Raw genomic sequence first — 63,388 nt, 5'->3', positions numbered from 1 at the left:
TTCTTCTTCTTGGAGAGCATACATTCTTCCTACTGCCTGTTGGTTAGTCTCTCCCGGTTTCTTTCCATTTCCAGCTCCTTGTGGTTGTGTTCTTGGTCGGCCTGCATTCTTAGAGGCTTGAGGCTGCCCCTTGTTGGTCTGGGCATGTTGAGTAGGCTTAGAACCTTGCCCTGGTTGGCATTTGTTATATGGTTGTGCCCCTCGCTGATCCATAAAATACTTCCCTCCTTGAGGACACTCACTTCGACGATGCCCTTGTTGACCACATCCGAAACATCTTCCTTTCCACTCACTTACAAAGTTTCCTCCTTGCTGGTTTCCTCGATTCTGTCTTTGTTGCTGCTGCATCCCTCCGGCATAAGGTGCTGGCGCAGGATGGTTTCTGGCGTTGCGGACTGGGCCTCCTCCGCGTGGTTGGTTGTTGTTCCTTGATCGTTGATTTCGAATGCGTTCAGAATCTGCTAACTCTCGTTCCACAATTAAAGCTCGATCCACCATTTGGGCATAAGTGGAGAGTTGTACTGCGGTCAATTTTCCTCTAATGTCTGTGTCCAAACCCCGTTCAAATCGCCTAACCTTATCCCCTTCATTTGCTACTATGGCTGAAGCATGCCGTGAAAGAGCTTCAAAACGGTTCGCATATTGAGCGACTGACATTTTTCCTTGTTTCAGTTGAAGGAACTCTTGAATCATTTCTTGTCTTAGCGAGTTAGGAAAATACTTTTCCATGAACAGGTCTTCGAACTGTCTCCAAGTTAATGTCTCTACTTGTCGAGTACTTTTGATCATTTCCCACCAATGATCTGCTTCCCCTTCCATTTGAAATGCCGCTATAGTCACTCTATCTTGTTCATTTCGGATGTCGGAAGTATCTAGCAACTTCTTAATTTGTCTTAACCAAGCTTCAGCTTCATGGGGGTTTGATCCACCAAGGAATTTGTGGGGACGTAGCTTTTCAAATTTTGCTATCATCTCCGATTTGTTTTGATCTTGGTTTCGGGGTGGTATATTGCCTACCCTATCAGCAATCGCGCGTATAATTCGAGCAACATCGCCATCAGGCACTCCATCGCCATTACCGTTGTTATTATTTCTTGTTCGTCCAGCCATTCTGCATGACGGGATTTTCGTGTGATTTATTCACTTATTTAGTATCAGTATTATTATTATACTTATGTGCAAGGACAGTTAAAAAAAAAAGACTTCATTAATTAGATTAGATAAGCTACAATTAGCAAAATACAAATAGAACAAAGGAAAAGATTAAATAACATACTACGGGCAAGAGATAGCCCCTACAATCCGAGTTAACTCCTACACTCACAATTCTAAACTAGGCAATTTCTTTTACATGTAAGCATACAAAACAATCAGTTAGCCTAGTTTATAGTTCCCTTAAGACCCCTTAAAATAGCCAAGGAAAGTCTCTCCACACCAGGGCTTCCGGCTCCCATGTGGCTTGGAAAAGTCCCATGAATCGCCATAGCACCCTTACGAAGATAGCAGTTTCGCACACACGATGCCCTAGCAGCAGCACCGGCTCCTCCCGATAGGTCCTCCAGTCTCTGAAGTCCACTGATCCATCTCTCCTCACAATTCTGCTTGGGTCGGGCATGATATACTGAAGGCTCCAAAAGTCAAAAAGGTCGCCCACTCTTTCGGTGAAACCGTCCGGAAAGGGGCCTAGTTGATATACCCAGGGAGTCTCTTGTCTTAGGATCTGGATAGGTCCGATATAGGTGCCCACCCAACTCTCATTTTTCCAAGCACAACCTCCGAGGGGATAAAGTCTGACATATACAAAAGAGCCAACCTGCAACCCGTTTTGCACATCCCAACCCTCAAACGTGGCTCCTATATCTCCAGGGTTCCCCTCGGTATTGCCTTCCATAGACTCATCCTCAGTGTCTGACTCAATCACAATAACCTCCGGAGGGTTGTATATTGGTACAACTTCTTCAACTTCTTCAGACTCAGGTTCAGGCTCAAGTTCAGGATCAGGTTCAGGGTCAAGCTCAGGCTCAGATTCATAGTCTTCTATAGGCATTTCCACGTCTTCACTTGGGTCGGATTCTATGTCATAGTTTTCCACTGAATTTTCCTTGTTAGAGTTAATGTCTGATGACCCTGGCATCCTACAAATAAAAAGGTTCTAACTTAGTTAGGTCACCGAGAATTACAAATTAACTTAAGGTTTTCTTAATTGTAAAAATAATAAACTACTACCCATGGCCCAAAGGTTCAAACCTAGGCTCTGATACCACGCTGTGATGCCCCAAAAAAAAATTTTTTTTTTTTTTTTTTGAAACGTCATAAGATTTTAAATAACAATAACTTGCTAGATAAAATTTTAACTACTAGTTAGGAACTTTTAAGTTCTTACAAAGCCAAAGTCCAACGACAGAATAAAACTACAAGTTCACACACAACGTCACAACATAGTTTAATCCTAATACAAGGGATAACAGGATTTTATTCTGACAAAATATTGACTCTAAGTCAGCCAAGGTTCGATATTGGCAGCAGCTCCAATTTCAGCCTCAGTCCCTTCTTCAACATAATCTGGCATGAAACGCCAGGGCAACAAAATATATGCCATGAGTTTTGCAACACAGTAAGAAAACGTAACCAACCTACCATTCTTTTTAAGAGACAAATAATAATATTCTAAACATGAGATAACAATATAATTATACACAGAAATTACAACCATTAGAATAGTTTCCGTAATTTTAATAATTTAGGTGACACTCGAAATCTCACCAAAGAGATTTAACTTACCAACCACTAAGCATGGCAACGGTTAATTTGAAACCCTCCCTTGGTCAAATATTTAAGTGTTACCAACCGTAACTACCAGGGATGCCCACGTCCGGAGTAATATACCTAAGTAGTGGCATCCGTGGTCTGCCCCAAGGAAACGGTCTGCCAGGGGTAAGCAACCTCCCTGTGTGCCACCTGTACATCCACCCTTATTCCAAAACCGAATACCGAAAAGGGTTCAAATAAGTCCCGTGCCATCTTAGAGTTTCGCAACACAATTTATGTGAGAATTCTCAAAACCAGGGCTCACCCTGAACAACCGGTGTTAACCGTCAACCCTTAATTCCGTACAGTCTTTAAACCAAGACTCACTCCGAACAACTGGTATTAACCGTCAATTGTTAACTTTGTATATGCCGTTAATCATTTCAGTTAATTTTGATATTAATCACAAGTAATTTTATACCAACTCATTAAAATTCCCAATCATAAAATATTGCATGTGTCACACAATACTAAATAAAAGTACAGAATGTAAATAAGCAATTTATTTAAACCATGGTATGAAATAATAACTTAGATACAAGAATTAAACCCTAAACACACACATGCACAAATTTTTTATTTACAAAATTAAACTAGCATAATATTAAAGTGGTGATTTTATTCTGTCCAGAAAAATTTTCAGAGTATATATCTTGCAATTAAAATTATAAATACATTACTTATACAACTCTAAAATTCATATCAATCTACATGATACTAAATAAACATGTTATGGTTATTTTTCAGAAAGATTTTTCCAAAAATAACTTATAAATAATTCTAAACAAATTCTAAGGGTGTTTATGACATAGATTTGTCACATTTCCTTATATTAATTCCATGCTTAAATTTATAGATCAAACCCATAATCTAAGAATTTATTATGAAACTAGACTTCTCAAATTTCATCTTCTAGTTAGAAATTACCAGATTTGGCTTAGTATAGAATTTTAAATAAATTTTCAAATATATGGTAAAATCTGTCTCACAGTTTCAGATTCAGTTAGAAATTTGTATAAATTCGTAGAAAGCTCGAAAATTGTTTCCAAAACTTTCTGGATAAACTAGACATCATTATCAACAACTTTGTAGAAGAAATCATCTCGAAATTCTGAGTATAAAATTGTCTAAAAATTCGGGTAACATGCTGGCAGATTCAAGACAGAGTATTCTCAACACAGTTTTAGGTTTAGTTAAAAATTTGTATAAATTCGTAGAAAGCTCAAAAATTGTTTCCAAAAATTTCTGGATAAACTAGACATCATTATCAACAACTTTGTAGAAGAAATAATCTCGAAATTCTGAGTATAAAATTGTCTAAAAATTCGGGTAACATGCTGGAAGATTCAAGACAGAGTATTCTCAACACAGTTTCAGGTTTAGTTAAAAATTTGTATAAATTCGTAGAAAGCTCAAACTTTGTTTTCAAAAATTTCTGGATAAACTAGACATCATTATCAACAACTTTGTAGAAGAAATCATCTCGAAATTCTGAGTATAAAATTGTCTAAAAATTCGGGTAACATGCTGGCAGATTCAAGACAGAGTATTCTCAACACAGTTTCAGGTTTAGTTAAAAATTTGTATAAATTCGTAGAAAGCTCAAAAATTGTTTTCAAAATTTTTTGGATAAACTAGACATCATTATCAACAACTTTGTAGAAGAAATCATCTCGAAATTCGGAGTATAAAATTGTCTAAAAATTCGGGTAACATGCTGGCAGATTCAAGACAGAGTATTCTCAACACAGTTTCAGGTTTAGTTAAAAATTTGTATAAATTCGTAGAAAGCTCAAAAATTGTTTTCAAAATTTTTTGGATAAACTAGACATCATTATCAACAATTTTGTAGAAGAAATCATCTCGAAATTTTGAGTATAAAATTGTCTAAAAATTCGGGTAACATGCTGGCAGATTCAAGATAGAGTATTCTCAACACAGTTTCAGGTTTAGTTAAAAATTTGTATAAATTCGTAGAAAGCTCAAAAATTGTTTTCAAAAATTTCTGGATAAACTAGACATCATTATCAACAACTTTGTAGAAGAAATCATCTCGAAATTCTGAGTATAAAATTGTCTTAAAATTCGGGTAACATGCTGGCAGATTCAAGACAGAGTATTCTCAACACAGTTTTAGACAATGTATCAAATGTACATAATCTGAAAATTTTCAATTATATAAAAACAAAATGAGAGGATTGAGAGGGTTTTCTTACTTAGTAATAGAGTGACAAAATGGTTGAGAATTTTGGCTTCTTTAATCTCCTACTCTTCTTCCTCTCCTAACACCAAGCTTAGGGGCTTTGGGGATTTCTCTCTTCTTCTTTTTTTTCTTCTTCTTTTTTTCTTCTTTTTTTTCTTTCTCACCGGATGCTTGCATGCACAAGGAAGGCTTGCATGCATATAAATATTGAAGACATCTCTCTCTCCCTCTCATTCTTTCCATTATTTTATTTCCTCAAAAACACTCCATTCTCTTTCTCCAATTTCTAAGAGCCAACTTTCTCTAATTTTCATAAGTTCTTCCCTAAATTTTATAAAGGATGGTGGGTTTGGTAGAAGTTGTGGGTTGTTTGCCCACGGTTTGTTTGTTTGTATTTTTTTTTTTTTTTTTTTTTTTGTGTGGGCTTCTGAAAATTGACACACTAAGATTTTTAACTAAGGTATTTAGTAAGAATAGTTATTATATTGAATCATAATTAAAATAATTTATAAACAACAAATATTGAACACCCACAAAATTATTATTCTTAATAATGTCTTGTTAGTGATTGAATTGAGTCAATTTAAAACTAACTTTTACACTAATGTATAATTCAGATAGACTGTAGACAAAATTAATTAATAATTTTTCTTTAAAGAATAATTAAAAGATGGGTTTTCACACTATCTTTCTCTGGAATGTCTATTAATCTCTTGTCTCTGTCTAAGTTTCTCTGGTATTTATAATTTTCTCTGACTACATCACATCACTTTCCTCCATTGTGTGCCTCTATCATGTTTAATTTTCTCTGGTTGTGTATGTAAATTTCTCTGGCATTTTAATATTATGGACTGGAATGAATGTTTCTTCTTTGAATTTTCTCTGACATGTTTATTTTGAAAAAAAGTTATTTCTCTGTGTTTTGATCTTATTCTTGAACATGTTTCTGTGATTTTGTTTATGAATTTCTCTACTTTGTAAATTTCTCTAGTATATGTATTTTTCTCTGGAATATCTATTACGCTATTGTCTTTGTCTAAGTTTCTCTGGTATTTATAATTTTCTCTAACCACATCACATCATTTTTCCTCCCTTGTGTGTCTTTATCATGTTTAATTTTCTCTAGTTGTGTATGTAAATTTCTCTGGCATTTTAATATTATGAATTGAAATTTTCTCTAGAATGGAAATTTTCTCAATAATGTGTAATTTTCTCTGGAATGTGTAATTTTTTCTGCTATGTTTATTTTGTTCAATTCTTGGTTTCAATGTGGTGTAATTTTCAGTGGCATGTTTACATTACTTTGTTTATTTTATCTTGCTAATTGTGGAATGGAAATTTTCTTTGGCTTGCCATGTTTACTTTTCTCTGTCATTCATTTTCTGTGTTTGCTAGATATATGTTTCTTTTTTAAATTTTCTCTAGCTATATTTTACTTCTATATGTAATTTTAACAATTATTGAAAATTTCTCTCCCATGTTTATGATGCTTTGTTGATTTTCTCTGGCAATGGAAATTTTCTATGGCTAGATGTATTCCACAAGAAAACAATTAGTACTCTGACATTTAATTGTTAGTGTCCAATTTTCTCTAACATGTCCAATTTTCTCTGGCATGTCCAATTTTTTTTGTAATTTTCCCTTATCTATAATTTTCTCTGACATGTCCAATTTTCTCTTATCTGTAATTTTCTCTGACATGTCCAATTTTCTCTAGCATGTTCAATTTTCTCTGGGATTTAATGTTGACATCTTTATGTTTTCATCATTGTCTAGAAATGGCAAAACGTAAAAGCAGCAAAACATCGGAAATACCAAGCAAGAAATAGAAACTCTCTTAGTCTTCTTATCAGCTAAGATTAAAAACCAGCAGCAAAACACCGGAAACACCAAGCAAGAAAGAACAACTCTCTTAGTCTTCTTATGATCTAAGATCAAAAACCAGCAGCAAAACACCACAAACACCTTGCCAAAACACACAAGTCCAAGGTGATGAAGCAATTAGCATCAAGATGAGTACCCCAACATCAAAAGACTCAAGCTCAAGGAGGAAAAAACCTGTTAAACGCCAAAGAAAGAGAGCTCACTACATCATTCAATACCGATCCAACCTCTCATCTGCTGTCTCCTTTTTTCAAACACTTAAATTCAATTCAAACGAACTTGTAGAGCTTCAAAAGACCCCATTCTGGTATTTGATCGAAGCTTTAACCACTGGAAGGATGGATCCAAGGAAATCTAGGAAATCTGATGATGATGTAGTTGTAATAATCCAATGTTACAATGAAAAAACAAAAGCATTCACAGTTGGTAAAAAGAACTTAACCTTTACAACCAATGACATGATCTTGATTTTTGGTTTGCAAGGAGGTAAAGGAGCCATGTCATTAAGATACTCTAAAAAGCCAAAATCTGCTTTCCTAAGGAGAAGATTCCAAAAGGACACAAGGCTCACTGGTCCTGTTCTTAAAAATTCCTTGCTCAAAGCAATGAAAGGCAAGCAACCAACTAACTTCAAAGATGTAGCAATCATTGTTATACTGTACTTGTGTCTCACCCTATTTTTTGCGACAAGTGGGAATTCAATAGGGTGGGTTTTTATAAAGTATGTGGAACCTCTTGAATCAATGAAACAACATGATTGGCCAGAAGCAATCACATCCACATTAATTGATTCTATCATAGCATTGCACAAAACTCCAGAAAAAGTTACGGGGTGTGTCATTGCATTTCTGGTAAGTATAATATCCATTCAAATTTGCAGTTATCATACTTACAAATTTGTGTGTTTAGCAAAATTTAATTAATTTAATTTTCATCACAGTATTGGCTATGTGAACATGCAAATATCATTGACTCAGAAGACAGTAACACAACGGACTTCCCACAATGTGCCAAGTGGAACCTACAAAGCTTGACCAAACAGCTGCAGAAGACACCAGTCCACTCTCTTGCACCTCGACAGGTTAGATTTCTATCGCCACTGAAATCTCAGTGAAATTCTAAAATTTCTCTGACCACTGGTTTGTTTCCCTCATTGTGCCTTGATTGATTGAGCTCAATTTTCTCTGAACTATCAATTTATATTTCTTCTTTGATTACCACAGGTTTATTTCTGCCATTGTAATCAATTTTCTCTGCAATCCAAATTTCTCTGACCACAATTGTAACACATTAACTTATATACCCTGATTGATTTTCTCTGATATCTGAATTATGTTGGTTGTTTCATAATTTTCTCTGCCCCTTAAAATTGTTTCTCCTTGTGTGTAATTTTCTCTGGCCCATAACTTATGTGCCTTGCTTCTTTGATTAACACTGTTTATTTCTGCCCTTGTAATGATTTTTCTCTGGAATCCAAATTTCTCTGAAGCAAGTATAGTGACATTGACTTATATGCCCTGATTGATTTTCTCTGATACCTAAATTATGTTTCTTGTTTCATAATTTTCTCTGTCTCATAAATTATCTCATTGTCTGTAATTTTCTCTAGCTCATACAGTTTTCTATGAAGTTTGTTTCCCATTAGTATCATTTAGATGAATTTTATCTGCCTTATTTGAATTTTTTCTCTCAGTGAATTTTGTAACATTTCTCTAATAAAAAAGCCTCCTGGTACAGACAGATAACAAGGAGCTTGTTAAAAACCCATCAGAGGAGTTTTGTCTTGGCCAAAAAAAGAAGAAAGAATCAAAAAAGGCAATTGTCAAATTCAAGGAGACATTACAAGATTCATCTGAAGAAGGAGGGAATAAAGAAGGAGAAGCCAACATAGAAGAACAAGAAGATCAAGCAAGCAGTGGAGAAGCTAGCAATGGACAAGAAGATCAAGCAAGCAGTGGAGAAGAGGAAGCCAAAGAAGAAAGTGAAGAAATAGAAGTAGAAGAAAAAGAAGAAAATGAACAGAAAGAAGAAGACAATGAAGAATAATATGAGGGCACTCAATCTGAAGAGCAAAAAGAAAACAATGAAGAAAGTGATGAAGAAGAACATAATGAGCCAACAGATCAACATCATGATAGCATTTGTGGCTCAACAATGCATCAGCCTCAAGAATCTGAGGAACCAAAGGATGCTCAGATTACTGATCTACATCAAAGACTGAAGGCACTTTCTAAATCAAAAATAGAAGAAGAGAGAAATTGGAATGAATTAATTGCAGAAAAGGAGATTGCAATAAGAACCCTGATATCACATAACTCAGAACTTCAAGAAAGAGACAGCACAAACCAAATGAAACTAAGGATGTTGGAGGTTAAAAAAGAAGACGATACAAAAACAATTCAATAGTTGAGGTATTCAATTTTAGAGCTTGAAACCGAAAATGCTAGATTGCATGAACAAATTCAAGAACTATCCGTCCAACTAGCAACACAACCTTACTGAACACCAACACAAGTTCAACCACAAGATCAATGAAAATCTTGAGCCACAGAAGTTATGTCCTTGTGTCAACATAACTCAAAGATATTTCAATTTATTATATTTTTCTCTGTCAATGGTAATTTTCTCTGGAAGTTAAATTTCTCTGAACACATTAGTTTCTGCTGCTTATTTCTATTGATTTCTACTGCTCATTTGATTTTCTCTGTCTATTTTCTTATTCGATTTTTGGGGCTTGTTTGATTTTCACTATGTATAGTTGGAATGCAAGTGGAACAACAACCAACAACCTAACAAAAACAAATGGCACACAAAGAACAACCAAAACAACAGACAAAAGTCTATGGTAACTGGAAAATATTGACTCAAATAAATTTACATATTAAAATATCATCAGTTACTTCAGAGAAATTTCACTTTTACTGATATTTTCACTGTTTATAGTAAAAAAAGATTCGACATCAATGATAAAAAATTTAAAGGCAAAAGAAAGAAAAGAAAAGCAGCACGATCCAGAATTTCAATATCCTAAAGTTGCGAAAGTGACTAGAGGTTCAAAACAAGTTGCAAAGCAAACCGAGCAAACCACGAAAAACAAAGAAGTACTTGATGCTGATGCGTACGTCTTGCCTCAACCTACAAGCATCAGAAAATCTTGGGTCTTTCTACAAGCTCTACCGATTTCAAGATTGATAAAAGATCATGTAAAAGACATCTTGCAGCACATATCAAATGTGTCTGGACTTGAGTAAGTACAACAAATAAAATAGAAGATAACAAACAATAAATTACAAACTTATATTGCATTAACAAGAATTAAATCCCTTCTTTGTCATCTTGTAGGGCTTTAATTTGGACAAGTGAGTTGAATCTCATTACCTTCAAAGATATTGGAAACCTAATAAAGCAAAAAGAAATTTCCAACAATGTAAGTCTTTCATCAAAATTTCTCTGCAATGTTCCATCAGCCTTTATAAACCAATATTACAATTATAAGTGATATTTTTCAGGTCATTGATGGCTATGGAGAGATCCTTTTTCCTGACCAAATGAGAGAAAGACAACAACCAACTTCATTTTTTTTCACATCCATGAGCTTAGTATGTTACTACTATTTTATTTGATTTTCTCTGGAATTTACTTACTATTTTCTCTTCTTAAGATACTTCTTGAAGCCAGTTGTGTCACTAGTCTAATTTTCTCTGGCTAGTTGTGTGCATTTAAAATTTCTGTGTGTATATTTCTTAAATTCCTGTCATTTCAACTTTCTCATAACATAACCATTTTTTGATTTTCTCTAACCACAGAATTTCATCAAGATGACGGAAAATCAAACTTTCCGAGTCTCGTTATTTGACAAGCATATTGAAACCGCATAGAGGAACCTTTCCAATAAATACTGGGGATAATCAGAAGTCAACAGATGGAAATCACTGGACCTTGCTTGTCTTGGACAAACAAGATAATTTGTGGAGGTTCTACAACTCCCTAAGACCAAGGAGGGATGATGCAGAAGACAAATATGTCAAAGATGCAAAATAATTGATAACGAGTGCAAATTTCTCTGATCCATCATAATGTTTATGTGATGATAATTTTCATAGAATCGCATTGATTTGTCTGTAAATTTCTCTGTTATTTAAAAATTATTTTTTTGCAGCAAGATTATGTGGAGAATTTTTTCAAAGCTTGCCTTGAAAGAGAGGCTCAATCACAACCCTCTTTCAAATTGATAAACTCACAAAACATAAGTTACGACTTTGAGTATGTCAACAATGCTCCACAACAAGACAGTGATTCGTAAGTTTCATACAACATCTATAAATAAGATAATCTGATTTGCATGTTTTTTAAAACTAACCATACCTATAATTTGTATGCAGTCTGGATTGTGGCCTCTTTGTCTGCTATACAATGAAACAATATAGAAAGCATGAACCTATCAACTCCAAATTGTCCACACAAGACCTAAGGTTGATGAGGGCAGAAATCATAGAGAGATTTGTGACCGAAGTTGGCCAGTCATGGACTGAACTAATTGAAATACCTCCAGAAGAAGAACCAAAAATGTAATAGTGAAACTAGTGAAAGGAAGACAATGTACATATCCACACAGAGAAAATTGTCTCACATATATGTATATATCCACACAGTATTTACCATTCAAATTTTTGTTCATACATTGAAGGAATGATGATGCTTGACATATATGTATATATCCTTTTTTGACTAATGTAAATTTCATTTTTTTTTTATTTTGACTAATGTAAATTTCATACCTACCAATGGTTAAATATAAATATATTTTTTTATTGTGATTGTCAACACAATCCACACAGAGAAAATTGTCTGCAGAAATTTCTCTGGTATGATATTACCAGAAATTCACAGAGAAATTTAACTCGTATCGTCCCAAGGGGATGCCTATATGATCATGTAATCTGTAATGCTTTGTGTTGGTACAAAACAATCATCAAACTCAAAAAACACAAAGCGCACAGTAATTTTCTCTGCTATTGGAAAATTTCACTGGATGAATTTGAAGTTTCAAAACACAATGCCCAGATAATTTTCTTTGCTAGTGGAAAATTTCTCTGGATGAAATTGATGGATTCGAATGGTGACAGAAAATGGAATTTTTGAGTTGTGAATTTCTCTGGGTTGAGTGATTTGGAGAGAGGGAATTTCTCTAGGTTGGTGAGGAAAATTTCTCTGGCTTTGAGAAAAATTTCTGAGTTGAAGTAATTCTAGATAAATTCTTCCCTGGTCCAGAGAAATTCTCAACTCAGAGAAATTCTCAACTCAGAGAAATTTCAAAAGAGCTTAATTTTGTTTCTTGGTTGTACTCAGTGCAATAATTTTGTGTATACTCTGTCTGGTGTGCACATTTCTTGAAGTGAGTCTAGAAAAATTCTTCCCTGGTAAGAATTTCTCTGTGAAGACTAGAGAAATTCTCTGGATTTCTCTAGTTTAAACTTAGATAAATTTCAACAAACACAATACACACTGTAATTTTCAATGCTATTGGCAAATTTCTCTAGATGAATTAGGCCTCACAAAACACAATGCCCATAGTAAATTTCTCTTCTAATGGAAAACTTCTATGGATAAATTTGACTGATATGAAGTTACCAAAAATTCACAAAGAAATTTAACTCGTATCGTGCCAAAGAAGGTGCCTATATGATCATGCAATCTGTAATGCATTGTGTTAGTACAAAACAATTATCAAATTCAAAAAATACAATCCACACAGTACTTTTCTCTGCCATTGTCAAATTTATGTGGATGAATTTGAAGCTTGAAAACACAATGCACAGAGAATTTTCTCTGCCATAGGAAAATTTCTCTGGATGAATTTGACAGGTATTACAAACCCGCCTATAGTATATATCAACAAACACAATGCACACTTTAACTGATATTGAAAAATTTCTCTGGATGAATTTGATTGATATTATTATATGCACTGTCGAAAAAATACATTTCACAAAATGAAATACACAAAGTAATCATCAAATGTATTATTCAATCAATAAAATGTATTATCCTCAACTATTTAACAAAGGTTCCTTACATGTCCTCTTATTATGGCGACCAATACTCTCACAACGACTACACTTAATCACCCTTTTAAATTCTCTAGTAGAAGCAATTCTGTTCTTCTTCGGCCTCCTAGCTGGTCTCTTGCTCAATGGAGGTAAAATCATAGGTTTTTCAACAGTTGGAACTGGGCCAATCGAAAATGAGTATGCTTGATGATACATATCAGCATGAAAAAATGGTTCAACAAATGAATTCAAATTCTTTCCACTCTTAAAAATTGCAACAACAACATGTTGATATGGATACCCATTTATTTCCCATTTTCGACATGAACAAGTTCTCAACCCAAGATCAACCATAACCAAAGGAAAACAATGCACTTCAAAGACATTATCAGATGATAAACTCACATTCCATGTCCTCCCATCCAAGAAAGACTTCTCCAATACACTATCCATACGAGGACAGAGAACTTTATTCCATTTGCTAGAGAGCAGCCTCCTATCAGACCTCATATTCATGATTTGCAACCGTATCATGTCCACCAAATTTGTTTTTGGCAAGTGCCGAGCTTCTCGTATCCATGAATTTAATGACTCATCAACATTTGAATACATCTCACCATAACGTTTCTTTGCAAAATATGCATCACTCCAATTTTCATATGGTAAACTTCTCAAGAAAACACTCACAATGTCTCCTCCCTCACTTTTTAATTCATTTAACTTGAAATGAAATGATGCCTTTGTTGGCGTATATGCACATTCTGAAAACTTGGACACAATCGTCTCCCTAACCAAATTTGTGTTTCCACATGACAACTTATCCCTCAAATTTCTCTTTAGATGTTCAAAACAAAATCCATGAAAACAGTTAGGGAAAAACCTAGCAATTCCTTCCACAATACCACAATGTCAACTTGATATGAAACTTATCACCCTTTCTGATCCCAATACTCCACATAAATGTTCAAGGAACCAACACCAATTGTCTTTATTCTCAGCATCAACAACAGCAAAAGCTATAGGAAAAAAACCTACAAAATAAATAGGAACAAGCATATTAGATATACACATGCAGAGAAAATTAGAACAATAAACAATCAGAGAAATTTGACACTGCCAACATCCAGAGAAAATTGACTTAGTGACCAACTACAGAGAAAATTCACACAATCAAAATATCCAGAGAAAATTCACTTAGTGACCAACTACATATAAAATTCAAACAATGGCAACATCCAGACAAAATTCACTTAGTGACCAACTACAGATACAATTCACACAATGACAACATCAAGAGAAAATTCACACACTGACCAAAATCCAGTGAAAATTCTCACAGTGGCCACAACCATAGAAAATCCACACAGTGGCCAAAACTAGAGAAAATTCAAAGTGTCAGAGAAAAATCGCATTCACTCAATTCGTACATTTATAGAAAATTCACATACTTAGATAAAATTAGATATATTTACAATTACCTTCATTCCCATCTTTCCTCGTTGCAGCAAGTATAACTCCTTTGTATCGTCCTTTCAAAAATGTTCCATCAAGAAAAAGCAATGGCTGACAATATTTGAAACCAGCAATGCATGCATGAAAAGCCACAAACACTCTTTTGAAATGCTTGTTATCTTCAAAATCTAACTCAAAACGACTACCTAGATTGTTCTTCAATGCCTCATCAAAATACCACCGTAATTGATCGAATGACAAACAAGAATCCCTATATGTACTACATTTTTCTTTTTCAACCCCCAACCAACCACAGTTATAACTGATTGAGACCCCATACTTGTCTTTCATTTCTTTGACAACATCCACTGGACGAGTTAAAGGTTTTGCACTTATCTCTTCAAGTATCAGCCCAGAAACTAAGCTGGAAGTCATCTTAGCATGTTTACTCGTACGAACCGCCACACCACACGTATGTTCATTGTTCAAAGTCCTTATGTAGAAGAACCCATTTGTTTTTTCAACTGAAGCATGTACACGTCACATACATCCCCTTGATCCCTTATATGCACATTCTGCCGTAACCCTCAGCTTGTCATTTTTAACATACGTAAACTGAAAACCAACCTCAATAGCATACTTGCATAAAAAAGTACGGAACTCAACCACACCACCCTCAAACTTTTGTCCAACACTCGTAATATTATTTCGCCAACCAGTTGACAATAACACATTTTCTTAGTGAGAACAAAACTTAGAGACTGAATTCCTTTCAATATCCACCAGCCTATCACATTCACCATCCACAACATCTACCCAATTAGACCCCACTTCATCATCTTCATCAGAAGTACTACACCTACTAACTGAAACATCAACTATATCAACACCATGTGCACAAACAACCCTCAACATATTCAGAAAATCAATATTATTTCGAACCATATAATTCGAATGGCCCACAGTAGAATATGAAATACACATAGTCTCAGGTTTCAAATTCTCCCATGTTTTACACAAAATGCCAACCAATTCATCAAAATTCAATTCACATGAAACATTAATGACAATAGTATTATTCCCATATTTGCACAGCAACAACACTACACTGTCCATCGAAACTGAAAGAAAAAACAAGAAAAATAATTTGTTCAACATAAAAACACTTCACAAGAACAACATAAAAGTCTAGAGAAATTTCTAAAAAATTATAATTTTCTCTAGATTATAATAACAACCTTATAATTTTCTCTAGACTCAAATAAAAGTCCAGAGACATTTACAAACTGAAAGAAAAAACATTGCATTGTCCATCTAAACTGAAAGAAAAAACACAAAAAATAACTTTTGCTCAGAGAAACAAAAAGTTATATTCACTTTCTACAAACATATAATTTTCTCTGAACTACAAACTGAAAGTGAGTAGCAAACTTATAATTTTCTCTGAACTACAAATAAAAGTCCAGATAAATTTATGAACTTACATTCACTTTCTCAGATTCTATCTACATTAGAAACTTCTAATAATATGTCCATATGAACTTATAATTTTCTCTGTGATTTTCGTTGGATTATAATAACAAACTTACAATTTTCTTTGGACTATACCAACAAAAGTGCAGAGAATGAAATTTCTCTAGTTTAACAAAATTTCTCTGGTTTGAAAAAATATAGAACAAAACTTATCATTGATCAACATGTTGAATGGAAATTTTCAACAAAAATATTATGAATTGAAATTTTCAACATGTTGATCAACAAAAATATTATGAATTGAAATTTTCTCTGAAATGGAAATTTTCTCAATAATGTGTAATTTTCTCTGGAATGTGTCATTCATTTTCGGTGCTTGCTAGAAAAGTCCAAATAAATTTTGTCTGAAAGTGAGTAACAAACTTATAATTTTCTCTGAACTACAAATAAAAGTCCAGATAAATTTATGAACTTACATTCCTTTCTCAGATTCTATCTGCATTAGAAACTTCTAATAATAATTTTCTCTGGACTATACCAACAAAAGTGCAGAGAATGAAATTTCTCTGGTTTAACAAAATTTCTCTGGTTTGAAAAAATATAGAACAAAACTTATCATTGATCAACATGTTGATGAAAAACAGAGCACGAAAAATGAACTCTAAATATCAAAATCAACTACACTGTCAACACTTTTTGAAATTGATCAAAAAACATAGAATGAAAAATTAATTCTAAAAATAAAAATCAACTCTATCAAGCTAGCCTCTCTCTAAACAAAAATTCAAAACAAAAATCAAAATCCATGTGGAATCTCCATCGAAAACATATATGATTCAACTGCACTGAAAAACCTACGCGATCGTAGCAATCTTTCTTGTCAACTCCATTGAAATCTCCGACGAAATCTCCACCGCGAAGTTAGTTTCCTAAATCTCCACCGTGAACTCACCAATATAACATTCAAACAAATTTCTCGTCAACTCCACTGAAATCTCCGACGAAATCTCCACGTGAAGTCAATTTCCAAAATATCCACCGTGAAGTCAACAATATAATATTCAAACAAATTTATGTTATAAAAGAAGGGTAAATTTGGTACTTTATAACCTTAAGGGACCTTAGCCATCAAAATATATTATTTTGGACCTCCCCTCCTATCAAAAGTAGAGGAGGGAACTTAGACCAATTTTCCCCTTATTTGATATGAAAATATTTTTAATCTAAGTAAAATAATATTTTTTAATTGTAAAAATTATGCTATTGTATTAAAAAAAAAAATCATAAAACACTTTTTGTTACATAAAAAAAAAAATCATAAAACACTATATCAAATTTCAATATTAACAAACAAATCTTATTTGTTTTTATAAATTGTTATACTAAAAAAATTCAATTGTTCATATTTTATTTTCATTTTATTTTTTTCATTAAAATATGAACAAAAAAATTCATAAATAATTTTAATTTATTAGAAATTTTATAATTAAATTATTTTTAAAATTACAAATTAAATGATTTTTCATAAGCAAAATTATAAGTATAAGATTAATAATTTTTACAATTAAATTTTAAATTTTAATTAAGTTAAAATTATTTATAAAATTGTTGTTCATATTAAGTAGAAAGGGTAAAATTAGGATAAAACACATCATCATGAAATAATAAATCTTTTGGAAACCTTTTATCACAAATAGGACTTAGTTGTCCATATTAAAATTTGATAGGACTCATCAGAAATCATAAGAGCAATATAGGACTTGTAGGTTATTTTCCACACATAAAAAAAAAAAAAAAAAAAAAATTCAAAGTGACTGAAATTTTTATTATTGGTTTGTTTCTCAAAACATCTAGTTTGTTTCAATTTTAAAATTTTTTATATTAATAAAAGTCAAACAAACTAAAATTTTATATTTAAAATTTTTTATATTAAATTTACATTGGAAGATAAGTGACTAATACTACTCATTTTGTAATAAAAATTAGGAGGAGTGACATTTATAGAATAACTTCGACTTTTTTCTTCATTTATTTTTAATATGAAATTCTACAATTTTTTTATAAAATCTTTTAAAGTTTCATGTTAATCATTCATCTACACCGACAACATCAAATCGTATCATGTTCCTTGTTTGTTTGGGAACCTCAACCAATAAAATTAAAATATATATATATATATATATATATTTTACATCTCAAATTATCATTCAAAAATCAATTTAATCTCTATTCTTTTAGAAAAAGACAGTGTGTATCATATGTAATTTATAACTATAGAAAAAAATGACATAACTTTATAATTTCGGAATCATAACTAAAAAAAAAAAAGTTATAACCAAGTACAAAAAAGTCATAACTAAATATCTCAAAATAATATTATAACTAAAGAAGAAAATGACGTAATTAAGGGTGCATATGGTATGAAAGTGTGCATAATAGAATTCTTCATTCTTTTTAATAAGATTAATTATATAATTGAACTATCCATTTTTTGAACAATTTTATTTTTGCCATCAGTTGTGGTCTATAATCAAATAGAAGTTTTTGATGTAACATCAAAATTTCGTTTGAAATTTTATCTTACCCTTCAAATTAATAATTATAAGTTTACATTTCTATTTCATAGTCATTACCTATATAATAAAAATCTTTTATTATGAACTTGTAACAGAAACTATCAGAGTCCCGATAGTTTTTAACATGTGGGGCCGGTTTGTTTTTAAAAAAGAAGATAATTTATAGTGAAGGGATTGAGATTAAGCAAAATTGTGTTTGTTTTGATGATAGTTGGTGGTGTACAGATTGTTAAATTATTTTTATATAAAATAATAAAACAGATAAAAAAATATAAAAACATTAAACATTAATGTTAAAAAAAAATGCCTAACATGTAAAAAATAAAAAATAAAATAAAATAAAACAAATAAAAGTAAACATTAATGTTTTTAAAAAATACCTAACATGTAAAAAATATAAAATAAATAAATAAATAATACTCGGACGGACTATTTTCTAATACTAAGTCCCAATCCTCCATCCTAATCCCCTCCTCAAGGCTCATCCTAATTCGGAAGGGATTATAAATCCCCTGTTCATCTCCTAAAACAAATACAATATTGATGAGTTCCACTTCCATCTCAATCTCAATCTCAATCTCAATCTCAATCCTCCCCTATCTCCCAAAACAAACCGGCTGTGAGTCAAGGAATGTGTGCGCTTGTTTTTGACGTAACAAAGGGAGTGGGGACCGTAAACAACATTTCAAGGACTCTTGCAAAGGGAGTGGGGACCGTAAACAACATTTACAGCTCACCTTTCTTCTTCAACCTTCTTCTCCCAACAAAAGAAAACCAAAAACTAGTAATCAAGAAGAAGAAACAGAGTTCTAATGGATCTGTGTTGTTGTTGTTGTTGTTGCACTATTTATTATTATGTTACTGCTGCTGCTATTATCACCTTTTTCTTGTCCTCTGCACCTTTCAGCAATGCCCAACCTCCACCTCCTGCTTCTGCTTCACCTTCACCTTCACCTCCATCTCCACCTCTACCTCCACTTCCATCTCCATCTCCATCTCCTACTCTTGTTAAAATTACTACTGGAACAGTTAATGTTGTTAACAATATTCCATCTTTACCTGTAGAACCTCCATCTCCATCTCCATCTCCATCTCCATCTCCATCTCCTACTATTGTTGCTGCTTCATCTCCATCTTTGCCAGCAGATTCTTCTCAAAGAAAACCAAGGCAACTCATAATAATCATACTTGGGTCCAGTCTCGGAGCTTTCTTTGGTGTATTTTTTGTGGTTGCCTTTTACTTTTATATTTTTAGAAATAAAGCAGAATCCAAGGAACTTGATGAATTCTATGTCGATCAAGTACCAGGGATGCCTATCAGGTTCTCTTACAAAGACTTGAGAGCCATGACATGCAATTTCAACAATAAGCTCGGTGAAGGAGGATTTGGATCAGTATTTCAAGGGAAATTAAGCGATGGCACCAAGATAGCAGTGAAGTGTCTCAATGGTTTTGGTCATGTTAAAAAGTCATTCTTAGCTGAAGTTGAGACGATAGGCAGCATTCACCATGTTAATTTGGTGAGGTTAATTGGATTTTGTGCTGAAAAATCACACCGTCTTCTAGTTTACGAGTATATGTCCAATGGATCCTTGGATACATGGATCTTCCATAGGCACCAAGACCTCACTCTTGGGTGGCAATCCCGGAAGAAGATCATCATGGATATAGCCAAGGGACTAAGCTATCTCCATGAGGAATGCAGGCAGAAAATACTTCACTTGGATATCAAACCCCAAAACATTCTCTTAGATGAACACTTCAATGCGAAAATTTCAGATTTTGGATTGTCAAAACTAATTGATAAGGACCAAAGTCAGGTTGAAACAATAATGAGGGGAACCCCAGGCTACCTGGCTCCCGAATGGTTGAACTCAATTATCTCTGAGAAAGTAGATGTTTATAGCTTTGGTGTCGTGGTCTTAGAAATGTTGTGTGGGCGCAAAAATTTGGATAGGTCTCAACCTGAGGAAGATATGCATTTACTAGATCTATTTAAGAGGAAAGCAGAAGAGGAACACCTTCTAGATATCGTTGATAAATACAATGATGACATGCAGATACATCGAGAAGAAGTTGTGGAGATGATGAGGGTTGCTGTGTGGTGTCTACAAAGTGATTTTTCCAGAAGGCCTTCAATGTCAGTGGTGATTAAGGTCTTTGAGGGTTCTGTAGAAGTTGAAAACAATTTGGATTATAACTTCACAACTCCTGTGGTACGAAGAGCAATAAGAGCTGATGGTCACCAAGAAGATGCCATTGGTGCTGCTGCTAGTCCATTATTTCCATCGGTTTTATCAGGACCAAGATAAAGCAAGTAGAATTCAACAAACAAATTACAGTTGACTGTTTAAAGTATTGAGTATTTCTTTCTCTCCTTTTGTTTTTTTTTTTTTTTTTTGGTCTAATAAGTTTTAGGATTTCAATTTACTATAAAATTAAGCATCACTATACAAGGGAAGAAAGCTGTGGAAACATGTCTTGTACAATTCCATGTTCACACACCCAGGTCTTCTAAAGCCTAAATATGTGGTGAACTATAATTGAAGAGTTTTATTTGTGCAAATCACACCCCATGATACCAGGATTAATGGTGTTTTAGGTATGTCTTCTTCCACTGATAAAATTTTGACTCTGTCAATGATATTCTTCCTTTTTATCTTTCTTCAAGTTCTTCCATCATCATTGCCATAGAACATATAGAACCACATGAATGTAGTGAACAAGAGTAGATTTCCCGTAGTTTTAATTCAAACATTCTCAAGTTCTGTAGTAAAAGGGAAAAGTATCGATATTTCGTGAGAGACAATGTGAGTTTCCCATGGTTCAAGTAACGATTCAAGTAAAACAAGAGAACATCAATTAGTGGGTTTTTCAAACTTTCTTTCCAAAAGATGTGTAAGACGGAAAAAAACCGGCTTATAGTTTGGAGAAATTCAGAGCCATTTTATGACTACAATTAATTTAATTGATGAAATATGTTCTTGAATTGCTTGGAAAGAAAACATTTTGTACATCTCTTAGTCTGCAGAATGTGCCTTTTTTTTTCTTTTTTTTCCTTCTCACCTTGAGCTTGATTGGGAACACAAAAAGAGTGACACATTGAACAAAACATTCACTTTCACTTGCCTTGTTTTTCCCTTTGCTTTCCCAGAATCTGTGTTTCACTATTTTTCTTGCTATCACATTTTTGTGGTGAGCATTCAATGGCCAAACTGTCCATTACAAAGATCTACAAAGTTCTTGGAATGTACATTTGATTCTCTTACTATGAGCTCAAAGTCAATACTGATAATTTCAAAAGGAAACTTTGGCAAGGACGATACAGATTGGTCTTTGAAGGGACTCTTCTAAGCATTGGTTGCAGTGAAGCATCTTGATGGCTTAGACCGTGTCAAGAGTCTTTCGTATTCAATTCACCATCTAAACTTGGTAATATTGGTCAGATGTTGTGCCTACAAATCGCTGACAATTAGTTTATGAATGTATGTGTAATGGTAGATAATTAACAGGAAACAGGAGATTGCTCTATCTCCATGAAGAGTTCCAACAGAAAAATAGTTCGCCTAGATTTTAAGCCCCCAAATATCCTTATAAAAATTTGTGACCGTTGTGTCACTTTAGTTATTATTTTTAACAATTAACACTTTAAATCAGTAAAATTAGTTCACTTTGTTTCAAAATCACATAAATTGATCACTGGTATAAGAAGCGATGAATAGAAATGAAGTCCCCCTCTAGTCAAATTAATACCAATTTTTTAAATGAAATTTGAGACATAATAAAAATATTTCATTACAAACTTACAATCAGGAAGATCGAAGTTGGATTTTTTTGTACATGTAATATTAGTCAACAAAATGTGTGCGGTTTGTTGACATAACTAAAGGAGTGGGAACGTAAACAACATGTTAAAGACTTGCAATAATTGTTGTAAATGATTTTAACAATTATATTTAGAATTTTATTCAAAAATAATAATTTGTGGTTTATATTAATTTTATATTTGAACTCAATCTATATCAATTGGACCGACACTATATCAATTGAATTTTCATCACCAAAAAATTTACTTTAAATATTATAATATGGAAATCAATGGTCAAGATTAAAAGCAAGGCATCCAACGGCTATAAGATATATTTAATTTTTGTCTTGAAGAATATGTGTCCGTGATTTTTAGAGTGGAATCAAACAACCTTTAAAGGACCACCACCACCACCATTGCTTTCCCAAAAGAAAAACAAAAACAAAAACTGGAAGAAACAGAGCTTTATTGGAATTGGATAAACATAGACATAGACATAGACCACCACCAGCATGGCACCACCAATGGGTCTATCTTGCACTATTTGTTATCATTTTGGTGCTGTTATCATCTTTTTCATAGCGTCCGTACCATTCTTCAGACAATGCCCAATTTGCACCTCCAATGGCAAACTTACCTACTATTTGGATCAACAAACCCTCAATTGACAATAGTTTCAACGTTTTTTCCACTTTAATTCTCAACCCCGTCCTGGAAACATCATCATCCAATGGCTCACAAATGATCTGTGGCTTCTATTGCCCTTTTACTCAACAAACTCAGCTATCATCATGCCTCTTCGGTGTTGTAATCTTACAAGGTAAAAGAGCATACAAGTCCGTTACAATGAACCCACAACTGGTTTGGTCAGCTAATTGGAACCGCCCTGTTCAAATTAAGGCCACCTTACAACTCACTCAAGATGGAGATTTGATATTGCACGACTCTGATGACACTTTCGTATGGTCTACCAATACCTCTGGAAAGTTGGTCTTCGGCTTGAATTTCACCGAATTGGGAAACCTGGTCCTCTTTGACAGAAACAATGCAACGGATTGGCAGTCATTTGATCACCCAACTGACTCCTTACTTGTTGGCCGGACTTTGTTTCCTGACCAGAAGCTCACCTCCAGCACATCGGCATCGAACTGGACTACTGGTTTGTTTTCTCTTAAGTTTCAGGAGGATAACAGTCTGGTGGCTTATGTAGATTCTAATCCACCCTTGCCCTATTCTGAATCACATTCAAATGTGACATATGTCAAATTCAAGAATGCAAGCTTGAATGGGAGCTAATCCCTGCTGCATCATCATCGTCATCTCAGTTCATAAGGTTGGATCCTGATGGGCATTTGAAGGCTTATGAGTGGACAGAATGGAATTGGAATGCAGTGGCTGATCTGCTGACATTAAGCATGGGTGAGTGTTGGTATCCCATGGCGTGTGGCAATTATGGAGCTTAACGATACTAGTTACTCTTGAGGAAGCCACCGGGCAAATAAATTATAAGCAACCCAGCCTTGGGTGTTCCCTTGTTACACCCATTTCTTGTAACAATTCTCAATCTCACACCCTTTTGGAGCTTAACAATGCTAGTTACTTTTACTTCAACTTTTTACATACATACGCATCCAAAATCTTTTACTTGGATGAAAAAATAGCATTAGAGGATTGCAAGACGAGTTGCTTGAAAAACTGTTCATGCAAAGTTGCTTTGTTTAAAAATGATTTAGGCTATAATTGAAAGACTGGTTGCTTATTATTGTTTGAAGTCTTTTCTATTATCAATAATGACGGGGGGTTTGATAACATCACCGTGTTTCTTGAAGTGCAGAAGTCTCCAACTGGAGAGTATCCTACTCCTTCACCAACATATTCTCCTCAACAGCAATCAAGGCATGTCAAAATTATATTGGGATCTAGTCTCGGAGCTTTCTTTGGTGTATTTTTTGTGGTTGCCTGCTGCTTTTTTCTTTTTAGAAATAAGCGAGAATTCAAGGAACTTGATGAGTTCTTCGTTGATCAAGTACCAAGGATGCCTGTTAGATTATCTAACGAAGAATTGAGTGTTATGACAAGCAATTTCAATAATAAGCTTGGCAAAGGAGGATTTGGGTTAGTGTTTCAAGAGACATTAAGTGATGGCACCAAAATCGCGGTGAAGCATCTCAATGGTTTTGGTCAAGTTAAGAAGTCATTCTTAGTTGAAGTAGAGCCAATAGGCAGCACTCACCATGTCAACTTGGTGAGATTAATTGGATTTTGTGCTCAAAAATCATATAAGCTTCTAGTTTACGAGTACATGTCCAATGAATGCTTGGATACATGGATCTTCCATAGGCACCAGGAGCTCACTCTTGGGTGGCAATCCAGAAAGAAGATCATCATGGATATAGCCAATGGACTAAACTATCTCCATGAGGATTGTAGGCAGAAAATACTTCACTTGGATATCAAACCCCAAAACGTTCTCTTAGATGAATACTTCAATGTGAAAATTGCTGATTTTGGATTGTCAAAACTAATTGACAAGGACCAAAGCCAAGTTGTAACAGTGATGAGGGGAACACTTGGTTATTTAGCTCCCGAATGATTGAGCTCAATTATCACTAAGAAAGTAGATATTTATAGCTTTGGTGTTGTGGTTTTGGAAATTTTGTGTGGGCGCAAAAATTTGGATAGGTTTCAGCCTGAAGAAGATATGCATTTACTAGGTATGTTTGAAGGGAAAGTAGAAGAGGAACAACTTCTGGATATCGTTGATAAATACAATGATGACATGCAAACACCTAGAGCAGAAGTTGTGGAAATGATGCGGGTTGCTGTGTGGTGTCTACAAAGTGATTTTTCCAGGAAGCCTTCTATTTCAGTGGTAGTTAAGGTCTTGGACAGTTCTGTAGATGTTCAAAGCAATTTGGATTATAGCTTCACAACTCCTGTTGTACCAAGAGCAATCACAGCTGTTATTCACCAAGAAGATGACATTAGTGCTACTATTCTTTTGCAAGGCAGGCCCTGAGATTTAGGGGGCCTAAGGCGAATTTTGAAAATGGGGCCCCTCTTATATTGAAAAAAAAAAGTTAATGAATAAAATGATAAGTCACAACAACTTTTTTATTTGTTTGTTATAGTGATTCTAGTTTTAACTCGTTATTAATTGTATTCCGGACTCGGGTTGGCATGGTTTTGAATAGTTCTTTTTATCTCTTTCCCTTGTCTTTCCCTTCATTTGAGTTATCAGGTTGTAGTTGTGTGTTTGAGACAGGTTGGTTGCTTGTACTTCAAAACCTGTGTTGCCCAGATTTTGACCTTTCCACTCGAGCGGGCATTCTCACGCTCGAGCAAGCTTCACAAATTTGCTCCTCTGCTCGAGCGGCCATTCTTGCGCTCGAGCGGGATTTGTCGACCCTCAGTACTTTTACAGAGTGCACTGGACGCTCGAGCGTCTAGTCCCACGCTCGAGTAGGGACCTTCATCTGCAAAACTTCTGGAATTGTGCATTTCACGCTCGAGCGTCACTTTTCACGCTCGAGTGGAACCTTTTGTCTAACGCTCGAGTGGGGCTTTCCACGCTCGAGCGGACTGCGTGTATTTTAGTCTGAAAAGATGACATTTTGAATCACTTTTTCTTTTCTCTCTCTCTCTCTCTCTCTTAAACTTTCCAAAAAGCTTGTTCTTAAGTTTCTCTCTCTACATTTTACCTTCTCTCTTAGATTTCATCTAGATCTATTGGGATTTCCACCCTAGTGCCTTCGAGAAAAAGGTAGAGCTCGTCAAAATCTTCATTTTGATCCAATTGAAAGTGGGTTTCATCGTTTTTGGAGTTTCTCTCTTGTTGGACTCATCTTCTTCCTTTGAGGTAGGAATTTCTTCTACACCTTCATATGTTATTTAGCTTAGTTATTGGTATCTTGTGTAACAATGATGTGATTGGGGGTGTTGTGAGCAAACCTAGGGTTTGGGTATAATATGGAAAGAAGGATAGTTGTCGATTATGAAATAAGTGGATGTAGGTTGTGAAAATAAGATTAAGTTGGGTTAAAATGATTGAGAGTAGCATTTGGGTTGATATTTGAAAAGGGAGAATTTTGCCCTAGAATGACTATCATGAACATTTGATAAAATATTTGAAATTGACATTGAAAATGTGAAATTGAAAGGGGTATTGATATGAATGGTGGGATTAGTCATGTGTTAACTCAATCTCTTAGAAGTTTTGAATAAACTATATGTCGAGATCTAATATTTGTCTAGAGATAACTGTGTTGGGCTATCGGTGGAGGATAGCTTTGATTGTTGTAGAAATTGCATATGGATTAGGTGAATTGAAACTAATTTTGTGATGGTTGTCATTGTATATGACCGTGTTTATATACATCATATATGTATGTTTGTTTGGAAGTGGAAAGGTGATGTGCTTTACGTTTGATTATTTGTTTAAATATGTTGCATATGTATGGATATTTGTTTGGGAGGAGAAAGGGGTTGGACTCCATTATAATTAAGTTGGCTGGAGTGTCCTAGGTGAAAGTCCCGAAATTATACATGGGTGCCTAGCTTGCGGACGAAATATCCGTAAAATGGCAACTGTAGTGCTTGTATAGCCTACGTTTACATGGGTCCCGTTTGACGGCTGCCCACAGACAAAATATCCGTGAAATGAAAATTTGAAGTTTTTATGCATATGAGTTGTATAAATTGAAAATAATTGAGTTGTAGTCCCGGTTCAGTTGTTGTGAAATATTGAAAATTGACTCATGAATTGAGAAAAATAAGTAATCGGAATGTGGATCGAAAATAAATGGATTAAGGCTTGAAATTGATATCTTGTGGATATATATAGAATTGTAGAAATTTTTATCATACGCATTGTCTATGCATTTGTACTTATACCTTTGCTAAGTTTCATATACTGTGTTAAATGATTTCTATTAGGCTGTGACTCACCCTATTTGGGAATAACATTTTCAAGTAATGATGGTATGCCTCCATCAAGGCAATAGCATTGGAGGGGCCTTTGGGAAGCAAGAGTTTCATGTTTTGTTTATTTTGTATAGCCTAGGGCTAAATATGTAAAGAGCGAGGCTCACTTTTGTTGTAGCCAAGTTAAGACTTGGAAAGGTGTAAGTCAATAGGGCAATTATTTATATTAAACTCTTTTGTATCCTTAACTTTGTGTAATGAAAGGACTTTTCAAATTGATGTATGTAATTACCAATGTATGCTTTTGAGTTATATCTATTGTGTGATTTGGGGGCGTTACATTTGTAGCCACAAAAAAATTTACTTGCACATATAATCATTAAAATTATAAACAAAACAATTTAGTGAAACAAAATTAGGAAAAAAATATTCAATTAAAACTGATAAAGATCTAGGTAAAAAAATTAGGGCAAAATTATTTACTCTACTAAAATCTAATAGATACAAAAGGTTAAAAAAAATTAGGACAAATTTATTATTCCACTAACTAATGAAGGTAGAATGTAGAAAAAAAAAAATTATGGCAACTTTATTTAATAAAATTTGATAGTGAGAGAGGGGACATACTATGAGAGAGTGATAGTGAGTGAGAGAGAGTGAGGAGGAGTATGTGAGAGAGAGAGAGAGAGAGAGAGAGAGAGAGAGAGAGAGAGAGAGAGACAGAGAGAGAGTGAGTCGCTTGCTCAGTACTGTGCTGCATCTGCCTGCCCTGCTTTATGCCCATGCTTCCTTCTTTCTTCATCACTCTCTGTGTGTGTGTGTGTGTGTGAGAGAGAGAGAGAGAGATTGAATCGAAAGCACTGAGAGTACAACACTTAGTCCATATATTGTATGTATTGTTCTTCTTGGACCCAAACACTTTTTTATATATATATATATTTTCATTTTAATAAATATTGGCCAAACTACACTTATAAATAAATATGGCCTAAACCGTACATGAGCCCAATAAAATATTTTGGGCCCTTTAAATTGATCCTAAAAGAAAAAAAAAAAAAAAACATTGGACCTATAATATTTTACTAAATTTGAGAGTCCTATTTTTTACTCAAAATTTTGGGACCTAAGACACAGGCCTTATTGGCCTTAGGCTAGGGCTGGCCCTGGTTCTTTATTTCCATCAGCTTTATCAGGACCAAGGTAAAGTAAGTACACTATAAACAAATTACAGTTGATTGTTTTAATTTTTAAGTATTCTCTCTCTCCTTTTTTTGTTCTTCTTTTCTTTTTTTTTTTTTTTTTTTTCTTTCTAGGACTGATAAGTTTTGGGATTTCGATTTAGTCTAGAAACATTGCCATACAAGGGAAGGAAACTGTCAAAACATGCCATGAAGTCCTTGTAAAATTCCCTATTCACACCATTCTAACTCAAGTATTGTACAAATTGTTGGAAATGGTTATAAAATTCTGGATAAAACCAGAATTTTTTCCTAAGTTCGGTCTAATTTTTAGGTGGGCCCCGAGTGTCGATTTACTCGGGTCAAAGTGGTAACGTGTTCTATGCCGCGTTGTGATTCACGTGGTATATTTGGTTGCTCAAAACCATTACCGAGTGAATGGGAAATTGAAGCCAAAGTATGCTCCATGGAAATGAAGTTTTGGTGGAAATTCCTTAAGGTTGTAAATTGGTTTGTCCCACATTGATTTGGTGGGAAGTTTTGAAAGGGTTTATAAGGCTTAGGGTGAGATACTTGGGGTGTGCCCCAAGGGGTACCCAAGTGTTTTAGAGGGAGAGGTTATGGGCAAAATGGGCTAGACCCATTGGACCCAAAAATCACCACGCGCCGCCGCCGTCCGTCCGGGCGGGCTGGGCTGGGCTGGGCTTGGGCCCGGGTGCGTGGTTGGGTTGGGCTTCTAATCTTTTTGGACAAAAAACATTTGAATTTAATTTTATTTTTTATTAAAAATAAAATCCAGAATTCAAATTAAATTGGTTTGGATTTTTTGTTCATCCAAACAGGGCCCTTCCCGGTTTCAAACAGAAATAAACTGTTATGGAATTAATGCACACCCAAACAGGGCCCTTCCCGTAATTGCTATCTGTTTGAATTAATTCAAATCTGTTTGAATTCAAAACCCAACAGGTATGATACCTGTTCAATTCAAAACCAAGAGCTACATACCTGTTTATTTCAAATCCAAGAGCCACCTTCACATCTATAAATAGGACCACCCTCATTTGATATTTTGCATTCAGAAATTTCGTATTTCACTTCTGTTAATTCTATTCTTCATCTTGCTGCATTTTATTTCCTAAAGAAAGAGTGTAAACACTTAGTGTGTTCGTAAGGCAAACAATTAGTAGTGCTGCTATTGTTTGTGGTAGATCATTTCATCCTGGGAGATAGACGTCCAAATTCTGAAAGCACCGTGGAGAGGACGAATCTGTCTTAAGGACACAGTGTCAAACACTGGACTTGATCAGAAAAATAATTCGAAGAAATTAAATCAAGTAAGTTATTTAATTTACTTTCACAGTTGTTTTTATTTGTTTATTTATTCAGATTTTAATTTTTGTTTTTGTAACAAAATAAAATCTGTTTTTTATTTATTTATTTTTATTTCGAGTTTGATTTTTGTAATCAAACATATTCTCTCCTTTTCTCTATTTCTTTTATTCTTGTTGTTGTTTTGTACACAACAGAATTAAATCTTTTTAAATACAGTGAAGATTGCCTAACACAAATTCCACTAGTAAATCTTACAAGCGGTTATGGTTTGAAATTTTTACGAAACTTATACAAGAGTTGTATTTCAGCTTAATTTAATGAAAGATCTTGTTAAATTTGCACGTTGACTCATCTAGATCCTCTAAAGCCCAATATGTAATGAACTACAATCTAAGATTTTTATTTGTGCAAATCACACCCCATGATACCAGGATTAATGGTGTTTTAGGAAGTGTTTTGTTCCACCGATAAAGTCTCAATTCTTTCAATAATATTCTTTCCTTTTATCCTTCTTCAAGTTCTTCCATCATCATTGCCACAAAAAATATAGGACCACATGAATATATGTATTGAGCGGTATTAGATTTCCGATAATATTGAGCAGTATTAGACTGTAGTGAAGGGGAAGAAGATAGATATTTTGTGGGAGTATGTTATCATATGTGTCAAGGGAGAATGTAAAAATAAATTTAATTTAGTCATTATCTCTACCTATAAATGTATATTTAGATCACCCATCAATTAATGTATTCTAAAGAGGGTCAAGAGAGAGAAATCTTTTTCCACTAATATTGTTATTAGGTTTATATTCAATCAATTTTGGATCACTCGAAGGTTTTGCATAACTGATCCGGGTATGTTATTTATTTTCAGCATCATGTTATTATTTGTAAAAATCATAATAGTTCACGATTTTAAATTATGAAAATTGTTATTTGCGTATAACACCATAAAATTATTTACAAATTTCTCCTGATTTAAGTAAAACAAGAGAACATCAATTAGTGGGTTACCATTCAAACTTTATTCTCCAAAAGATGTGTCAAAGAATATAGTAAATTAAGTTTGGACAAATTCAGAGCCATTTTATGACAAATTAATTGGGTTGATGGGATATGTTCTTGAATTTCTGGGAAAGAAAACATTAGATTTCCCTATTCCAAATATATTTGTCTGTATTTGTATTTGTTATGCCTATACTTTCTATTGGAAGCTCTCTTCTTAACTAGTTATTACCAAAATCAGTCCATCCATTCGGGGGCACCTGAGTTCCTCATTTGGAGAGTCCAAGTGAAAAATCTAAAGAGAACTTACGGGTAATTCTATTTCTACACACTTAATGAAAGTTTTTCTTAATATAATTTTGTTGTAGAATAATATACTATAATACTCTTATTTTCTTCCACCCAAACTCTAATTCTGAAACACCACAACCATTCTCCATCACCACCGCCACCTCTCTTTTCCACCATCCCCTCCCATCACCTCTTTTTCCCTCCACCTGTAACCACTTTCCGCTATGAACCACACACTCTCACAAGCCTCCTGCCGCGAACCACCCACTTGACTGTGCAGGTATAGGATGGAAGGGGATGAGCTGGGAGTGGTGGCGGTGGCAGTGGCGGTTATGGAGAGTGGTTGCAATGGTGGTGAAGTAGTGGGTGGATAGAAGAAAAATTAGGGTTTTGAAATTGAAAATGAGGGTATTATTGAAATAAAAAGATGTGCATTAGAATTTTTTTTTTTGGGTGTGTGTACAGAATTGGTGTGTGAAAATAGAATTACCCGAAATTGACTAAAAAGTCCTATTAGAAGATGAGTGTACCAATAAGTCTTCTTGACATTTTGGTGTATCAAAAAATCCTGCACACTTTTAATTATTACCACAAAATCTTATTTTTTATTTTTTTAGCGGCATTTTCACAAAAAAAAAAGTGTCACTAATTAGTTTTTAGCAATAATTTGAAAAATTCGTTACAAAAAAGTTACTAATTATCATTTTTTAGCGATAGATTTAGAAAATTGTCGCAGAAAAAATCACTAGTTGTTAGTTTTTAGTGATAGATTTAGAAAATCATCACTAATTGTCAGTTTTTAACAACAGGTTCATAAAATCGCTACAAAAAATCGTTAAATCCAACTACTAGAACTTTTTAATTTATACAAATACTTGTGAGACTTAATGGTGTATTGGTCCTTATAGCAATACCAGTGAGTAATTAATCCAAAATCATCTAATTGGGGCCTTTTACAATATCCAAGAATTGGTTAAAGTGTAGGAACAAATTAAATAAAACTTAAACCAAACTACATAAATGAATTTTTTTTAATTAATTCTAATTTTTATTTTGGCAAAGGCGTCAACAACGAGTAAAATAGCGCATCATACATCTTTGTGAAGGTGCAAATAGTATTTTACAAAAAATTGTAAAAATAAATTTTAATGTTCTGTCGGTGAAGTGGAGTGGACCATAGAAATTGTGGTTTTGGAAAAAGTCTTGCCATGTCTTTATAACGTTTTGGGTAACATGGTACATGTCATTTTCTTTTTTGATTATAAGGTAGTTGAGAGGGTAATTTGTGAATAAATTGGGCCGAGCTAAGGAAAGGCCATCTTTGTAAGTTGGGCCGTACAAATGGGCCGGGGTAATGGCTTGACATAGCTCGGTCTTAGAACTAATGAGTCGGACCCAGGTGAAGTTGGACCGAGATAAGCATCGCGTATAGTAGCGCCAAGCTAAGGTCGTCATTGGGCATGGTTTGATCAGTCTCAAGAAAATAGCTCAGTTGGAGTTTGCCAAACCGAGGTACAAACAGTGAAAGGAAGGCCCGAACTAGGCATAGTTCGGTCTAAACTGTCATTTGAGCATGGCAGTACTAGCTCGGTCGTTTGGTCATACCATCGAGCTAGGACCATCTCACTTGGTTTATGCAATGAGGGGGGTGTGAAAGGATAAGCATTATCTTTTAGGAGTGTGAATTCTAGGAGGACTCTATATGGAGGAATAAGAGTCCTACTAGGATTGTGCTACGCGGAACCTATAAAAGCTCACACCAAAACCTATGTAGAGGTAACACAACTTTGATTCCCGAATACATAGAGCTTTTTGTCTATTTGTCTATTTTGCTGACTTAGGCATCGGAGGGGTATCTGGCACACACCTGTCACGACCCAAACCCGCCCCTATGGGTTTAGCACCGTAACCGGCCAGTAATCCAAGATTACTGAAGGCCTGCTTAACAGTAATACAGTAATACAGAGTGCAGGGGCTGGCGGAAGCCAATATAGTAAATAAAAGTGTCCAATGAGCTGTGACAGTCTGTATGCAAAAAGACTTTTCATTCAAATATAGACATTCAGACAAAACAGTATGTACATATATACAATCATTCAGTTCAGGGACCTAATCCCTATTAAATAGTACCGTAACAGTTTATACAGTCAAACAAAACAGATACAGAGACAGACGGGGAAATTAAAAACACCCCTAAACCGTAGCTTGACAGGCTCGGAACCTCGCATTGAGGCACATAGGTTAGCTCGACAAAACTGGAGTTTACCCCGACGCTTCTAGCTGTGGTCTGGTGCCTGTCCACCTACATATATATATGAGCAATGAGCTAAAGCCTAGTGAATAACACAATGTGTAAAGGGGTTAAGAATGAATGTCCTTACAGTAATGAAAACAGTTCATTAAATCAGTATTTCAGTCGTTCAGTCGATACAGTCATATGTGGTACATCCATTAGCATAACAGCACAGTAAACAGTAGGTCTTAAAAGACCGAACAGTAAATGATGGCCATCAATCAGTAAACAGTAGTGGTTCCAACAAGGGAACTGACAGAGATCTCTGTAACAGTAAACAGTAAACAGTAGTTGCTAAGGATGCCACAGTACAGTTCAGAATATAGGACATACATTCATTCAATCAACAGTATCAGTTCAGAAAGCAGTACAGTTCAATTGTTCAGAAGATAATCATTTTGAACATATCTTTACACAGTTGTTACTCACAGAGTTCTGGGTTACAGTAAAGCTAGAGCGCGTCCCCAGTCGCCAATCCTACACAGTGACAGATTGAACACACACTAAGCTACACAATTGGGAAATAATAACTTAATCCATAATTACCTCGGTGTGTTCTACATCTATATCCTCATTAAAATGCCTTAAACTAGGCCTAAGAATGCCTAGGATGAGATGAGGATGCAAAGATGCACTTGAAAAACATTTTCAAAAAACAGGGGTCACGCTCGAGCGTAGGTTACTTCGCTCGAGCGGACATGCAGACAAAGGTTTCCTCTTAAGCGTAGACTTACCCGCTCGAGCGTTCTGCAAAACAGTCAAAAGTGTTGGATAGGTGAAAATCACGCTCGATTGGGCGCTCGACACCCACTCGAGCATGAGACATAATGTCCCGCTCGAGCGTCAATTATTCTGCTCGAGCGGACTTCAAAACAGAACAAAATGCTGGGAGCACGATTTCCACGCTCGAGTGCCAGTCACCCCGCTCGAGCGTGAGTCCAAATTCTGGAAATTCCAGATTTGAACCTCAAGCTCAAAACCAAGTTTTAAACCATAAATTTCGATCCTCTTGGGCCAATTTTCCAGAAAACACATCAAAACTCATACTTTAACATGATTCAAAGCTCAATTTGTAAAATCGAGGCCCAAGGGCGTTACAAACAACTCAATTTGAAACCAATTTTCATGAATATGAAGAACATGCAAACATGCATGAATTTAAATCATGTCAAAGCTTTAAATACAAGCTCAAATGAGCTAACTCTTACAAAAACAAGGTGAAAACATGGACTTAACATAACCATGAGCATGCATGTGACAATTCTCCATGGAAACAACTCAAAGTTCAACAATTCAGACATGCATGCATGGAATGAGCTCTAATTCAACATTAATGAACCAATTCTTGACTTAGCTCTTTAAACTACCATGATCCATGCTAGAAGGGACTTAACTACACAATAAGAAGGATGAAATTCATACCTAGGTTCCTCAATTACAAGTCTAGAGGCTCAATTATGCACTTAAGCTTTCAATTCCTCAAGATTCAAGCCAAATTGTGAAGAACTCAAGCTTTCACTACCTCTCTCTCTCTCAAGTCAGCAAGAACAAGGAAAAAGGGCTGATGAAGTGTGCTATGTGATCAAGTGTGTAAGGCTCAAATGGTTAGATGATAGGCCACTAATAGGGCAAGGTTGTAATTAAGTCTAAGTTGTGCAATTTAACTTCATTTTAATCTAATTTAATCATACCTAATCAGTTTTCAAGTAATTACACCATAAAATCACATAAATCACGATGATCATAAAACACTAATCGGTTTCCGGTTCGGCCGCCGATAAGGCCTTCAATTCGCAATTTAAACACAAAGACACGAACAGATAATCAAATAACCAAACAGATAGAATTACAATTAAACAAGTATACTCAGTCAATTCAGTTTCAATTTCAGTCAGTCAGTTCAGTAGTTTATTCAGTTCACTTATCAGTCATAATCAGTTTCAGTTTAACGGTAATCAGTGGTTATTCGGTAAACAGTGACGAGGGTTGTTACAGTCTCCTCTCCTTAAAAAGAGTTTAGTACTCTAAACTCGAATTACCTTCATTCTGGAAGAAAACAAGGTTCAGTGGAAACAGTTTAGGATATCTTTTAGCCATGTCATCTTCCCTCTCCCAAGTGGCATACACTCCACCGTGGTTTTGACAGTCAACTTTCACTAACGGAATCTCTTTGTTTCTCAACTTCTTGATCCGTCTGTTTACAATCTGTATAGGCCGTTCCTCGTAGGTGTAGTTATCACTCAGCACTATACGAGTAGGCTCTATTACATGGAACGGATCCCGGAGGTAGTCCCTCAATATAGAAATGTGGAAGACGTTGTGCATATGCTCCATTTCAGGAGGAAGCACAACTTGGTACGCCACCGGATTGATTTTCTCAATAATCTCATATGGTCCGACGTATCTCGGCGCTAACTTGCCTTTGACTCCAAAACAAGTCTAGCCTTTCATCGGTGTCACTTTCACAAACACGTGATCACCTACTTCATATTCTCTATCCCGTCTTCTGACATCAGCATAACTTTTCTGTTTGCTCTGAGTGGTTTTCAATCTCTGTTGTATCAGTTTCACTTTCTCAGTTGTTTCGTATACAATCTCGGGCCCAAGCAAAGGCCCATCTCCAACTTCTGCCTAGCAAATCGAAGATCTACATTTTCTGCCATACAATGACTCGAAAGGCGCCATACCAATACTTGAATGATAGCTGTTGTTGTAGGAGAATTCAACCAATGGCAAATGGCTTTCCCAGTTTCCCTGAAAATCAAGGACACACATTCTCAGTAAATCCTCCAGAGTTTGGATGGTCCTTTTTGACTGGCCATCAGTCTGAGGATGATAAGCACTACTCAGTCTCAATTCAGTTCCCAATGCAGTCTATAAGCTTCGCCAAAATCTTGACGTGAACTTCGAATCCCTGTCAGAAACAATGGACACAGGCACTCCATGCAGTCTAACAATTTCATCAATATAGAGTATAGCCAATTTGTCCGCATTATAAATTGTCTTAACAGGTAAGAAGTGAGCAGATTTAGTCAGTCTATCAATGATAACCCAAATTGAGTCCATACCTTTACTAGAGCGAGGCAATCCCACAATAAAATCCATGGTGATATGTTCTCATTTCCACTCCGGTATCGGTAAGGGCTGCAATAAGCCTGCGGGTCGCTGATGTTCGTCTTTGACTTGTTGGTAATGAAGACATTTCGATACAAAATCAGCAATTTCTTTCTTCATTCCCGGCCACCAGAAATTCAGTTTCATATCTTGATACATTTTAGTATTCCCTGGATGGATAGAAAATTTTGAATTGTGGCCCTCTTGTAGTACTCTTCTTTTCAATTCAGTATCATTTGGTACACACAGTCTTTCTTGAAATTTCAATACATTACTTTCAAATTTAAAACCCGGTCTTGGTCTAGTTTCCCTTTCTTCGATGATCTTCTTCAAGAAGTCATCCAGTTGCTGTTTCTCTTTAATCTCTTCAATCAATGCCAGTTTAGCAGAAATAGCAGCTATTGTTCCACCTTGTTCTCGTAAAACAATTTCAATTTCAGATTTTTCAAGGTCACAAAGTAGTTCTTTCTGCTCGGTAAGTAAACAGGCTAAATTTCCAGTCGATTTCCAGCTCAGTGCATCGGCAACGGTATTGGCTTTTCCCGGTTGGTACAAAATTTGTAGGTCATAATCTTTAATCAGTTCTAGCCATCTCCGCAGTCTCATGTTCAGTTTTTTCTGTGTGAAGAAATATTTCAGACTCTTATGGTCGGTATATACTTCACATGTCGCCCCATACAGATAGTGACGCCAGATTTTCAGTGCAAATACTACTGCAGCAAGTTCCAGATCATGGGTCGGGTAGTTCTTTTCGTGCGGTCTCAGTTGTCGGGAAGCATAAGCAATAACTCTCCTATTCTGCATTAAAACACATCCCAAACCCTTATGAGAAGCATCACTAAATACAGTATAACCTTCCGTACCTGAAGGTAGGGTAAGAACCGGTGCAGTTACAAGTCGAGTTTTCAATTCTAGGAAAGCAGATTCCCTTTGGTCAATCCAGTCAAACGATATCCCCTTCTGAGTTAACTGAGTCAACGGCAAGGCAATTTTGGAGAAATCTTTGACAAATCTTCTGTAATACCCGGCTAGTCCCAAAAAGCTTCGGACTTCTGTCACATTTGTTGGTCTAGGCCAGTTTACTACAGCTTCAATTTTCTGTGGATCAACAGAAATTCCATCTTTGCTAACAACATGCCCCAAAAACATAACATGATCAAGCCAAAATTCACATTTAGACAGTTTAACATAAAGTTTCTGTTCTCTTAAGGTCTGTAGAGCAAGTCTCAGATGATGTTCATGTTCTTCTATACTTTTGGAGTAAATTAGTATGTCATCAATGAATACTACAATAAAGTCATCAAGGTATGGTTCAAAGATTCTGTTTATGAGGTCCATAAATGCAGCAGGTGCATTGGTAACTCCGAAAGGCATAACTAAAAATTCATAATGTCCATACCTCGTTCGAAAAGCAGTTTTGTCAATGTCCTCTGGTTTAACCTTCAGCTGATGGTATCCTGATCTGAGGTCGATCTTAGAGAACACTTGAGCACCCTGTAACTGATCAAATAAGTCATTAATGCGTGGCAATGGGTATTTATTTTTGACAGCTACCTTGTTCAGTTCACGGTAGTCAATACACAGTCTCAGTGTGCCGTCTTTCTTCTTCACAAATAAAACAGGAACGCCCCATGGCGAAGTGCTAGGCCTGATGAACTTCTTATCTAGCAGTTCTTGCAGTTGCACTTTCAATTCTTTCAGTTCAGTTGGAGCCATTCGGTAAGGAGCTTTAGATACTGGCTGCGTTCCCGGAATCACATCAACGGTAAATTCAATCTCTCTGTCAACCAAATCCCCTGGCAGATTATCTGGAAAAACATCTGGGAATTCTCTGACTATAGGAATACTGTTCACGTTAGCATCATCATCAGTAGATACAGTCAATACAGAACACAGATATCCCTTACACCCCTTTCTAATCAATTTAATAGCTTTCACAGATGAAATCAAATACGGAGGAGGTACTACTCCAACCCCATTAAACACAAATTCGGGTAGACCCGGTGGACGAAAAACTACTTGTTTCGTTACACAGTCTATGGTAGCATGGTATTTCGTTAACCAGTCCATTCCCAATATTACGTCAAAATGATTAATGTTCAGAGGCAGTAAGTCAATAAACAAATGTGCATCTCCAATAATAATTTCACAAGCAGGGTACATATATGCACAGGTCATAGATTCCCTAATGGGTGATGATACAGCTAACAGATAATTCATGGGTTCTAATGGTCTATTCAGTTTTTGCGAAAAAGCATGCGACACATATGAATGTGTAGACCTCGAATCAATCAGTACATAAGCATTTTGAGTACAAATAGAGAGAATACCAGACACAACGGTCTCGGTATTCTGCACGTCTCCCGGTACTAGGGCGAACACTCGGCCCTGCCTCATAGGCTCTTTCCCGGTAGCTTTGGGGTTCGATTTTGGTGCAACAGTTGATGCTGCTAGGCTTGGTGCAGCTTTACTATTGGCTTGCGGAGCAGAGGGGCAGTCTTTAACCATGTGGCCCACCTTGCCACACCTATAACAGGCTCCAGATATTTTATAACAGACCCCTTTGTGCTTCTTGCCACACTCAAAACAGGGTGGTATGAAACCACTCCCTTGGCTGGAGCTAGTTGTTGACCCCGTATTCTGTTTCTTGTTCAATGGGTTATGCTTGCCTTTCTTGAATTTAAAACCCTGGCTTTTACCACGCCATTTAGACGCTGGTGTTTCAGTTTTCAGTGCTTCGATGTTCGATTCAGCCATCAAGGCTCGGTCAAGAACATTTACGTAGTTCGGTAATTTCAAAACATTAATTCTGTCGAGTATTGCAACATTAAGGCCGCCTTCAAACTTTCTGGCCTTCTTATAATCAGTGTCTACCATGTGTGGTGCATAACGGGCAAGTTCAGTAAATTTTGTCTCATAGTCAGCAATAGACATTGTGCCCTGTTTCAGTTGTTCAAATTCAGTCACCTTTCTATTCCTAACACACTGAGGGAAATACTTCTCGAAGAAGGCTCCTTTGAATTGAGCCCAAGTCATAACAGTATTTTCATTAAGGATAAGCATCCACCACCTTCTAGCTTCTTCCTGTAGAGTAAAAGTGGCCAACAATACCTTGTGTGCTTCAGAGCACGGGAACACCTCAAATAATTTTTCAGTCTCAAGAACCCATGCTTCAGCTTTTAACGGTTCAAGGCCTCCCTGGAAGGATGGCGGTTTCATTTTGCTGAACTTGTGGGTAAGAGCAATTATGTCCCCATCATTAACATTGGCATTCTGTTCCGGCTGCACCGGAGGAGGAGGTGGGGGCTGTGGATTCTGTTGTTAATCTAGTCTTTCCGTTATTAGTTCCATCATTCTTTCCAGTCTTGCCATTTTTGCCTCAGAGGATGAGGTTTCAGATTCATTTACAGTTCTCGCATTATCCATTTCACTATAGACAGTTATAACAGTTATTAACATAGGCAGTCATTCATTTAAACAGATTAACACATTAGCATATATTCAGTCATGTCATAGCCACACACTTATCATGCTCATGTAATGCCCTAATCACTTTTCTAGGACACCCTATAGCTCATTTGGACACGTGTGTGCAGTATAACTCGTGGTAAGTATCGCTCTGATATAACTCTGTCACGACCCAAACCCGCTCCTATGGGTTTAGCACCGTAACCGGCCAGTAATCCAAGATTACCGAAGGCCTGCTTAACAGTAATACTGTAATACAAAGTGCAGGGACTGGCGGAAGCCAATACAGTAAATAAACAGTGTCCAATGAGCTGTGACAGTCTGTATGCAAAAAGACTTTTCATTCAAATATAGACATTCAGACAAAACAGTATGTACATATATACAATCATTCAGTTCAGGGACCTAATCCCTATTAAACAGTACCGTAACAGTTTATACAGTCAAACAAAATAGATACAGAGACAGACGGGGAAATTAAAAACACCCCTAAGCCGTATCTTGACAGGCGCGGAACCTCGCATTGAGGCACATAGGTTGGCTCGACAAAACTGGAGTTTACCCCGACGCTTCTAGCTGCGGTCTGGTGCCTGTACACCTACATATATATATGAGCAGTGAGCTAAAGCCCAGTGAATAACACAATGCGTAAAGGGGTTAAGAATGAATGTCCTTACAGTAATGGAAACAGTTCATTAAATCAGTATTTCAGTCGTTCAGTCCATACAGTCATATGTGGTACATTCATTAGCATAACAGTACAGTAAACAGTAGGTCTTAAAAGACCGAACAGTAAATGATGGCCATCTATCAGTAAACAGTAGTGGTTCCAACAAGGGAACCGATAGAGATCTCTGTAACAGTAAACAGTAAACAGTAGTTGCTAAGGATGCCACAGTACAGTTCAGATATAGGACATACATTCATTCAATCAACAGTATCAGTTCAGAAAGCAGTACAGTTCAATTGTTCAGAAGATAATCATTTTGAACATATCTTTACACAGTTGTTACTCACAGAGTTCTGGGCTACAGTAAAGCTAGAGCACGTCCCCAGTCGCCAATCCAACACAGTGACAGATTGAACACACACTAAGCTACACAGTTGGGAAATAATAACTTAATCCATAATTGCCTCGGTCTGTTCTACATCTATATCCTCATTAAGATGCCTTAAACTAGGCCTAAGAATGCCTAGGATGAGATGAGGATGCAAAGATGCACTTGAAAAACATTTTCAGAAAACAGGGGTCACGCTCGAGCGTAGGTTACTTCGCTCGAGCGGACATGCAGACAAAGGTTTCCACTCGAGCGTAGACTTACCCGATCGAGCGCTCTGCAAAACAGTCAAAAGTGCTGGATAGGTGAAAATCACACTCGATTGGGCGCTCGACACCCGCTCGAGCATGAGACACAATGTCCCGCTCGAGCGTCAATTATTCTGCTCGAGCGGACTTCAAAACAGGACAAAATGCTGGGAGCACGATTTCCACGCTCGAGCGCCAGTCACCCCGCTCGAGCGTGAGTCCAAATTCTGGAAATTCCAGATTTGAACCTCAAGCTCAAAACCAAGTTTTAAACCATAAATTTCGATCCTCTTGAGCCAATTTTCCAGAAAACACATCAAAACTCATACTTTAACATGATTCAAAGCTCAATTTGTAAAATCGAGGCCCAAGGGCGTTACAAACAACTCAATTTGAAACCAATTTTCATGAATATGAAGAACATGCAAACATGCATGAATTTAAATCATGTCAAAGCTTTAAATACAAGCTCAAATGAGCTAACTCTTACAAAAACAAGGTGAAAACATGGACTTAACATAACCATGAGCATGCATGTGACAATTCTCCATGGAAACAACTCAAAGTTCAACAATTCAAACATGCATGCATGGAATGAGCTCCAATTCAACATTAATGAACCAATTCTTGACTTAGCTCTTTAAACTACCATGATCCATGCTAGAAGGGACTTAACTACACAATAAGAAGGATGAAATTCATACCTAGGTTCCTCAATTACAAGTCTAGAGGCTCAATTATGCACTTAAGCTTTCAATTCCTCAAGATTCAAGCCAAATTGTGAAGAACTCAAGCTTTCACTACCTCTCTCTCTCTCAAGTCGGCAAGAACAAGGAAAAAGGGCTGATGAAGTGTGCTATGTGATCAAGTGTGTAAGGCTCAAATGGTTAGATGATAGGCCACTAATAGGGCAAGGTTGTAATTAAGTCTAAGTTGTGCAATTTAACTTCAGTTTAATCTAATCTAATCATACCTAATCAGTTTTCAGGTAATTACACCATAAAATCACATAAATCACGATGATCATAAAACACTAATCGGTTTTCGGTTCGGCCGCCGATAAGGCCTTCAATTCGCAATTTAAACACAAAGACACGAACAGATAATCAAATAACGAAACAGATAGAATTATAATTAAACAAGTATACTCAGTCAATTCAGTTTCAATTTCAGTCAGTCAGTTCAGTAGTTTATTCAGTTCACTTATCAGTCATAATCAGTTTCAGTTTAATGGTAATCAGTGGTTATTCGATAAACAGTGACGAGGGTTGTTACAACACCGGCTGGCTAGCTCACGTTTGTATTTTCAGGGAGTAAAGCGATGACGTACGGAGGAGCGCAGACTTGATCAACAAGATTATACGAGAACATTATTTCATGCTCGTACAATTGGCACCGTCTGTGAAAATTCCAGAAAGAACAAAACCTCTTGATCAAGCTTTAATCTCTTGTTGGAAGCAATGGCGCACAACGAAGACTTCCCGCAATCAGCCATTGATGGGCAAATCCCAGAGCGGGGTGGGAGGCGCGAAGGCTTGCCTTCTGTCCCTCCCATAGCGGACTTAGAACTCCAGCGACAGAACCCCCGGAGGGATGCAAGGGGGAGGCGGGCTAACAGCCCCCGTCGCTCTCAAAGTCCTGAAAGCCAGAGGCGGAGGATCGACCCTCAAGTTCTGGAAGATCACGTGAAAGAGCAAGACGAGTTGATACGAAGGATGGCGGCGGACATGGAGTCAATGAAGCACCAGATAAAAGGAAAAGGAGTGACGACAGAAGAGGGGCGCAAAAGCAACACGCCCCCTCGCCACTCAGAAGATCGTGGTAGGCATACCACACCATCGCAAGTACAGAGTAAGAGCCGTAGAACAGGCGACACTCAAACAAGGACGTCCAAGACTCGTTACTCCAGGTCTGAGAGAACGAGAACTGAGAAGTCATATACTGAGGGAAGCACCTATCGGCCCTCACGCACGCACCAAACGTCATCCAGGCACACGGAGTTGACTAGAACATCTGACTTACGGACTTTGCTTGAAGAAAGGGCACGATGGAAGGAGGATACCAGGGCACGCAACCCGCAAAGAGTTTCAGCCCTTCAACGGTTGGCTCCTCGGACGCATGGGAGCGTTGAGGTAGGAATGCCAATACCGCGCCTTGCTTACGAACCAACAGACAAAGCATTAGCAAAGTTACAGAACTCACCATTCGTTCCGGCAATTGAGAACGCACCCCTACCTTCAGGCTTCCACCAGCCCAAATTCACCACATATGAGGGGAAGACAGACCCCTACATGCGCTTAAGCCACTTTCGCCAGGTTATGGCAGTATACCGGCGAAACGAGGCTTCAATGTGCATCCTATTCCCCTCCAGCCTTGGCGACCTAGGTTTAACCTAGTTCGAAAGGCTACCAGAAGGCAGCATAGCCTCATGGGCACAGTTAGCAGAGGCGTTCGTGACTAGGTTCAAGACGAACACCAAGACGCCAGTGGAGATTGATCAGCTACTCTCCATGGACATGGGCGATAAGAAGATGTTAAGATCCTACAATAGTCGTTACTGGGAGACCTTCAACCAGATAGGAGATTGCCCTACAAATCTCTCCATCACGCAATACAAAAGGGGTCTACTAGTCGGAAACAAGTTAATGGACTCAATTACTATGACGCCACCTCTTACGATGGAGGCCTTAATGCAGAAAGTCTATCAACATATTCGCGTGGAGGAAGATAGAGCCCGTGCTAAGACAAAACCTGGCACAACAGCAATGCCAGATAAGAAGACTACAGCAAAGGTCAACATGATAGAACGATCAAGTAAAAATGGGCGAGGCAGGCGGGCCAACGGAGAGGACCCAGACAAAAGGTGGTTAAGAGTTCTCATTGCCATTACCATGGTGTTCAAAAAACCAATCTACCGAATTCTTAGTGAAATACGTTTCGTCAGATGGCCAACAAAATTGGGAGAGGCACAAAAAGACTATGACGAGAGGTCCTAGTGCACTTTCCATGATGAAAAGGGGCATCGCACTAAAAATTTCACGCCGTTGAGGCAACATTTGGAGGAGTTAGTGGTAGTGGGGCACCTGGACCAGTACATAGAAGGAGGGACACAGCCAGCCCCCCTGAACCACAACAACCCAAACGGAATGCCAATCGACGCCCCACCTCAAGGCGTAATTAACGTAATACACGGGGTATTCGAGCCTAAGCGAGTATGTGAGCTCAGAAGAATGATCAAAAAGGTTGAGCACTTAAGGGAGATATTAAGTGCACAACTTGCCATTAAAAATGGGAGAACAGAGGCCACAAATGCCATATCTTTTTCGGACAGAGATTTGGCAAGGATATACTGCCCTCATAATGACGCATTGGTTGTCACTTTACGCGTCAAGGATTATGACATCAAGCGGATTTTGATTGACCAAAGGAGCCTGTGTGAGATAATGTGTTATAAAACCTTCAAACAATTGAAACTGGAGGACAAAGACTTGGTACCTGCAACATCTCCCCTGATCAGATTCAACTCAATGCCAGAATGGCCAGTAGGCAAGATAATTCTCCCAGTCAGAACAAGAAGCATGACGAAACAGGTGGAATTCTGGGTGTTGAAAGTCCTTTCCACTTATAACATAATCTTGGAAAGGACATGGTTGCACGCCATGCGATCGGTAGCGTCAACCTACCATCAAGAATTACGATTCCCCAACGAAGCCGGGGTGATTGAAAAGGTCTTTGGAGACCAAATTATGTCCAAACAGTGCTTCGTCACAATGAATGGCAGCCGAGCTGCCAAAGGGTATGTACAAATGGTGGAAGAACCTGTGAACAATGAATTGTTTGCGGATGTTGGCAAAGCCGCCGAACAGAAGGCAGTGAAAGACTTGGTACAGGTGAGAATAGATGAAAAGAACCCAGAAAAGTTCTTTTTGCTCGGCTCATCTATGTCCAGCACTGAGAGAATAGAGGTCATGGAATTCTTAACCTCTAACATCGAAGTGTTTGTTTGGACGCCGTATGACATGCCTGGCCTTGACCCAAACTTTATCTGTCACCAATTAAATGTCCATCCAACTGCCAGACCAATTATACAGCGCACTCGCAGATCAGTACTCCACCACGCCGAGATAATGGCGGAAGAAGTGGGAAACCTTCTACAGGTAGGAGCTATCAGAGAAGTGCACTATCCCAAGTGGATATCCAATACAGTAGTGGTGCCAAAGAAGAATGGAAAATGGCGTGTTTGCGTGGACTACAAGACGGTCAACAAGGCATACCCAAAAGATAGCTTTCCCTTACCCAGGATAGACTAATTGGTAGACTTGACGGCAGGCCATAATCGACTTAGCTTCCTTGATGCGTATAGAGGTTACCATCAGATCGCTATGTATATGCCTGACCAGGAGGTCACATCTTTTACGACGCCCAGAGGGTTGTATTGCTATAAGGTCATGCCCTTTGGCCTAAAGAACGTAGGGGCAACTGTCATGACTTGAACCCGCCCCCGTGGGTTAAGGACATAACCGGCCAGTAATCATAAGATTACCTACGGCCTTAAACCAAACCGAACGTAATTTAACAGAGTTAATGGGGGCCAAATGGAAGCAATTAAAAAATTTGTCCATAGAGCTGTGCTTACATGGAACATCATAACAAACCATACATATACACGTTAATAACTCTCAACAAAATATGTACCACACAAGGTTCTGTACATACAGGATCATAATAGTCTAAGTCAACCCATCAAAACTATATACACCATATTCAAAGACTTCGCCTATGTAACAAAATAAAAAGGAATGACAAAAAGGCGAAGACGGGTCTCGTGCGTGAGACGCGAGGGCTGACTCTTCAAAACCTTTGTTGTTCCACACAAACATCACTGAGGCTGGGTCTGGACTTCTCTTGGCTCACCTACAAACACATGAATGAGCGTGAGCGATAGCCTAGTGAAAAATATCAAATACAGAAGTTATACAAACGATATGTAGAACAACATGCTTCAAACGGCCTTGGGCCCAATTCATATTTCTATTTAACATACATATACATAATTTAGGTCAAGTGATTGTAGTTCCAAACATACTGGCCGTTGGCCCATTTATCTTTGATTTGTCAGACTGGCCTCTGGCCCATTCATTCATGTCAAAATGGCCTCTGGCCTATCCATTCATGTCAAACTAGCCTCTGGCCCATCCATTCATGTCAAAATGGCCAAAATGGCCTCTGGCCCATCCATTCATGTCAAAATGGCCTCTGGCTCATTCATTCATAACAAACATTTGTCTATAATTCAAACTAGCACTTATAAGGCTTATAAGAAATAAACAATTGGGCAATTGACAAGTTTCAAAATATCGATATTACTCACAGTGACCGGTTGGTTGGTTTGCCCTAGAGCTTGACCCTACACATTCCATGAACACAAAAGGGTCACAAACAATTCAATCCGTTCTTAAATCCACATATTCTTCTTTAGGCTTCATTCTTATCTCTTTAACTCATTTATAATACTCAATGTATGCCTAAGAGTGCTTGCAAGCGAAAGAGAATGGAAAACGGAACACAAAATGCATTTTCAAAATCTTAGAAAACAAGGTCCCCGCTTGAGCGTGGACTTTCCCGCTCGAGCGGACCCTTGAGGCCTACAAAAGTACTGGATATGTCAAATCTACGCTCGATCGCGAACTCCGGCGCTCGAGCGGAAGGCCTCTCTACATGGCTCCCCGCTCGAGCGTGACTTACCCGCTCGAGCGGACACCATGTCTGCAGAAAATAATGGGAACACGATTTTCACGCTCGAGCGGCAGTTTCCTCGCTTGAGCGGACATCAAAATTCTGGAAAATCCAAAACATGTTCTTGAGCTTCAATTCGACATTCAAAGGTTCTAGATGCATGGTTTTAGCTCAAACTTCACATATACATATTTTAACATGGTATAAACACCAAATTACAACACAATGTAGCTCAATTTCACAATTTAATCACATGCATGTCTCAAATTAACCCAAACTCATCACCAACACATCAAATTCAAACATGCAAAGCTCACACCTCCATGATCTACACTTGCATGTGAGAGATTTTCATTATTCTCAATTAAATTGGTGAAGAGATGATCAAATACATGGATTTCAAACAAGATTCATCATGGATTACACAATTTATGCTTAAACATGGAAATTTATAGGAATTTCCTACATGCATGCCTCTAATGACTTCAAATACAACAAAATCAACTAAATTCCTCATAATCAATTTAATCCATGTTCTTGACCATTATTCAAACTTGAATTCCAAGATAATAACTTACAATTCATGAATTCACTTACCTAGAGGCTTAATTCTTCCAATCTATAGCAAAATCTTGAGTTTAATCCTTCAATTCTTCACAAACTTGAGCCAAACCTTCAATTCCCTACACTATCTCCCTCTAATTCGGCTCTCTCACACTCAAAAGCCCAAATCAGCCAAAATGAATCCAAAAAAGAGAGATTGAGTGTATATGGCCCCTTATATAGCCCCCACTAAGTCAATTAATTTAATATTAAATAGTTGGGCACTTAATTGATCGTTCTGAATCTAATTATTTTGATCCGAATAAATTTTCAATGAAATTTCACCGTAGGTTCTAAAAATTATGCCAATCATGATGGCACAATCAATTTCGGGTTCTGTGGCCGATAAGACCTTCAATTTAATTTCCAAAGTAGGCAATCAAACAAATATTCCTACGGTGAACAGATAGAAATTCAAAACCACATATTTTCACATAATGGCACATAAAATCATATTAAACACATAATCACATTCATGTTAAGGACCAATTAACATATTACGGAACAGGGATATCATAGCAACATTCCAACGAATGGTCACCAAGATGTTTGAACCATTGTTAGGCAAAACAATGGAGGCTTACATAGATGACATAGTGGTCAAAAACAAGGATGAGAAGCACCATCTCAGGGACCTAAGTGAAATGTTCCAGATCCTGAAGAAGCACAAGTTGCGCCTTAATGCATCCAAATGTGCGTTCAGCGTAGGATCAGGCAAATTCCTAGGCTTCCTGGTGACCAACCGAGGTATAGAGGCAGACCCCTCTCAGATCAAAGTAATCTAGGATCTAGAGAGGCCCAACTCAGTAAAAGAAGTGCAGCATCTCACTGGCATGGCAGCTGCGCTCAACCGGTTCATAAGTCGGTCATCAGACAGATGTCGACCATTCTTCCAAGCACTAAAGGCCAAGTTTGAGTGGGATGAAGAATGCAACCGCGTCCTAGAAAGCCTGAAAGAGTACATGTCTTCTCCACCATTGCTAGTAACCCCATTACCTGGAGAAGAGCTCTTTTTGTACCTGGCAGTTTCACAGCACGCACTCAGCGCGGTGTTGGTCAGAGCGGAAGGAATCCAACACCTGCCCATCTTTTATGTCAGTAAGACCTTGCTGGGTGCAGAAACTAGGTACTTACCATTGGAAAAACTGGCCCTAGCCTTGATGATGGCCTCAAGGAAGCTGTCGCATTACTTCCACGCCCACACCATAATCGTCCTAACAGCTTTTCCATTAAAAGCTTTGTTTGAGAGGGCGAACTTTTCTGGGCGAATCTTGAAGTGGGCGGTGGAATTGGGACAATTTGATATCAAGTTTCAACCCAGAACCGCAATAAAAGCCCAAACTTTGGCAGACTTTGTGGCAGAATTCACACCAGGATGTCATCACATCTGCCCAGTTGACTTGACTGATACAACCGAAATGGGGACGAAAAGTGTCACAGTAAATGCACAACCCCTAATACAAGATACTCAGCCACATTGCGAACCACACAGGCCTGGAGATAAGTAGGAAGAGGCAGACCGTGCTACACCGGGCCCCAAAGACTCATCAACAAACAAGAACTTGGTACAGTCAGATAGTGAGGCGCAAACAGTAGGTGTGGACTTAGAAGAAAACATCAGCAACACTCACGATCCCAAGACGTCATCCGACCCCTCCACTTGTTGGAAGCTATTCGTTGGAGAGATGTGGAAGCTCTTTGTGGACGGAGCATACAAAAGGCATGGTGTAGGACTTGGCATAGTCCCCATCTCACCAGATGGCCTAGTGGTGGAACAAGCAGTCAACCTTGGCTTCCTAGCATCAAACAATGAGGCGGAGTATGAAGCACTCTTAACAGGCCTAAAATCAGCACTCTTCATGCAGGCCACCGAGCTAATGGTTTACAGTGACTCCCAGCTGGTAGTAAACCAGATTTCAGGCGACTATGAAGTAAAGGATAAAAGGATGGCTAAGTACCAAGAGTTAGTCAAAAAGGAGATCATGAAATTCGAAGTAGTGCGGATAGAGCAGATCGGTCGAGAAGAAAATAGTAGAGCAGACGAACTAGCAGGCTTCGCTTTGATGGCAGATACATCCATCCCACATCCATTACTGATCGACTTCCTATCGAGACCAAGCATTGAAGAACCCGAAGTAGCTGAGGTATGTTGTGCCAAGCTAGGCCCTTCATGGATGGATCCCATTATGGTGTTCCTAAAAGACGGCACCTTACCTGAAGAAAAGAAAGAGGCCAACAAAATAAGAGCAAAGTCACATCGATTTTGGCTCTCTCCATCAATAGCCTTACACAAAAAATCCTTTACAGGACCTTACCTGAAATGTGTTCATCCCAGCAAGGTCGAAGCATTCCTGTTCGAGATACACGAAGGCGTATGCGGAAGCCACCAAGGAGGAAGATCTCTAGCCTACAGAGCAATTTCACAAGGATACTGGTGGCCTTACATGCAAGCAGATTCAGAGAAGTATGTCAAGAAGTGCGAGAAATGTCAAAAGTTCGCACACTAAATACATCAGCTAGCCAAAGAACTTCTACCATTAACTAGCCCATGGCCCTTTGCAATGTGGGGCTTGGACATAGTAGGACCACTTCCAACGGCACCCGGCAATAGGAAGTTCTTTCTTGCAGCAATAGACTACTTCACAAAGTGGGTAAAGGCAGAAGCACTCGCCTTAATAAAAGAGAAAGATGTGAAGAAGTTCGTCTGGCAGAATATTATCACTCGGTTTGGCATACCCAAGGCCCTAATATTTGACAACGGCATTCAGTTCGATGGAAAATTTCTTAGAGGTTTTTGTGAAGAGTACAAGATAGAATTCTACAATTCTACACCAACATACCCCCAAGCAAATGGCTAGGCCGAAGCATCAAACAAAGTTGTCTTGGATGGATTGAGGAAAATGTTAGAGAAATCAAAAGGAAAGTGGGTTGAGGAGCTTCTTCATGTTTTATGGGCTTACCGTACTACACCTCGGCGATCAACTGGTGAAACATTCTTTTCCTTGGCCTATGGCATGGAAGCAGTAATCTCACTAGAAGTTGGCCTCCCCACCATCAGAAGCGAAAATTTTGACCCAAAGTTAAATGGAGAAGTCATAGCCTTGGAACTCGACCTGGCGGACGAAAGAAGAGAAAAAGCACTGGTTCACATCGCCTCATACCAGCAAGAGTTATCTAAAAAATATAACAAGATAGTACATCCGAGGCAATTCAAGATTGGAGATTGGGTGCTGCACAAAGTAATGGGAAACAACCTGGTACCCGGAGATGGCAAGTTAGGGCCTAATTGGAAAGGACCTTACAAAGTGGTTGGATTAGTAGGAAAAAGGGGCATACCACTTGGAAGATGGAGATAGCAAGGCCATGGAACACTGCCAATCTCAAACTATTTTATTTTTAGCCTTTCTTTAAAGTACTTGTAATTTTTCTTTTCCTCAATAAAACAAGCAGTTTCCTTTTCAGCATAATTGTTTTCTTTTGTAAAAGTTGTTTTAGTGAGCTAGGGGCATTGAAAGCAGAGTTGGTCGGAATAACCAACTTTGCGCTCTCTTTAGCCAAGATCAGGATCTAGACTGAAAAGGTTGGCTGGAAAAACCAACACTTCTCCTAAGCCAAGATAAGGATCTAGGCTGCAGGATGTTTGGCAGGAATAACCAAACACTTCGCTCTAAGTTGGCAGGAATAACCAACTTTGAGTTCTCTTCAGCCGAGATAAGGATCTAGGCTCGGCTGAAGAGGTTGGCTGGAAAAACCAACACTTCTCCTTAGCCAAGATAAGGATCTAGGCTGCAGGACGTTTGGCAGGAATAACCAAACACTTCGCTCTAAGTTGGCAGGAATAACCAACTTTGAGTTCTCTTCAACCGAGATAAGGATCTAGTTTGAAGAGGTTGGCTAGAAAAACCAACTTTAAGTACTTTTCAGCCGAGATAAGGATCCAGGCTGAAGAGTGGTTGGCTGGAATAACCAACTTTGAGTACTCTTCAGCCGAGATAAGGATCTAGGTTGAAGAGTGGTTGGATAGAATGACCAAGCAGATTATAAGGTTAAGACCGAGATAAGTATTTCGGCCATAAAGTGTTATACTTCATATGAATGACAGCTGAAAGATAAGTGCAGGTATGAAATAAACCGAGCAGAAATTGAAGATTTCATTCAAATCAAAGGAACAAAAGGTGGGGTGTCAGCCCGATTACAAGTTTCATTGGTAGCAAAAGAAGAAAAGACAGGATCAAGTAAAAAGATCGTTAAGATCCACGTCCAGTTCAACTCGAAGCTCGGTTTCAGCAGGTAGCTCGGTTACATTATCAACCAAGTCTTCCACTGGAGGCTCCACCCGAGCTGACTGAACAACGGGATCAATTTCGACGACCGGGGCATTGTTGGGTGCTGGGAACTCTTCTTCTTTATCAACTTGCAGAAATTTTTCCTGAATGGCATTTGCATACTCCGCCATGTAGCTCGGTATGAAATTTGGAGGAGGGTTCAGGAAGACCTCGGTTTCTTGGCCATGACTGAGCTGCGCCATGGCTGCCTTCCACCCACATTTGAAAAATATATCCTTAGCAACTTCGCACTATGGGATATAGGTGGCTTCACCTTCTTTGTAACCGCGGTCTTCCACGTCTTCCACCTTCTTCTCCAGCTCGGTTATCTCGGCGTTCTTCTTTCCCTTGAGCTCGGCCAGGTCACGCAGATATTTATCTTTCAACTCGACCGCAGTCTTTCGCTTATTTGCTTTAGCTGAGTTGACAAGACCGGTCAGGCGGGCCATCTCGGTGTGTAGCTCGGCTATTTGCTTCTTAGATTCTTTCAGTTCGGTTGATTTAGCATTGGCCTCTGCCACGGCCTGCCTTGTTGTCTTGCGCAGTTCCAACACGCACTTGTGAGCGACGTGGTTCTTCTGTAAAGCCTGCAAGAGGAGAGAAATAATTTTGAGCAAAATCGAGCAAACAGATGTGCAAATTAGGACAAGAAAATTGAGAACTTACCAACACCAGTGATTTTGTTGCCGAACGAATGGCCTTCAGCTCGGTGAGGTGGTCGTGGTGCTCCATATCAGTTGGAAGGCATACACTCTTGGCAAGATTAAAAGCCAGCGAGTGGTCATTTTCTGCGACCACTGAGTCAGAGTCAGTGATAGCTCGGTTCTTGTATGTGACCTTGGGCACCCATTCTGAAGGGCTAGCCCGATTTGAACGTATTGGTTCTGGGCTCAGCTGGGTAGATGGAGGAAGTATGGTGTCTTCTTCGTCAACAAGGCGTGGCTCGGTTGACGAAGTGCAAGCATGCTTACTTGGCTAAGATGATGAGGGCTGGGCTGTTAGAAGAACCGCCACAACCTCTTGTGTTTGGCCGGCTTGGTGTACCTCGGCTTGATTCGTCTCGGTAATAAGTGCTCTGACTGCCCTCTTCTTGGCCATTTTTTGCTCTTCTGTTAATGGAATGAGGTTGATTTGTAGAAGGGTTGGATTAGGTTTTGGTGATGGCTCTAAGAGGAAGTCTGTCACCCTGGTCTTATGCCTGCTGCTATATCTGTACGTCAACTCAGAGTTGAGTTGCTCGGCCCAACCTCGATTGGGATATCTCAGTGCGGCGCGGAGTATGTCAAGATTGGGGTAGCTTTACTGGGACTTGAGATGGTTCAAATCTGCATAAAGGTAAAAAGACAACGGTTAGTGCGGTTCAAAACTTACAAACGGAGTAAAGAATGCACAAAACTAAGCAGAGGTAATTATACCGGCTACTCCTTTATTCTAATTGATGCGGTCTCCTGGTATTTGGGTTTCCTGGTCCTCAAAGTTACTAGAAACCCAGAAAAAATCGTCGTCATTTACATCTTTGTCTGGGGTATTCTTTATTATTTTTTCTCGGCGGCGTCTTATTCTTAAATAATATACCCAGCCATCTTCATTCTGGCCAAGGGAGTATTGGTGGAATAGCTCAGCTAAACTGAGGTTGAGGCCAAGCCGACGGTTTAGCTCGGCGATGCCATTTATTATTTTGTATGAATTGGTGCTAAGCTGGGTTGGGCATAAGTTAGTTTGTCTGAGGAATTCACAAAGAAGAGGCTGTACAGGGAATTGGAGTCCGGTTTCTACAATTGAAAGAAGGGTGAAAGGAACGAAGCCCAGTTTACCCCAGGGAGTGGTGTCTAGTTCGGCTAAACTAAGATGAACATCATCACGGATGTTGTAGTCCCTTCGGAACTCGGCCATAGCCCCTGAAGAGTTTACTAAGAATCTATACTTCCCCATAAGGACTTAAATTATAAATAAATCTAGCTCGGAGTGCTAGCTCGGTGCTTGTGAAGAAGTGGAGTATCACGGTTGAAGCTTTCAAAGGAGTGCCTGGGCAACCTAAATCTGCAAAGTGAAAAGAAAAAGTGTTAAGCACAGATCGTTGGACTGTGCTAAGTACAAAGGCAAAATAAGTATATGCCTAGCTCGGCTATGAGGAATACTAGCTGTTCTTAGTTCGATTGGTGCAAAGGATTTTAGCTCGGCCAAATGAAACTAAAGGTTTGGCATGAAGTTTTAGTTCGGTCCTTTGAAGAGTTATTTAGTTTGACATGAAGTTTTGGTTCGGTTGTTGGGGAAGTTATTTAGTGTGGTTGGGTGCACACCTAGAAGGTTCCCTAGTTCGGTTAAACCTAAGCCTTGAGTTGCCCAAACAGGTTTTTAGCTCGGTCACACCACGATTCTAGATTCAAACTTCATGATTTTTTTGAATCCAGAGGGTGTGCTCTTAAAACGCGAACCTATGGTTTGGGGATCTTGTTTTTTTTTTTTTTTTCGGAACATGCTTATACAAAATATGTTTTGTGATATATATGTGTATATATGTATCTATATTATGTATATTCACAAAATGAATGGAAAGAAATAGAGGATTGAGGTACTTACGGATTGAAGACGGAAGGATACAGATCTGAAACCACGAAGATGGTGATAAGAACGCAAGCTTTGCAGGTACTGAGGTTACAGAAATGGAGGCTCAACCAAAAGAGAGAGAGAAGATGAATAGTAGAAGTGGATGGTTCAAGGCATAGAGTTTTGTTTGAGGCGTGTGAAAAAACGCGGGACTGTTCAAATTTTTCGGAGTACGAAGACGGCGTGACAGCTGCGATGGGCAAGTGAGAGCTAGCCACGTGTCTATGGGATAGGAAGCGATTCAGTTATAGCGACTGAAAAGACGTTTTGACCGGACAAGATTGGTAGCCCAGCGGCATTTTAGCTCGGTTGAAAGGCTAAAAGTTTTTAGCTCAGCTGGTAACAGGTAATCCCAATCATGCTACGCAGATGGAATTATGGGGCAATTGAGAGGGTAATTTGTGAACAAATTGGGCCGAGCTAAGGAAGGGCCATCTTTGTAAGTTGGGCCGCACAAATGGGCCAGGGTAAAGGGTTGACATAGCTCGGTCTTAGAACTAATGAGTCAGACCCAGGTGAAGTTGGACCGAGATAAGCATCGCGCATATTAGCACCGAGCTAAGGTGGTCATTGGGCATGGTTCGATCAGTCTCAAGAAAATAGCTCGGTTGGAGTATGCCAAACTAAGGTACAAACAGTGAAAGGAAGGCCCGAGCTAGGCATAGTTCGATCTAAACTGTCACTTGAGCATGGCAGTACTAGCTCGGTCGTTTGGTCATACCACCGAGCTAGGACCATCTCACTTAGTTTATGCAGTGAGGGGGGTGTGAAAGAATAAACATTATCTTTCAGGAGTGTGAATCCTAGGAGGACTCTACATGGAGGAATAAGAGTCCTACTAGGATTGTGCTACGCGAAACCTATAAAAGCTCACAACAAAACTTATGTAGAGGTAACACAACTTTGATTCTCGAATACACAGAGCTTTTTGTCTATTTGTCTATTTTGCTGACTTAGGCATCGGAGGGTATCCGGCACACACCCACCGGCTAGCTCACGTTTGTGTTTTCAGGGAGTAAAGCGACGACGTACGGAGGAACGCAAACTTGATCAACAAGATTATAGAAGAACATTATTTCGTGCTCATACAGTAGTCGTCACTGGATTAGGTTAAAGTGGGGTCGTAGAAAAAATTGATAGAATAGAACTAATTGTTCAAGGGATTGAAATTTTGATTTTTGATCTATTTTTTAAAACGTGTAATTTGTTTCTGTTTTAAAAAAACTTATTTTAATAAATATTTAACCACCCAAAATATTATGTTTAATTACTTTAATATTTTAAATTATTTATATATTAGAAGATAACTGATTGATACTATATGTTTTATAATAAAAATTAGGCATTTATAGAACAATTTTTATTTTTTTATTCATTTATTTTCAATGTAAAATTTTACTAGTTTTTATAAAACTTTTTAAAATTCCATGTTAATCATTTCTCCACACCAAATTGACGAAATCAAACTATCGCATGTTGTCTGTTTTGGTTCCTCCAACAAAACTGGAAGATTTGATTTAGTGTTAAATTTAAAAAAAAAATTTTGTTTTATCCCCCAAACTATGACTACTCAAAAATCAATTCAATCCTCATTCTTTTAATAAGATTAATTTTATATCTAAACTATTCATTTTGTTATCAAATTTATCTCTGCCTTTAATTGCCGTCTATAATCAAATAGAAGTTGTTGACTGAGTATCAACATTTCATTTGAAATTTCATTTTATCATTCAAAAACGATCTCCAAAATATCAATTAGACCCTTGAATATATATAATTTTTTTTAAAAATTATTAAAAAAGTAAATTGATTCTTTAATGATAATTTCAGAGGCAAAATAAAAAAATATATATTTTTTTAATGATCATAAAGTAAACCGCTTGTAGTTCAAAGTTTAGATTTTAGATAGATTTAATTCAAATATTAAAGTCATCTTGAAAACCCCAAATGTAATATATTTTGTGAATGAATAGTGCTACTTTACTCCAAAAGTTAAATCCACTTTTTAAACTCAATAATGTAATAGTCTATTAGAATATCTAAAGTAACTCTCTCTCTCTCTCTCTCTCTCTCTCTCTCTCATATTTTCTCTAATCATTTAATCATCTATTTCACACATCACTCCGTCTAAAAAATAAACTTTCATATCATTTTGACAAATTTCGTTCTCAAGATTCATGTAAATTTTCAATATATTTAGAACTTTTAAGTCAGATAAAGATGGTGTTAAAGACAATTCACTTATACTGATATTATACCAAAAGCCTATTTTTAGAAGTGAATATTTTATATTACGAGTACATAACATGATGACTGAAATGACGTACTTCCACTCATTAACTGATATATAGTAAATGGTGAAATAGATATATGACGTGCCCGAACAGTTGATTTCTTAAATTTCATTTTAATCACATGTCAATTAAAAAGTGAAATGGTGACACCATGTCATCTCATCCATGCGATGTACCCATTACATAAAATATTTTCTCAATTTGATAGCTCTGATCAATTTATGAATAATTAATTTAGTTGATGCCTTAGGGTCTTTAATGAAAGATTCTTGTTGTTAAGTTTATGAGTCTTACAATAATCATCCTTTTTTATTTTTATCACATTTTAAATATTGGCACAATTACAATTATAAATTCAATGGATTCCACATAAGTTTCATATATTCATTGGTCATAATTGTACCGCATGGTATTTGAAATAATATTACTCATTTTGTAAAAATACTATGTATTTTGTGATAATGTTATTCTTTTAATCGTATTGAAATATTTTTAAATTACAAATTTTCATGATAATATTACGCAATTTTATTTTATTTATTTATTTTTTTTAAATTTTTGAATCAAAAATTATTTAAATCCGATCATAAGAATACCTTACATTTGTCACAAAAAATGCGTAACAAAATATATATGATACACACTAAAGGATATATAATCATCCAACAGTAAATGTAAATATTTTTTTAATTTAAAATAATTATAAATTTAAATTCAATTTTATAAATATTAGATACATAATAAATATTTTCTATTACAACGTGTAATGGAGAGTCCGATCTTTTTTCTCATTTTATTATTAGTCAACAAAATGTGTGTGCGTTTTTTGGAAGTAACAAAAGGTGTGGGGAACATAAACATCTCTAAGGACTCTTGGAATAATCGGTGGTTACTACATGCATCAATTAGTGTATTAATGAATGTATCAACATTAGTTATAACATTATTATTCACTTCACTCATTAATCACATTACAAATACCAAAAACCTCTTAAATTATGTTACATCATCAATTGGTACATTAATTAATATACTAATTGATATATATAGCATTATTCTGGAATAATTCTTGTAAACTGTTGTATACTTGGACTCCCCAACTTCAACTCAATCTCCAACGCAAAAACACTATCGAGAAAAATCTGTGATGAAGAATCTGGGTCCATAGCATTTTTGCTTGTGATTTACGAGTGATTTGAAACGGTAGTGTTACATGCACCAATCAGTATACTCACTAGTTATTATTGACATTATTATTGACCACACTCATTAATCACATTATAAATTTCAAAAACCTCTTAAATTGTGCCACATCATCAATTGGTACACTAATTAGTACACCAATTGGTATATATAGCATTATTTGATTTGAAATGCAGCACTTTCCTCGTGGTTCTACATTTGGCAGACACAAAATCTGGAGTTTGCAACACCTTCTCCTCCATTGCTTTCCCAAAAGAAAACCAAAAACTAGTGAACAAGATGAAGAAACAGAGCTCTAATAATGAATAGACATAGACCACCACCAATGGGTCTGTGTTGTTGTTGTTGTACTATTTATTATTATGTTGTTGCTGCTGCTGCTATTATCACCTTTTTTCATATCCTCTGCACCTTTCAACAATGCCCAACCTCAATCTCTTGTTGCTGTTGTATTTCCAACAAATGGTGATCCATCTCCAAATCCAATTCCTGTTGTAACAGCAAATGGTGACCCATCTCCAAATCTAGTCCCTGTTGTATATCCATTAAATGGTGGTCCAGCTCCATCTCCACCTCCACCTCCAACTCCATCTCCACCTCATCCTCCACCTCCATCTTCTACTGTTGTTGTTGCTTCATTTGCATCTCCATCTCCTACTGTTATTCTTGCTCCATTTCTATCTCCATTTTCACCATCAAATTCTTCTCAAAAGAAATCAAGGCAACTCATAATAATCATATTTGGGTCCAGTCTCGGAGCTTTATCTTTTGTGGTGGCCTTTTGCTTTTACCTTTATAGAAAAAAAGGGAGAATCCAAGGAACTTGATGAGTTCTATGTTGATCAAGTACTAAGGATGCCTACCAGATTCTCTTACAAAGACTTGAGAGCCATGACATGCAATTTCAACGATGAGCTCGGGGAAAGGAGGATTTGGGTCAGTGTTTCAAGGGAAATTAAGTGATGGCACCAAAATAGCAGTGAAGCATCTCAATGGTTTTGATCATGTTAAGAAGTCATTCTTAGCTGAAGTTGAGACAATGGGCAGCATTCACCATGTCAATTTGGTAAGATTAATTGGATTTTGTGCTGAAAAATCATATCATCTTCTAGTTTATGAGTATATATCCAATGGATCCTTGGATACATGGATCTTCCACAGGCACCAAGACCTCAATCTTGGGTGGCAATGCAGAAAGAAGATCATCATGGATATAGCCAAGGGACTAACCTATCTCCATGAGGAATGCAGGCAGAAAATATTTCACCTAGATATCAAACCCCAAAACATCCTCTTAATTAGATGAATAGTTCAATGCGAAAAATTCTGATTTTGGATTGTCAAAACTAATTGATAAGGACCAAAGCCAAGTTGATGATGGGAACATTAGGCTATTTGGCTCCTAAATGGGTGAACTTAGTTATCACTGAGAAAGTAGATGTCTATAGTTTTGGTGTCGTGGCCTTGGAAATGTTGTGTGGGCGCAAAAATTTAGATAGGTCTCAGCTTGAGGAAGATATGCATTTACTAAGTCTATTTAAGAGGAAAGCAGAAGAGGAACAACTTATGGATATCGTTGGTAAATACAATGATGACATGCAGATACATAGAGAAGAAGTTGTGAAGATGATGAGGGTTGCTATGTGGCGTCTACAATGTAGCACTTAGGCCCTTTTAAAACTTTTGGGAAGTGTATTTGAATCATGTATTATGTTTTGGAAATCTTCGGTGTTGTTGTACCTTGGTTTTGGATGAGTGAAAATTTATTTAAACTTGTTGGGATTGCTCGTTCACACTCTTTCGCGTTCAAAAGTTGTTTGGAAACTTGAAAATCGTGTTCTGGGGTCGACACCGGTCTTGGTGGTGTCGACACCTTCTCTTTTGTTTGCCATAAGGGTCGACACCAAAGCTGGGAAGGGTCGACCCTTGTTCTGAATTTGTTCACTACATTTTGGTGTCGACACCAGCCTAGGGAAGGGTCGACACCTGCAGTGTAGTCACACTTAAGTGTTCCAGATTTCTTCTTAGGTGTCGACACCTGTGTTGTGAAGGGTCGACACCTGCGACTTTTCCCAGATTTTTTCTTACGGTTTAGACCTACCTTTTAGGGATATTTTGACTAAATATTTTGAGTTGACTTTGGGGCTTATATCTATTTTTGACCTAGTACTATATAAAGGTTCTCACTTGACCTTTTCTCTCACTTTTTCTTCCTTTTCCTCTCTCCAAACCGTGAAACACCTTCTCTCTCTCTCAAAAGGCACTTTTTACTTAAAGATCTCTAGATCTACTCACCTAGAGTGATCTCTTCACCATGGTCCTTTGAGATGGATTGTAGATCTCGTCAAGGGCTTCTTTTTGGTCCGAGTGGTTCGTGGTTTCATCGCCGGTAATTTTTGGGTGGTTTTCTCTCCTAAGCTTGAGGTAGGGATTTCCTTGTTCTTTTTCAATACTTCGTCTATAGATAGACATGTGGTAGTTTTGTATTGCATGAAAATCATATCCACGTTGGATTTGTTTGAAATCATGAGAATGAACCTAGGGTTGGTTGTTTGAAAATGGTTATTTTATCATTGATGGTTGTTTTGGGCTAAGTGGAGTGTAAATTAGCATGTTATAGTTGAAAGAAGAAAAAGCCCTAAATTATATTTTGATTTGGTAAATTAAAATGGAGGGGGGTTAACCTATGTTGTAAATCTCTATTGTTAATGTGAGTTGGGTGAAGGTGTTAATGCCTAAGGGGTTAACTTTGGTTTTTGTAATGGTTTTGAAATAAATGTAGTGGATTAATGTGAGTTATGGCTCTATTATCAACGGAATTGGTTTTGTAAAACAAAAGGGATGGAATTGATTTTGTGAAAACAAAAGGGATGGAGTTGGTTTTGTGAAAACAAAAGGAAACGGAATTTGTTTTATGAAATGAGAAAAGTATCTTTGATAAGTATGAAAATTGGATTGTTGTTTCTTGAGTGTTAAACACACACACGTGGGGGTTGTATCTTTAATTACCGTGTTAGTGTTATTGGTGGGTTTATGGTCTCATAGCAATTGAGTCTTTAATGGATGTACTAAATATTTACATCTAGAGGTTTTGTCCTTGGTCATCGGTGGAGGATGACACGGTTGTGTTGAATTGTCGTGTATGCATTATACCATTGTTGATTGAACATCGTATGTGATGAAGTGTTGAGATACATTATATATGTATGCTTGCTCGGGAGGAGGTAGTTATGTGTTCATATACTTTAACACATTGCTTGTATCTTGATGGTTTGTGTATATGTGTTATACATGTTGAATATGCCCTGTTGTGTTGGATTGGTGGTGTTATACCTTGCGCTAAGAATCAGAGGTACCGTGACCTTCCAGCTAGCGCCTGGAGAACTGACTGCGCTGACAATCTAAGGTATCACACCCTTCCAGCTAGCGCCTGGTAAACTGACTGCGCTGAGAATCTAAGGTACCACACCCTTCCAGCTAGCGCCTGGTAAACTGGTATGTTGTTGTGAGAGGTGTATCTTTGGCTTACTACGCACATAGCTAGTAGAGCAAAGTTTTTTTGTTGATATTTCAGTGTGTTTGGGAATATCATGGATTGTGTTGATTACGGTTTTGGAGGGCCGAGTTGCCTCATTGGTTTATCTTATGCATGTTGGTGAGTTGTTATCTCTTTTTTATAATGGTGCATGTCTAGATTTGATTGTACCGGGAAGAAGCCAAAATGTCATTTTTGTCTTTTGGAATGAATGAAGGAGAATGGATATTTTAAGGAGATATATGTTTTGAAAAGGCATATCTGTGTATGTTAGGAAAATGGAAGAGAGTAGTGGGCTTAGTGAATTTGTTTCCTAAGGTAATGTTAATGTTATGAAAGGTTGGGAATGGGGATTAATGAAAAGAAAAGAAAATTGAATCGCCTATGGCGTTGATTGAAATGGTTGTTTTCAAGAAAAGTTCATACTTATGTATATTTTGTATAAACTGTCACATTACTATTCTAGTATGAGATTGGGTATTCATGATCATAGCTATCTGTATGTTGTTATTGTTGAGGGCCATGTTGAGATCCCTACTGGACTATATGTTCATCCCACGCTGTTGAATCTTTTTCAGGTGTTGAGCTGAATGTGCTGCAAGATTTGGATCTTCTGATTTGTTGCCCACGGGGCCTCTCTTATATGGGCAGAATGCCATATGTGTAAAAGGGTTACACCCTTCTTCTTGATTTGTTGTTAATGATGTAAGCCCAAGGGCAATTTATTTATTATACTCATGTTGTATTTACTTGCATACGAATGAGAGCAATGTTATTCACTTTTACGAGTTGAATATACGAGTTTATTTCCGCATGTTATCTCTGAAATGGAATTAAGTAAATGAAATTGGTAATACTTCGAGTAATAAAAAGTGGGGCGTGACATACAAAGTGATTTTTCTAGGAGGCCTTCAATGTCAGTGGTGGTTAAGGTCTTGGAGGGTTCTGTAGAAGTTGAAAACAATTTGGATTATAACTTCACAACTCTTGTGGTATGAAGAGCAATCAGAGTTGCTGGAAACCAAGAGGATGCCATTGGTGCTGCTGCTAGCCCATTATTTCCATCAGTTTTATCAGGACCAAGATAAAGCAAGTAGTTTTCAGCAAACAAATTACAGTTGATTGTTTGAAGTATTGAGTATTTCTTTCTCTACCTTTTTTTTTTGTGACTAATAAGTTTTAGGATTTCAATTTATTCTAGAATTAAACATCACTATTCAAGGGAAGAAAACTGCCAAAATTGTACAGTTCTCTGTTCACACCACTCTTGCCTGGATGTGGTTGAAATTTGTACAAGACTTATCTAAGGGTCATATTTCTGCTTAATTTTGTGAAAGGTCTTGTCAAATTCCTTGTTCACACACCCAGGTCCTTTAAAGCCCAAATATGTGGTGAACTATAATTCAAGAGTTCTATTTGTGCGAATCACACCCCATGATACGAGGATTAATGCTGTTTTAGGTAGCGTGTTTTTCACTGATAAAATTTTGACTCTCTCAATAATATTCTTCCTTTTTGGTTTTTCTTCAAGTTCTTCCATCATCATTGCCTAAGAACATATAGAACTACATGAATGTAGTGAGCAAGATTAGATTTCCAATAGTTTTAATTCAAACATTCTGTTCAAGTTCTAAAATGGAAAAGTATTGATATTCTGTGAGGCGATGTGAGTTTCCCATGATTCAAGTAAAACAAGAGAATATCAATTATTGGGTTTTTCAAACTTCCTTTCCAAAAGATATGTAAGACGGAACAAAGCCGGCTTATAGTTTGGAGAAATTCAGACACATTTTATGACTAAAATTAAATTAATTGATGAAATATGTTCTTGAATTGCTTGGAAAGAAAACATTTTGTACGTCACTTAGTCTGCAGAATGTGCTTTCTATTGTTTTTTTTTTTTTTTTTTTTTTTTTTCTCAC

General features: G+C 37.2%; 2 protein-coding genes across 2 annotated transcripts; both read left to right on the top strand.

Moving 5' to 3' along the window:
- The first annotated feature begins 19,042 nt into the window (after positions 1 to 19,042).
- LOC114266907 (G-type lectin S-receptor-like serine/threonine-protein kinase SD2-5) lies at positions 19,043 to 21,107 on the top strand. Its single transcript, XM_028207861.2, has one exon. The coding sequence runs from the start codon at positions 19,259 to 19,261 to the stop codon at positions 20,756 to 20,758; it is 1,500 nt and encodes a 499-aa protein (XP_028063662.2). The 5' UTR covers positions 19,043 to 19,258; the 3' UTR covers positions 20,759 to 21,107.
- A 1,771-nt stretch (positions 21,108 to 22,878) lies between these two features.
- LOC114269730 (uncharacterized) lies at positions 22,879 to 24,847 on the top strand. The gene is made up of 4 exons (XM_082885551.1): positions 22,879 to 23,413; positions 23,527 to 23,673; positions 24,027 to 24,150; positions 24,235 to 24,847. Exons 1-4 carry the CDS (start codon positions 22,879 to 22,881, stop codon positions 24,845 to 24,847), a joined length of 1,419 nt encoding a protein of 472 aa, XP_082741677.1.
- Positions 24,848 to 63,388: the final 38,541 nt, after the last annotated feature.

The sequence above is a fragment of the Camellia sinensis genome, chromosome 8, assembly GCF_055761805.1.
Source record: "Camellia sinensis isolate YWXY chromosome 8, ASM5576180v1, whole genome shotgun sequence".
Lineage (NCBI taxonomy): Eukaryota > Viridiplantae > Streptophyta > Magnoliopsida > Ericales > Theaceae > Camellia > Camellia sinensis.
Note: the sequence above shows the minus strand (reverse complement) of the source record. Positions and strands in the feature narration are given on the sequence as shown.

Coding starts and splice junctions, on each gene's coding strand:
- LOC114266907 (XM_028207861.2), top strand. CDS start 19,259: ATGGATCTGTGTTGTTGTTGTTGTTGTTGCACTATTTATTATTATGTT.
- LOC114269730 (XM_082885551.1), top strand. CDS start 22,879: ATGGCAAACTTACCTACTATTTGGATCAACAAACCCTCAATTGACAAT. Junction 23,414..23,526: donor GGCATCGAACTGGACTACTG/GTTTGTTTTCTC, acceptor GTCAAATTCAAG/AATGCAAGCTTGAATGGGAG. Junction 24,151..24,234: donor TCTCCTCAACAGCAATCAAG/GCATGTCAAAAT, acceptor TTTTCTTTTTAG/AAATAAGCGAGAATTCAAGG.